We start from the raw sequence: 70,410 nt of genomic DNA, 5'->3' as shown, positions 1-70,410 counted from the left end.
GGAATTTATCTATTAATCATCTGAAAAATAATTAACTAAATATCACTCTCCAAATAAAAATGGCAGCAATTCTCGTGAGCGCTAAAGTTTCTGTTTTTTACAGCATGATCGCAAAGACTTCACCCAAGTCTTCCCAAAGGTTCTACTTGGAACAAGCACTAATTAAAACATAAAACCACATCTAAACAGAGGCTAGACGAATTATTTATTACTAAACAGGAGCAAAAAGCAAGGAACAAAAATAAAGTTGGGTTGCCTCCCAACAAGCGCTATCGTTTAACGCCCCTAGCTAGGCATGATGATTTCAATGATGCTCACATAAAGGATTGAAACATAAAGAGAGCATAATGACGAATATGACTAGCACATTTAAGCCTAACCCACTTCCTATGCATAGGGATTTTGTGAGCAAACAACTTATGGGAACGAGAATCAACTTGCATAGGAAGGTAAAACAAGCATAACTTCAAAACTTTAAGCACATAGAGAGAAAACTTGATATTATTGCAATTCCTACAAGCATATGTTCCTCCCTCATAATAATTTTCAGTAGAATCATGAATTAATTCAACAATATAACCAGCACCTAAATCATTCTTTTCATGATCTACAAGCATAGAAAATTTACTACTCTCCACATAAGCAAAATTCTTCTCAATCGGAATAGTGGGAGTATCATAAGAGACTCGAATACTATAAATTGTTTCCACATTAAAAGAGTAACGTTCATAAAAAGGGTAATCATAATCATGACAAGTTTTATAAATATAATCATCACTACTTTTTATAGCATATGTATCATCATAATAATTATCATAAGTAGCAACTTTGTTCTCATCATAATCGATTGAAACCTCTTCCAAGATAGTGGAATCATCACTAAATAAAGCCATGACCTCTCCAAATCCACTTTCATAATTATCATAATAAGATTCAACATCCTCCAAAATAGTGGGATCATTACTTGCTAAAGTTGACACTCTTCCAAACCCACTTTCATCAATATAATCATCATAAGTAGGAGGCATGCTATCATCATTATAAATTTGCATATCAAAACTTGGGGGACAAAAAATATCATCTTCATCAAACATAGCTTCCCCAAGCTTGTATCTTTGCATATCATTAGCATCATGGATATTCAAGGAATTCATACTAACAACATTGCAAGCATACTAATTATTCAAATATTTAGTGTCAAACATTTTAATGCATTCTTCTTCTAGCACTTGAGCAAAATTATCGGAATCCTTATTTTCATGATAGATATTAAAAAGATGAAGCATATGAGGTATCCTCAATTCCATTTTTTATAATTTTCTTTTATAAACTAAACTAGTGATAAAACAAGAAACTAAAAGACTCGATTGCAAGATCTAAAGATATACCTTCAAGCGCTAACCTCCCCGGCAACGGCGCCAGAAATGAGCTTGATGTCTACTACGCAACCTTCTTCTTGTAGACGTTGTTGGGCCTCCAAGTCCAGAGGTTTGTAGGACAGTAGCAAATTTCCCTCAAGTGGATGACCTAAGGTTTATCAATCCGTAGCAGCGTAGGATGAAGATGGTCTCTCTCAAGCAACCCTGCAACCAAATAACAAAGAGTCTCTTGTGTCCCCAACACACCCAATACAATGGTAAGTTGTATAGGTGCACTAGTTCAGCGAAGAGATGGTGATACAAGTGCAATATGGATGGTAGATAATAGTTTTTGTAATCTGAAAATATAAAAACAGCAAGGTAAGTAATGATAAAAGTGAGCGTAAATGGTATTGCAATGCGTTGAAACAAGGCCTAGGGTTCATACTTTCACTAGTGCAAGTTCCCTCAACAATAATAACATAATTGGATCACATAACTATCCCTCAGCATGCAACAAAGAGTCACTCCAAAGTCACTAATAGCAGAGAACAAACGAAGAGATTATGGTAGGGTATGAAACCACCTCAAAGTTATTCTTTCCAATCAATCCGTTGGGCTATTCCTATAAGTGTCACAAACAACCATAGAGTTCGTACTAGAATAACACCTTAAGACACAAATCAACCAAAACCCTAATGTCACCTAGATACTCCAATGTCACCTCAAGTATCCGTGGGTATGATTATACGATATGCATCACACAATCTCAGATTCATCTATTCAACCAACACATAGAACCTCAAAGAGTGCCCCAAAGTTTCTAGCGGAGAGTCAGACGAAAACGTGTGCCAACCCCTATGCATAGGTTCATGGGCAGAACCCGCAAGTTGATCACCAAAACATACATCAAGTGAATCACGTGATATCCCATTGTCACCGCAGATACGCACGGCAAGACATACATCAAGTGTTCTCAAATCTTTTAAAGACTCAATCCGATAAGATAACTTCAAAGGGGAAACTCAATCCATCACAAGAGAGTAGAGGGGGGAGAAAACATCATAAGATCCAACTATAATAGCAAAGCTCGCGATACATCAAGATCGTATCACCTCAAGAACACGAGAGAGAGAGAGAGAGATCAAACACATAGCCTACTCATGGTTTAAGCAACTTGATCATGAACATGTTGCACAAGCTTGGGAGAGAATGAAATTAATGATACGTAATTGCCCTACTCATGGTTTAAATTTATGGATGATTATACAAAACTTTTATGCCGGATTGAATTTTGCTTCTAGAAATATTTTAGATTCGTCCGCGGGAGGCACTTTTATGGAAATCACTTTAGGAGAAGCTAATAAACTCCTAGATAATATTATGGTTAATTATTCTCAATGGCATACTGAAAGATCTACTAATAAAAAGGTGCATGCAATAGAAGAAATTAATGTTTTGAGTGGAAAGATGGATGAACTTGTGAAATTATTTGCTAATAAGAGTGTTTCTTCTAATCCTAATGATATGCCCTTGTATACTTTGCTTGAGAATAATAATGAATCTATGGATGTGAATTTTGTTGGTAGGAACAATTTTGGTAACAACGCATATAGAGGAAATTTCAATCCTAGGCCTTACCCTAGTAATCCCTATAATAATTATGGTAATTCCTACAACAATTCTTAATGAAATTATAATAAGATGCCCTCTGATTTTGAATCTAATATTAAAGAATTTATTACTTCGCAAAAAAAAATTTAACGCTATGATTGAAGAAAAATTGCTTAAGATTGATGATTTGGCTCGGAACGTTGATAGAATTGCTCTTGATGTTGATTCTTTGAAACTTAGATCTATTCCACCTAAGCATGATATCAATGAGTCTCTCAAATCCATGAGAATTTCCATTGATGAGTGCAAAGAAAGAACCGCTAGGATGCGTGCTAAGAAAGATGCCTTTATAGAGTGTGTTCTTCTAGTTGCTATGAAAATAAAGATGAAGATCTAAAAGTTATTGATGTGTCCCCTATTAAATCTTTGTTTTGCAATATGAATATTGATAATTATGGGACTGAATATGATCCACCTTTACCTAGAAGGCGTTCCAAGAATTCGAAATTTGTTGATCTTGATGCTAAATTTGATAAAAGTGGGATTGAAGAAATTAAAACCCTAGATGTTGCTAACCCACTATTATGGATTTCAAGGAATTTAACTATGAAAATTGCTCTTTGATTGATTGTATTTCCTTGTTGCAATCCATGCTAAATTCTCCTCATGCTTATAGTCAAAATAAAGTGTTTACTAAACATATCGTTGATGTCTTGATGCAATCTTATGAAGAAAAACTTGAATTGGAAGTTTCTATCCCTAGAAAACTTTATGATGAGTGGGAACCAACTATTAAAATTAAAATTAAAAATCATGAATTCTATGCTTTATGTGATTTGGGTGCTAGTGTTTCCACGATTCCAAAGACTTTGTGTGATTTGTTAGGTTTCCGTGATTTTGATGATTGCTCTCTAAACTTGCACCTTGCGGATTCCACTATTAAGAAACCTATGGGAAGAATTAATGATGTTCTTATTATTGCAAATAGGAATTATGTTCCCATAGATTTTATTGTTCTTGACATAGATTGCAATCCTTCATGTCCTATTATTCTTGGTAGACCTTTCCTTAGAACGATCGGTGCAATTATTGATATGAAGGAAGGAAATATTAGATTCCAATTTCCATTAAGTAAATGCATGGAACACTTTCCTAGAAATAAGATTAAATTAACTTATGAATATATTATGAGAGCCACTTATGGATTGCCTACCAAAGATGGCAATACCTAGATCTATTCGTGATTGTTATGCCTAGCTAGGGGCGTTAAACGATAGCGCTTGTTGGGAGGCAACCCAATTTTATTTTTATTCCTTGCTTTTTGATCCTGTTTAGTAATAAATAATTTATCTAGCCTATGTTTCGGTTGTGTTTTTTGTGTTTAATTAGTGTTTGTGCCAAGTAGAACCGTTGGGAAGACTTGGGGAAAGTCTTGTTGAACTTGCTGTAAAAAACAGAAACTTTAGCGCTCACGAGAACTGCTGTCATTTTTATTTGGAGAGTGATATTTAGTTAATTATTTTTGCAGATGATTAATAGATAAATTAATCACGTCCATATATTTATTTTAGAATTTTTGGGGTTACAGATCTTGCGCTAGCTACAGATTACTACAGACTGTTCTATTTTTGATAGATTCTGTTTTTCGTGTGTTGTTTACTTATTTTGATGAATCAATGGCTAGTAAAATAGTTTATAAACCATATAGAAGTTGGAATACAGTAGGTATAACACCAATATAAATAAAGAATGAGTTCATTACAGTACCTTGAAGTGATCTTTTATTTTTCTTTCGCCAACGGAGCTCACGAGATTTTCTACTTTAAGTTTTGTCTTGTGAAGTTTTCAAGTTTGGGGTAAAGATTTGATGGATTATGGAACAAGGAGTGGCAAGAGCCTAAGCTTGGGGATGCCCATGGAACCCCCAAGATAATCTAAGGACACCTAAAAGCCAAAGCTTGGGGATGCCCCGGAAGGCCTCTTTCGTCTACTTCTATCAGTAACTTTACTTGGAGCTATATTTTTATTTACCACATGATATGTGTTTTGCTTGGAGCATCTTGTATGATTTGAGTATTTGCTTGTTAGTTTACCACAATCATCCTTTCTGTACACACCTTTTGAGAGAGCCATACATGATTTGGAATTTGTTAGAATACTCTATGTGCTTCGCTTATATCTTTTGAGTTATATAATTTTGCTCTAGTACTTCACTTATATCTTTTAGAGCACGATGGTGGATTTGTTTTATAGAAACTATTGATCTCTCATGCTTCACTTAGATTATTTTGAGAGTCTTAAATAGCATGGTAATTTGCTTAAAATCTTAATATGCTTGGTATACAAGATTAATAATAAAACTTTCTTATGAGTGTGTTGAATACTATGATAAGTTTGATACTTGATAATTGTTTTGAGATATAGAGATGGTGATATTAAAGTCATGGTAGTTGAGTAGTTGTGAATTTGATAAATACTTGTGTTGAAGCTTGTGATTCCCGTAGTATGCACGTATGGTGAATCGTTATGTGATGAAGTAGGAGCATGATTTATTATTGATTGTCTTCCTTATGAGTGGCGGGCGGGGACGAGCGATGGTCTTTTCCTACCAATCTGTCCCCCTAGGAGCATGCGCGTAATACTTTGCTTTGATAACTTATAGATTTTTGCAATAAGTATATGAGTTCTTTATGACTAATGTTGAGTCCATGGATTATACGCACCCTCACCCTTCCACCTTTGCTAGCCTCTCTAATACCGCACACCTTTCGCCGGTATCATACACCCACATATACCTTCCTCAAAACAGCCACCATACCTACCTATTATGGCATTTCCATAGCCATTCCGAGATATATTGCCATGCAACTTTCCACCATTCCGTTTATTATGACACACTCCATCATTGTCATATTGCTTAGCATGATCATGTAGTTGACATCGTATTTGTGGCAAAGCCACCATTCATAATTCTTTCATACATGTCACTCACGAGTCATTGCATATCCCGGTACACCGCCGGAGGCATTCACACAGAGTCATATTTTGTTCTAAGTATCGAGTTGTAATTGTTGAGTTGTAAGAAAAATAAAAGTGTGATGATCATCATTATTAGAGCATTGTCCCAGTGAGGAAAGGATGATGGAGACTATGATTCCCCCACAAGTCAGGATGAGACTCCGGACGAAAAACAAATAAAAGAGGCCAAAGAATCCAAAATAAAAAAAAAGGAGAAAGAAAAGAGGCCATAAAAAATACAAAAGGCCCAAATAAAAAAATGAGAGAAAAAGAGAGAAGGGACAATGTTACTATCCTTTTACCACACTTGTGCTTCAAAGTAGCACCATGATCTTCATAGTAGAGAGTCTCTCATGTTATCACTTTCATATACTAGTGGGAATCTTTCATTATAGAACTTGGCCTGTATATTCCAATGATGGGCTTCCTCAAATTGCCCTAGGTCTTCATGAGCAAGCAAGTTGGATGCACACCCACTTAGTTTGTTTTTGAGCTTTCATATACTTATAGCTCTAGTGCATCCGTTGCATGGCAATCCCTACTCACTCACATTGATATCTATTGATGGGCATCTCCATAGCCCGTTGATACGCCTAGTTGATGTGAGACTATCTTTCCCTTTTTGTCTTCTCCACAACCACCATTCTATTCCACCTATAGTGCTATATCCATGGCTCACGCTGATGTATTGTGTGAAAATTGAAAAAGTTTTGAGAATGTCAAAAGTATGAAACAATTGCTTGGCTTGTCATCGGGGTTGTGCATGATTCAAATATTTTGTGTGGTGAAGATAGAGCATAGCCAGACTATATGATTTTGTAGGGATAACTTTCTTTAGCCATGTTATTTTGAGAAGACATAATTGCTTTGTTAGTATGCTTGAAGTATTATTTTTTTATGTCAATATGAACTTTTGTCTTGAATCTTTCGGATCTGAATATTCATACCACAATTAAGAAGAATTACATTAAAATTATGCCAAGTAGCACTCCGCATCAAATATTCTATTTTTATCATCTACCTACTCGAGGACGAGCAGGAATTAAGCTTGGGGATGCTTGATACGTCTCCAACGTATCTATAATTTTTGATTGCTCCATGCTATATTATCTACTCTTTTGGACATTATTGGGCTTTATTATCCACTTTTATATTATTTTTGGGACTAACCTATTAACCGGAGGCCCAGCCCAGAATTGTTGTTTTTTGCCTGTTTTAGGGTTTCGAAGAAAAGGAATATCAAACGGAATCCAAACGGAATGAAACCTTCGGGAACGTGATTTTTAGGGAGATTATGATCCAGGAGACTTGGACCCTACGTCAAGAAAGAAAACATGAGGGCACGAGGTAGGGGGTCGCGCCCACCCCCACCAGGCGCGCCCTCCACCCTCGTGGGCCCCCTGTTGCTCCACCGACGTACTCCTTCCTCCTATATATACCTACGTACCCCCAAACGATCAGATACGGAGCCAAAACCCTAATTTCACTGCCGTAACTTTCTGTATCCACGAGATCCCTTCTTAGGGCCTGTTCCGGAGCTCCGCCGGAGGGGGCATCGATCATGGAGGGCTTCTACATCAACACCATAGCCTCTCCGATGAAGTGTGAGTAGTTTACCTCAGACCTACGGGTCCATAGTTAGTAGCTAGATGGCTTCTTCTCTCTTTTTGGATCTCAATACAATGTTCTCCCCCTCTCTTGTGGAGATCTATTCGATGTAATCTTCTTTTTGCGGTGTGTTTATTGAGATCGATGAATTGTGGGTTTATGATCAAGTCTATCTATGAATAATATTTGAATCTTCTCTGAATTCTTTTATGTATGATTGGTTATCTTTGCAAGTCTCCTTGAATTATCAGTTTGGTTTGGCCTACTAGGTTGATCTTTCTTGCAATGGGAGAAGTGCTTAGCTTTGGGTTCAATCTTACGGTGTCCTTTCCCGGTGACAGTAAGGGAAGCAAGGCATGTATTGTCGTGTTGCCATCGAGGATAACAAGATGGGGTTTTCTTCATATTGCATGATTCTATCCCTCTACATCATGTCATCTTGCTTAAGGCGTTACTCTGTTTTCATGAACTTAATACTCTAGATGCATGCCGAATAGCGGTCGATGAGTGGAGTAATAGTAGTAGATGCAGGCAGGAGTCGGTCTACTTGTCTCGGACGTGATGCCTATATACATGATCATACCTAGATATTCTCATAACTATTCTCAATTCTGTCAATTGCTCAACAGTAATTTGTTCACCCACCGTGGAATACTTATGCTCTCGAGAGAAGCCACTAGTGAAACCTATGGCCCCCGGGTCTATCTTTATCATATTAATCTCCTACTACTTAGTTATTTCCTTTGCTTTTTACTTTGCCTTTATTTTACTTTGCATCTTTATCATAAGAATACCAAAAATATTATCTTATCATATCTATCAGATCTCACTCTCATAAGTGGCCCTATAGGGATTGACAACCCCTATTTGTGTTGGTTGCGAGGATTTATTTGTTTTGTGCAGGTGCGAGGCACTCGCGCGTAGCGTCCTACTGGATTGATACCTTGGTTCTCAAAAACTAAGGGAAATACTTACGCTACTTTGCTGCATCATCCCTTCCTCTTCGGGGAAAACCAACGCAGTGCTCAAGAGGTAGCAACCGACACATATTGTATTGTTGCCATCAAGGATAACAAGCTGGGGTTTTCATCATATTGCTTGAGTTTGTCCCGCTACATCATGTCATCTTGCTTAAAGCGTTACTCTGTTCTTATGAACTTAATACTCTAGATGCAGGCAAGAGTCGGTTGATGTGTGGTAGGTGCAGGCAGGAGTCGGTCTACTTGATATGGACGCGATGCCTATATTGATGATCATTGCCTTAGATATCGTCATAACTTTGCGCTTTTCTATCAATTGCTCGGCAGTAATTTGTTCACCCGCCGTAATATTTTCTATCTTGAGAGAAGCCTCTAGTGAAACCTATGGCCCCCGGGTCTATTTTCCATCATATAAGTTTCCGATCTACAATTTTAGTTTCCTATTTACTTTCTTTGCAATCTTTTACTTTCCATTCCATAAACCAAAAATACCAAAAATATTACTTTACCGTTTATCCATCTATATCATATCTCACTTTGCAAATAACCGTGAAGGGATTGATAACCCCTTTATCGCATTGGGTGCAAGTTGGTGTTTGTTTGTGCAGGTATTCGGTGGCTTGTGCGTTGTCTCTTACTAGATTGATACCTTGGTTCTCAAAACTGAGGGAAATACTTAATCTACTGTGCTGCATCACCCTTTCCTCTTCAAGGTAAAAACCAACGCAAGCTTAAGAGGTAGCACACCACACCACCCTGCAGTGCACCGACACGAGCAATGTGATAGGGAAAGAAAGAAAAGGAAAACAAAGAAAGCAAAAGATCTATCCAATTCTAGATTTGGCAACATCACACCAACCATGGTTAAAAGTAATGGTCTACAAATTGGAATCAATCCAATCTTTTAAGATACTTAAGTTCTTCTGTTTCACTCTATGTTCAAGGAGAGGAAGATCTTTCTTCAACAGGTATTTCCAAGTGTCCAAGCAGTGATCTTATTTTCTATACACCTTTCCATTTCTTTGAATCCAAACATCATGTCTTCAAAAGTGGAAGTTCCTCTAAGTTTATTTGGAATGATGGATGTCTAGCAATATGGAGCATAGGTGCAGTCCCACAACAGGTGCAAGGATGTTTCTTCAGATCTTTCATTGCAGAAAACACAATCATAACACTCCAAATGCATGCCTTTTCAACATATTGTGTTCGCTCTGTCATGAAGTAAGAGCCAAAAAAATCTTAAGCCTTATTCTGTCGTCGCATTTCTAGAGCCCCTGAAGTAGTTTATGATGTTTAGTGTCCCCAATTAAAGCAAGGTACCTCTTCATAGAAGAATATTGTTTTTTCACATGGTGAGCACCGTCTGTCTTGAATATCATGGTTATAGTCTTGTTCCAAAGGAGCAAGAAGTTCTTCAACCCGCAGAACAGCTTGTGCTGAAAGAGGGGTGTGGAAGTGTTTGGAGATGTTAGCATTTCTCAATAGGGAGGCCAATGTCTGGTTGTTGTCCTTAGCAAAGAGTGAATCTCAGGAAGCTTTTGAATCAGTAGTGTGTCCAACCAAGTATCATGGAGAGCAACACAGACATTGGATCAGCTTGAGATTTACTATCATGGAGGCGGCGACATTTCCTAGGAAGCTGGCTAGTATAGTAACTCTCCCAAATTAATTTCAGCCAAGGGAAATTGTTTCTATTAAAGAACTTGTGCAAGTTTTTCAACAATAGAGATTTACTATCAACAACCAAATGAAGATTGCCCAAACACCATTTTTCTCTGGGTTGACAAACCTTCTTCCAAGCAATGAGAGCTGTACCAGACTCTTCTTGTTTATATTTCCGCCAAAAAAATGTCTAAGATATATTTTGATCCATTTCGATAACTTGGCCCACATGCCCCTCGCGAGCGTCGACCAGTTTCCCATCCTCATTAAGCACGAGAATGCAACGAGCATCACCTCGTCGAACAAGGATGCGGGGCGATAAATCAATAGCCCCGCCGCACAGAGGTCAAAGATGAATATTGTCGCTTAGCGTGCGTCGCACGAAACAGCGGCTTTAGATTCATGCTTCATTCCCTCACCCTAAGGGCAACTCGAACCGATCCCCTATCCATCGGTAGAGGAGGATAAATTCAGCTATCCTCCTCTAACGCGCACCTAGCCGATCCCCAATAGCCGTTAGCGGAGGATAAATTATCATCCAGTGCCTATCCCACCCCTATTTTTACCCCCACGGTTACCGCTCGGAGCAAAAGCTCGTGCCTCTCTATCGCCTCTTCCACACCGCTGCCTCTTCGTTGTTGATCGCCCCGGCCCCTGCCGCTATTGCATTGCCTCCCTTGGTCCTTCTGTCCGGCGCTTAGTCCATTCGTCCGTCGTCGCCAAAATTGAGGTGAAACGTCGCCGCCTCGCCATAGCAGATTCATCGGATTGATTCATTTTTTCTTCTCTTTTGTGGCCACCGCTTCCTGACCTTGCTTTCGCTCTGCTCCAGGTCATTTTCACGCTTCGCCACCCGCCGGTTTGACCGAAATGACGACGGCTGGTCGGTGCATCACAACTGCACCGGAAGTGTTCGACGAATTGCTCAGGTGAGTTTTTTGGTTCTTTTGTTTTTTGAATCGAGCCGTTTGGATTGAACCTAGCCATTTGAATTGTAGATGAAGAGGTTGAGGGAGATGGTCTTCGAAGACTCGTCATCATCCAAAGAGGAAGAAGACGGCGAAGACTTTGAAACCGTTTTAGGCATGATTTTCAATGATGATATTTGGCCCCCTAGGAGAGGATCGCAGTTCGGACGCATACACATCAACCGTGATAGAGCGCAGGGCCATGCCAAGATCACGAGAGACTACTTTGCTCCGAAGCAAACATATCCAGAGAAGTACTTTTGCCGGCGCTTTCGGATGCACACACGTCTTTTTCTGGCCATTGCAAAAGTCATTGAGAAGTATGATGATTGGTTCAAGCTCTACAGAAATGCAAGTGGATAGATAAGGGCAAGCCCTCCGATGAAGTGCATTCCGTACGTTCGAGTATTGTCATATGGGTGCTCGGCCGATGCTGTTGATGACTATGTCCGCATTGGTGAAGGCACAATCTTGGAGGCCATTCAAAGGTCCACAAAAATAGTGATTGATGTCTTTGGACCTGAGTACTTGAGATCCTCCACCGAGGAAGACACACAGGGGCTATTGACCGAGAGTGAAGCAAGAGGATGGCCAGGGATGCTTGGATCACTTGACTGTATGCACTGGGCATGGAAAAAATTGTCCTGTAGGGCGGAAGGGTCACTACAACGATTATTCTTGAGGCAGTTGCATCGAAGGATGTTTGGATATGACATTCATTCTTTGGTTCGTCTGGGTCTCACAATGACTTGAATGTGCTGTCGAGATCACCACTGTTTTCTAGGCTTATTACAGAAGATGCTCCTGCTTGCAACTACTTGGTTAATGTGCACAACTACTCAATGGGTTAATACCTTGCGGATACATCTATCCACCATGGGCCACATTGGTCAAAACAATTCCGTGTCCAAAAGGTAACAAAAATATTCACTTTGGTCACTGTCAAGAAGCTGCTAGGAAAGATGTGGAGAGAGCCTTCGGTGTGCTTCAGAAGCGATTTGCAATTCTTCATGTCCCTGCCAAGTACTATAGCTCCCAGGTTCTATGGCAGATCATGACTTGTTGCATCAATTTTTGTGTGGGAAAATATCCGATCTATTCATCTTCAATCATGACGGTACAATGAACAACAGAATTAATAAAAAATAAATACTAATATGTAGACCGCCTAGCAACGACTACAAGCATTGAAGCGAGCCGAAGGTGCGCCGCCGTCATCGCCCCTCCATCACCGGAGCCACATAACATGATCGTTGAAGATGAGAGGGAGATGCCTGAGAACTTTCGGTACATCACCAACAATACTCCGGTTGAGGTAGAGTATGATCCAAATACGATCGTGACATTCCTTGAGGAGCATCACTAGATCCAGAATTGACAAGTTTATGCTCAACTTCAAGATAATCTTATTAAGCATCACTCGCAACAGTCTTAGTGAGTCATACTTGTTGTAACACATGTTATTTGCTACATTTGGACTATTCGGTGTGTTTAAATTTAAATAATTCAGTTTATAAACTTTGAATTTGGTTTGTAAACTATATTCGTGATTTGCTTGGACATTCATATTTATGTTTGTTTCTATATGCACGATAATATATAGTTGCAATTTATACTATAGAAAAAGAAAAGGGTTTACTCGTCCGGATCCTTCTCTATTTACGGGGGATCGGTTAGAGTTGTCCTAAGAGCATCTCCAGCCGCGGCACCAATAGGCCCTCCCAGACGTTTTTGCCGCGCCTGCGCCCAAAATTCGGCCGAGTCATGCCCCTAGAAACCTGTTTTTCGCCGGCTTGGGCCAAAATCGGCGCCGGCGGGCCTAGGCCAAACCCGGCGCGCTGGGGGGCGCTCGGGGGCACTGGGGCGAGGGGTTTTGGCGCGAAAACTCGGCGGGCCCGCCGAGTCAGCGGCACACGCCTTGTCCTCCCCGGAACGCCTTGGTTTTCTGCGGGGAACCAATGGCAAGGCTGTCGCCGGTCAGCCTTGCCATTGATTCCTTCATCACGGCGGTGCGTCACGGGTGGGCAGGCGCGGCGACGCCTCCCCTTCTATCACACGTTTACATGGCCTCGGGCTATATAAACAGAGGCTTCCCTCGCCGCTGGCCATACCAGCCACCGTCCCTCCCTTTCGTCGCCGAGCCCAAACCAGCCGCCGTCCCTCCCTTCCGCCGCCGAGCTCTCCCCTTCCCTCCCCTTCCCCTTCTCTCTCCATGGCCGAACGCTTCCCCGGCGACGCCGCGGCGGCCAACGACTTCGGCCGCCGCATGCTCCAGGAGTGTGAGTCGTGGCTTCTCTTCGAGGCGAACATCCCGACGCCGACGTACATGCGCGCCAGGCCGACGGGGTGGAAGCTCAGCAACGACGGCGTCCCCATCCCCCATGTGCCCGACGTCAACGCACACCCCGGCCTCTTCGCCGCTGAGGTCGACCGCGTGCGGGCGTCCCTGTCGGAGGAGCAGCACGCCCTCCCCCAGTACGCCGCCGACAACCACGCCGCCTGGACTGACTATTTCCAGCGGCGACAGGCGCAGAGGCTAGCGTCCATGAACGGGGTGACGGTGGTCGGCGGCACAAAGAATAGCGACGGCCGCCGCGTCTGGTGGGGGGGTCCCCGGCCGCACCCTGCACGAGGTGATCGCACACCTCGAGGGCGGCAACAACCCGCCGCTGGCGTACCCCGCCGCGGTGGCCGCGTCGGCCCCTCGCCGGAGCGCCAGGCCATGGGTGCCCAGGAGGTTCGCCGCCGCCGCCTCCTCCCACTCTTCCTCCTCCTCCTGCTCCTCCTCCCACTCTTCCGGCTCGCCGGCGCTCTTCAGCGTCAAGGCAGAGCCCGCCGTGGAGACGCCGCTCGACCGGCGCACACGCAGCGCCAGCATCGTCATCAACGAGGGCGACCGGCGTGCCACCTCCTCGGCTCCACCGTGTTTCGTCAAGCCGAAGATGGAGCCTGGGCTCGCCGTCGTCAAACCGGACCCGGGGCTTCCCGTCGTGAAGACGGAGCCCGTCAAGCAAGAGGCGCTCGACGACGAAGCGGCCCTCAAATGGACGCGCGACGACTGAGTGCAGACGGAGAGGGAACGCCAGCGCGCCGCCTTCGCGCGGTTCGAAGCTCGTCACCGTGGCCGGGACGAGGGAGGCATCGTCGTCCTCGACGACAGCGACGACGACGACGACACGCCGCCACCGCCTGTCCGCCATGGAGACGCCAGGCAGGGGTCCAGCAGGGGCGGCCGCGCCATCAAGAAAGAGAAGGCCGCCGACGACGACGATGGTGGCGGCGACGTCGGCGACTTCACCGCGCTGATCGAGTTCTTCGCTCCGTAGATTATTATTTTTTAAATAATTTATGTAAAACGCCGAACATGAATATCAAGTTTGCCGAATTTTAGCCGAACTATGCCGAATTCAGTTTTTTTAAATAAAAAAAACGCGTCTGGGGCGGGGCGAGCGGCTGGGAACCCACTCGCCCCCGCGCCGATTTTAGCGCCAGCTCGCCCCCAGGAGTCGCGTAAAATCGTCGCCTGGGGGGCCAACGGCTGGAGATGCTCTAAGTCCTGGCGAGACGAAAATCCTGAATCGTTGATTCTTTAAAAAAAACCTTCGATGCATGAATCCAGTTCCTTTTAGGTCGGGAGATAATAGGAAAGAGTTTCGGCCGCCCCGAACATCCAATCTAGTCCCAACACCCAGACCATTGAACCGAAGCAGAGTAAAAAGCGCACATACCACGTAGCTGGTCACGTGTACATACACTTAAAAAGCACGGAGCAGGTGGATCAGCAAGGTGTGCCAACCTGCGTGGTTTGGGAACTAGCTAGCGGCCTGTATAAACCCCCGGCAGGTGGACCAAGCCAAAGCCCGGGACGAAGCGTATTCATCCACCCCAGTCTATCGAAGAGAAGAGCTCTCCATTGCAATGGGGGACGAGGAAAGAGGAGCGGCGGCGGCGCCGCTGCTGCTGCCAGCGTCGTCGGCGGCGAGGAGCTATCACCACGAGGCGGGGTGCCCCGGGTGCGCGCAGGACCGGAGGAAGGAGAGCTCCGGCGGCAGGATCCCCTACAAGGAGCTCTTCTTCGTCGGCCTCACCACCCTCGCCTCATGTACGTAACCAATGCTTCTAAAATTACTCTAGATTAAATTGGATTAGATTAGCGGGGCGTACATTCTGCATTGCAATGTTATCATAGGGCTGTCGTCGTGATGGGAAAATACGGTGTTTTCGGTGACCGGCCGTACGGCGACAGGACGCCACAAACAGAGACAAGTCATTGTCCGACACACAGGTTGCACAGAGGTAGGAGTAGGGCCGGGCCGTACGGTCCTATGTTCGCCCCCGTGACACGAGAATTGTTACACGGACCCGGCCCTGATATATTCCTACACATCCTGAGGTGATCACCTCACTTGCCTCTGCCTGCATGGCTGCATATAGCGCATTGGGGACCGAGTGTGGCGTTGCAAAGACCGGGCTCCATGGAGCTCGTTTTGCAAAAAAAAAATCAAAATATATTTAAAAGTTTCAAAAAATGCCCATTTTTTTGTACAAATACATATGCATATTCTTTAAGTCTGTATAAATTTTCAGTAACTAATTTGATCATTTGCATGCTATACAAAAAAGACAAATATCTGACACAAATACAACAAAGAAAAAGCCTATTTCAATCTGTGTATTTGTGTTTTTTGTATACATCACATATGAATACATATGTTTATGAAAATTTGTACACGCATACTTCAAGTATATGTTTACATGAAAACATTTTTTCAGATTTTTTTGAGTTATGGAAAAGGTATTTTGGCTGAGAAATGTATATAGAGCTCAATGGAGCTCGGCCTCTGCAGCCACTTTTCGATTGAGGACCAATAATTATAAGCAATTTTCGTGCACACCCTTAGGGCATCTCCAATGTAGATCACCAAACCTCCCATAAATCCATTGTGAAAATGCTAAAAATCTGACATCATATTTTTAAGCATAACAAACTGATATTTTTAATGGCAATTTATCTTGCTGCGAGAATGACAATTTCCTTTAGCAAGCATGGCAATTCCTCAAAAAAAAACTGGCAACAATATGTCACACTTGCTAAAGAAATTGTCATCCTCGCGACAACATAATTTGTCATCTCGGGCGTTCTATTTACCATGCTAAAAAAATCTAATGTTTGATTTGTAGCAAATCTATTTGTTGAACACCGAAGTTTTGCTATTGGATGGTTCGATGGATATATAAAACTTATTGAACTTTCGGCGCTTTTGCTATTAGTTGCATTTGTTCGCAACTATTTAAATATATCATCGAATTGATATTGATCGAGTAAATTTGACAAAGGGGGATGCCCGACAAATAGGAAAAAGAATTAAGGGATAGCATTGGGTGGCGCCCGCCTGACACATCCGAACATGTCTGCGAACATTTGGGGGCGTCCGTTTGATGAACGCCATTGAAGATGCCCCTCTAGGGGTGAAGCCAAGTACCGGGAAGTATTGGGCGACGGCGGATCAAGATTCACAACCTGTACTTAAAAAAATGAGCATGTTCTTTAGATTTGTTTAAAGTTTGCCTTAATTCTACAAAATATGCAAACTTCAAAAATAGCGTACCGTCTGATCGCTTAGAAAAAACTGCAGTATTATTTATACTTATGAGCTGGTAAATACATGCTCATTTTCCAAGGAAATATCTAAAGAGACAAATATTTAGAAACGAATGGAGAAAATAGCTCACTTCTAACTGATCAAAGGAAAACGGTAATATATAGCTCATCTGCAAACTCGTTTTCCATCCATTCCATTCTCAGAGTACTCTAACTTCACGTGTGTTTATCTACTAAAATGTTACTCCCTCCGTTCCTAAATATTTGTCATTTTAGAGATTTTAAATAGACTATCACATACGGATGTATATAGACATATTTTAGAGTGTAGATTCACTTATTTTGCTCCGCGTGTAGTCACTTGTTGAAATCTCTAGAAAGACAAGTACTCTCTCTGTTCCTAAATATAAGTCCTTTTAGAGATTTCACTATGGACTACATACGGAGCAAAATGGATGAATCTACACTCTAAAATATGTCTATATACATCCGTATGTAGTTCATGATGGAATCTCTAAAAGGTCTTATATTTGGGAACGGAGGGAGTATTTAGAAACGGAGGAGTAGAAACAAATTTGAAAGATTCAAAATTAATAACACATTCTGAATCCCGCAACTTATGCCTGTCGCACATCTATCATTGAGAAACAAGATTCCATAAGCAGTACGCACTGCTACTGTTTACTCATTTTCGGTGACACGAGCAAATCCAAAATGGCCACCAGATCCATGGCGCCAAGCAAGCTCAGTATCCAATGCATAGATGCTAGAGTATATTTGCTATTACAAGCCATCAGTATTTCAGAAGACATGCATTCTAACGTCCATGCACGTGTTCAGAGAAGAGAAAAACTGCTTTACAGAGCAGAGCAAACACCTCACTCAGATCCAGCATCACGCCAAGCCTGAGATAGAAAGCTACCCAGAGTAGTACATGAACTACCACATGTTGGTTGTTCCACGATCATGCATCTAACTGCTTTCCTCTCTTGTTTTGTTTCTAGCTGTCAATTGTTCCTCTTGCAAAGATCATGCAGTTTCACCTAACGCATCCGGCGGTGCAATATGTGTCCCTCATTCTGACAATAAATATACGCTCTTGCTTTGTCTTTTTCAGCTTTGCCCATCACATGCCTCTTTCCCTTTATGTATTTCATGGTATGTATTTTATCACCGACCTAGCGCATCCACTAATCTCTAGATCAAGTTGTTGATTAGATTATATTAGATTACTTTTGGTTACCTACTTGGTCCAGGAGATCTTAAAGTTGAAGTTTAGATGTAGATTTAGATTTAGATTTTGAAATAGGTTAATTTTTTTTTGAGAAAACGCAAATGGCCTTTGCGTTTCATTACATTGGAAAGAGAGGGTATTTACATCCTCCTAGGAGGCGGTTTGTACACACAGACAACAGAGGCTCAGTGCACGTCCCAGGATGATGGCAAAACGACCCTGAGCCCTTGAGCTCCAGCCTTTGCCCAACATCTGGTCTCGTCTTTGATCCTTTCTACAAGCTCGTTCAGCGATGGGTACACATGGTCGAAAACACACGCATTTCTATGCTTCCAGATCATCCACGGTACCAAAAGGGCCACGGATTTGAGCGCCTTGCGGGACGCTGGTGGTGTGTGTTCCTTTGCGCGCAGCCACCAATCCATGAGCGAGCCGTCGTGCTCGGGCGCCGGCGCCGGCAAGCGCAGCCAAGATAGTACCTCCTGCCATGTCTGCTTAGTGAATGGGCATGTGAGCATCAGATGCCCGATCGTCTCCGGTTCTTGATCGCACAGAAGGCATCGCGGGTGGTGTTGCAGGCCACGGCGTGCGAGTCTCTCCGCGGTCCAACAGCGATCTTGACATGCCAGCCAGTGGAAGAATTTCACCTTGGGCGGTGCCCAGCTCCTCCAAATGAGCTTCCAGGAGTGGCAGCCCGTCGCGCCCTGGAAAGTTGCCCGGTAGCAAGACTGGGCGGTGTAGGCGCCGCTGGCTGTCCAGCTCCAGAGCAGCCTGTCCGGCTCATTGGACAGCTCGACAGGTTGCACCAAGTGCCAGAGCTGAAGGTACTGTCCAATCTCTGGGAGGCCTAGCAGGCCATGGATGTCACGTGCCCAACTATTGCCGGCCAGGGCCTCCGCCACCGTTCTAGATTTTTGACGTTGCTTGGGGATGCACTTGAGGAGCCTCGGCGCAAGCTCGCGGACGGATTGGCCACCAAGCCAGCGATCCTCCCAGAACAAGGCTGTCCTACCATCTCCAATGGCCATGGTCGTGGAGGCGTAAAAGAGCGCACGCTCCGCCGTCGTAAATTGCATGTCCAGCCCCTGCCAGGCTCGAGTAGTGTCCGTGCGCGTGAGCCATAGCCAGCGCAGCCGAAGTGATAGCCCCGTGCGCTCGAGGTCCCGGATGCCAAGGCCGCCATATTCAAGCGGGCGGCAAACCTTACGCCAGTTGACGTGGCAATGTCCACCGTGGGCATCCGCGCGGCCGGCCCAAAGAAACCCGCGCTGAATCTTCTCTAATTGTTTGAGGGTTTTCTTTGGGGGCGCAAGCGCTAGTAGTTGATGGATCGGTATTGCATTAAGCACCGATTTGACGAGCGCTAGCCGTCCCGCTTTGTTCATCAGCCAAGCTTTCCAGGAAGGCAGCCGACCCGCCACCGCGTCGACGAGGGGTTGCAGCTGTGCTGCGGATGGGCGGCGAGTGGAGAGCGGGATGCCCAGGTAGGTAACCGGCAAGGCCACGATGGGGCACCCGAGGGACTCCAGCAGCCCCGCTTCGTAGTCGCCGGCGTGAAGGATCGTGGCCGAGCTCTTGGCGTAGTTCACACGGAGCCCAGAAGCCGTACCGAACACGTCCAGGATGCCTTTGACAGCGGCGATCTCCTCAGTAGTGGCATGACAGAACATCATCACATCATCGGCGTAAAGAGAGATCGCCGGAATGGCTCGTCGGGGATGCAGCTGCTGAAGGATGCCGGTCTGTAGGGCGTGTCGCATCAGCCTCCCAAGGGTGTCCACCGCCAGCACGAAGAGCTGTGGGGAGGTGGAGTCACCTTGTCGTAGGCTGCGCCGGTGCCAGATTGGCGGGCCGGGGACTCCATTGATCATGACCCGTGTGCTTGCCGAGGAGAGCAGGATGGCCATCCACTCCCGGAATCGGTCCCCAAATCCATACTTGCGCAGCACCTCAAAGAGGAAGGGCCACGAGATGGAGTCGAAGGCACGTGTGAGGTCGAGCTTGAGCATGATCCTGGGTGCGCCAAGTTGGTGCAGCATCTTGAGGGACTGCCGGACTAGGACGAAGTTGTCATGGAGGCTGCGCCCGGCAATGAATGCATTTTGGTTGCTGCTTACAAGGGTATCCAGCTTGGGGGCAAGGCGCAACGATAGGACCTTCGAGACGATCTTGGCCACAATGTGGATCAGGCATATCGGCCGGTAGTCACCAAGCGAGTGGGCGTCCGCGCGCTTAGGCAGCAGGGTCAGCAGCGCTTGGTTAAGCTTACTGAACCCGCGGCCGCGCAGCGTGTAAAGCCGCTCGAAAACGTCCCATATGTCATGGCGAATGATGCTCCAGCAGGCACGCAGAAACTCCGCGGTGAATCCATCTGGTCCAGGCGCTTTACGCGCCGGCATGCGTTTGACCGCCTCCCAAATCTCCTCCTGGCTGAAGGGCACGTCGAGGCATGCAAGGTCGCTGGGCTCAATGAGCTGGGAAAGATCCAGCGTGTGCGCCCGGTCCAGAGCGGTGCCCAGCAGGCCATCAAAATGCGAGAACGCTGCGTTGGCCATTTCCTCATGAGCCGTGAGCACATGCCCGTCGGCGGCAAGGCTGTATATGCGGTTCTTCTGTCGCCGATAGGAGCATTGCCGGTGGAAGAAGCTCGTGTTGGCGTCGCCGTCCTTGAGGGACGCGATACGGGCGCGTTGCCTGGCGATTGTGCGCTCCAAGGATGCCATGCCGAGGTAGGTGACCTTGAGCTGCTTGCGGAGCCATTCCTCCGGGGGGGAGAGCGCCCGGTCCTCCCGTGCTTTGTCGAAGCGCAAGATCAGCTCGCGGGATATGGCCAGCTTTTCCCGTATGTTGCCCGTGGACTTGGCGCTCCAACTCGATAAGCGTTTAGCCGTGGCCTGGAGGCGCTTGACCAGCCGCCGAAAAGGGTCGTCGTCATGCGCGGAGCTCCAAGCCGCGGCAACGGTGTCGTGGAAGCCGTCAAGCCTAAGCCAATAATCCTCAAAGTGGAAGCGTTTGTGCGCCATCGGCATGGGGGAGCAGTCCAGCAGCAGCGGACAGTGGTCTGACACGACCGAGGCAAGGCACCGGAGATGGCATTCGCCGTGCGCATCCTCCCAGTCCGATGTGCACAGGACGCGGTCAAGGTGCACTAGCGTGGGCGGCGATTGCTCATTCGACCACGTGAAGCGACGCCCGTTGAGATAGATCTCCTTCAAGGCGAGGTCGTTGATGGCGCGGCGAAACCTTCTCATCATGCGCTGGTGCAGGCCACCCATGTTTTTGTCCTCCGTGCGGTATATGAGGTTGAAGTCACCACATAGCATCCATGGGCCGGGGCATGCCGCCCGAACGTCGCGCAGCTCCTGGAGGAACAGAATTTTATCCGCGTCATCTTGGGGTCCGTAGACCGTCGTCAGCCACCACGGCGTCCCAGAGGCCACGGATACCTTGGCCGTGAGCGCATTCTGGGTGAGCAACGGGTCGGAGATCGTGACAGCCCTGCTCTTCCAGGCTAGAGGAATACCGCCCCGCGTGCCATCAGCCGGCAGGTACGTGTAGGCGTCAAATTCGGAGCCGAGAATGTCAAGCACAATGGGCGAGTAGATCAAAGCCATTTTAGTTTCCTGAATGCATACAATGGATGCTCCGGTAGTGCCCAACAGAGAGCGGATGGCACAACGTCGTGCACGCGAGTTGAGGCCGCGTACATTCCAAACCGCGATTTTTAGTTCGTGATCCATGAACAAGAGGTCGACGATGAATGGCCTGCGTGCCTAGCTGTCCCCGGCCGTGGCCGCGGCCGTGCGCGTGGGGGAGGCAAAGCACGCTGGGATCTCCCGATCGACCAGGGCAGCGATTGCCTTCAGCACGGACAGGGGGATTGGTGCCGCGAACATGTCGTCGTAGGCCTTCATCTCGATGGCTGTGATCTTTTGGTTGGTGCCTACAATCCCCAGGTTGCGGAGGATCTGCACGCGCGCCCTCCGTTCAGCCGTCGGCGGCGCCGCCGGTGGTGTGGCTGCAGTCACGGAGCGTCCTCGCCGTGGGGCAAAGCAGAGGGGACGACGTGGCCGCTTCCCGGGAGTCGGCAGCGCCGCACTGATGTGCTTCGTGGCCGCGGCCAGAAACTCGCCAAGCGTCCAAACCTGCTGCGTGGTTGTGCGGCTGCGAGATCGCCGCATCGTGATCGGCGGCGATGCGAACCGTCCAGATGCCGGAGAGCGTGGTTCAGGTGCAAACGATCGCTGATCAGTGTTGGGCGTCGGCGTGGGGGATCCCCGGGGTCGCTGCAGGATCGAAACAGTCCTCTGGGCCTCAGCCTCCTGTGCCCCAACGGCCCCTGGCCCGGCAGCACCCTCCATGGAAGACATGGCTTGGGGGTCAGGTACAGCATGTAGCGGCCCGGCCCCGTTTGGCCCAGCTGGCCCGGTATGAGCCATGTCAGGAGGAGATCCCGCGGTCGCGGGCGCAGAAGCGGTTTGGGCGCCAGTCGGTGCGTCTCTTCCCGCCAGCGCCGCAGGAGTGGGGTCTGGGGACAGTGCTGACCGGTCAGTGGGGATACCTGGGCCCGCCAGAGCGACAGGAGCAAGCGTAGCGCTGCTTTGCCCCGACAGGACAGCAGGCGATCCTGGCCGCCCCGAGGCCACAGGCTCCCCAGACTGCGAGTCTGGGACCTGGCTCAAAATAGGTTAATACAGCCCCTAGTTATTCTTTGGATTTACCCTACTACTTTGCTCCAAAATTCACAGACTTGTCAAAATAGTAGGGTAAATCCAGAATTTTCGGACATCACCGAAATATCTGAAATCTCGAAAATTCTTTCGAAACTGAATCTATCAAAAATTCACTAAAATTTGGATTTTATTTGAATCTAGTCTGAAACTCCGAGGATACCAATATTTTGGTACTCACCGAAATTAAGGAAATTTTGGACATTTCATTGAAATTTTAAACTTTCTTTCATGCAAATAATATCTCATTTTGTAACAAAAAATGCAAGTAACATCTCATCTCGTTGTATCCCTTTCTACAGGTTAGAGACTTCCACGTTGCTAAAACAGAGGAAGATATAGGATCTTATGCTGGTTTCCTTGGTATAGTTTCTGGCTCCACCATTCAAAAACAAATATCATCATTTAGCCCGCATCATACATTGTCCTTGAGAAATCAAATATATTTAAATATATAGGCATGAAATTTGTATGTTGGTGTTTTCAAATGTAGCTTCTTCGTACATGATTGGCAGAGCCTTTTCTGCGATTTTTTGGGGCATTGTTGCGGACCGTATTGGACGGAAGCCTGTCATTGTATTTTCAATCCTGTCTGTGTAAGTATAACATGAATTCTAAATCAGTTTATAACAGGAGTTCTGATTCAACTTGGCAACAATTTTTATCTTGCTATTCGGTAACTCATTAGTCACATAATTAGCTTTCTTTATATTCCAGGGTCATATTTAACACACTGTTTGGACTAAGTACAGAGTACTGGATGGCAATAGCTACAAGACTTGTTCTAGGTTCCCTAAATGGTTTACTTGCTCCAATAAAGGTACTAAAAATTACCAGCTTCAACATGAAGGCATCTCAGTTCTGATTACAAATATTTATCGACCATGCAGGCTTATGCTATTGAAGTTTGTCAAGCTGAACATCATGCTCTTGGGCTCTCAGTTGTAATCTCTCAGAACAACTTATTTGCTCATGTTCTTACTGTTTTCATATTATATAGTCCTTTCAAAACAAAGATTATCCTGATATGATTTGCTTTGATTAAAGGTGAACACAGCGTGGGGTTTTGGTCTTGTAATCGGTCCAGCTCTTGGAGGCTACCTTGCCCAGGTATACTAGTCTACATGTATAAATGGACTTGCATTACACTTGCAAGATTGCTAGTGTGACAAAAACGAAGAGATGAACTGCTTTCATTTTCTTACTCCACTCTCATTTTGTCAGCCTGCTGAAAAGTACCCACAAACATTCTCCAAGGAGTCAGTTTTTGGGAGGTAGATCCAGCAAGATCAAGATATAGTTATTTACAAAACTGCTTGCAATATAGTTATACTTGACTTCATGGCTGACTCATTGGATTAATTTTGCAGGTTTCCATATTTCTTACCTTGTGTAGCTGTGTCATTGCTTGCTGCCATTGTTCTAATAAGTTGTATATGGATGCCGGTACGTATAGTTTCACTACATATTATCATCAGTCTTCATTTAACTTTTCAATAGCTAATACTGACAAGGAATATCAGTATTACTTGGCATAATCTGTAGTCTGACCAATTTTATATTCCATTTGCAACAGACAAACAAAATATGCTACAGAAGTTAAAATTTATTTTGTCCACATTATATCTAGTTTTTCTTCCCACATTTTCTAATACTGAAAATGCTGTGGATATATTCTTTTAATAAATTCAAATTAGGGGCACATTACATCTAGCTTTTGTTCCCACGTTTGCTAATCTTATTTGTCAAATGGAACTGACAGGAGACCATACACAAACATAAGAGTCCGGAGAAGGATATCGAAAAGGTCAAAGCCTTGCCATCAGAACAGGCTTATTTAGATTCGCCTCGCAAGAAGAGTTTGCTCCAGAATTGGCCATGGATGTCAACTATGGTGTCCTATTGTTTCTTTGGTCTTCATGACACTGCATATAGTGAGGTAAATATTGTTTTAGAATTCTTGTCCTTTCTGCATTCTGCTGCTACATGACAAGTCTCCAAATACATCTATCTACTACTCGCATTCATCTTTAATAGTTATCATTGAATAACACTCTAGCTGTCATGCGGTTCTTTCAATACTAGATACTTTCCTTGTGGGCTGTTAGTGACAGAAAGTATGGTGGTCTTAGCTTCTCATCTGAAGATATCGGTGGAGTTCTTGCCGTGGCAGGTCTCGCATCCCTCTGCCTTTACCTAATGTTTTTACTTTTGGAACTTTAATGTAGCTTTGAAGGTGCATGTTAGTATCACGGGGTGACCTAAACCTAATACTTTCTCCTTTTGGTCCAGGTGCTAGTCTTCTTGTATATCAGCTTATCATTTATCACTGGGTTCATAAGTTTCTGGGGCCAGTCATTTCGTCACGTGTTGCTTCTGTGAGTAGTCTCCTGCTGTGCCTTTTCCACATAAACAAATAGATTAAGTTTGATGATCATGGCTGATGTTTTTGAATTTGACACTGTAGGCTCTGTCCATACTTATCGTCAGTACTTACCCCTTTATGACATACTTATCTGGCGCCAAACTTTCTTTTGCTCTCTACTCTGCAGCCATGATGAGAAGTGTTGTTGCAGTAAGCATTTTTCTGCACCTGCTTTCTCTGAAAGTCTGCTACCCTGAAATTATGTATCCAAGGGTATTTAATCTTTGTATACTGCAAATTTGTACAGATTACTGCCAGCACAGGAATTTCCCTTCTGCAGAACCATGCTGTGGTATGTATGCATATATATAACCAGGGGAGCTTTTTTGCAACACCATGTTTGCGTCAGTCGAACTGAATAAAACAACGTTTCTGAATTTGATACCAGCGTCAAGACCAAAGAGGCACTGCGAATGGTATATCGACAACTGCCATGTCGTTTTTCAAGGCAATTGCTCCAATAGGGGCTGGTTATCTGTGAGTAGCTCCTGTCATCTCATATTTTCCATAACAGGGTGCAATGAGCGAAACAATTACGATTACTGATTTATGTTTCGAACCAAGAAAACTGAAATTTTCGTGCTGAATCACTCTGCCGTGGGCTCCTAATTCTCATCGCCTAATGGTACTGAATGAATGCAGGTTCTCATGGGCGCAGAAACATCAGGACAGCACCTTCTTCCCAGGTAACAATCAATATGTTCTGTACTAGTAGTACAGAAGGACTTTCTGATTATACATACTTGATATAGTTATTTTAGGAAGTAACTTGATCTAGTTTGTTCCACTGAATCTGCAGGTGATCAAATGGTGTTCTTGGTGCTGAACTTGGTGCAGCTCCTTGGGCTCATGTTTACCTTTGAGCCTTTCCTGGTCTTACCCACTGTAGGAGAAGAGTGCAGTTAGGAACATACACAGCAGTACAGATTGTCACCTGTCAAAATATGTAATAACAGGAACGTTCTTCCAATTATTTTATATATTGTAATAATAACAGCAACATTCTAAAACTTGCATGAGCCTAGGCGGCCCATGTTCTTTTTCTTTTTAAATTCCGATACACACTTGACCTGGTGAGCATTTTCTGAAAAGGATGAGGATGACTCTGTATCAGTTGACGAATACTTTGGTTAAAGCCAAGGAAATCAACAAAAGGAGAAAAGGTTTCGGAAACGGAAAAACGGTGGCGGAAAGACGATGATGGCCTGCACTTGATTTCAGAAACTGCTTTAATACTGTATGTTTTTTGATGAAGAAAAATGGAAGAAGGAACTAGCCTGATAGATCAAGACACGGATCTCATCAGTGGAGGACAAAAGCGCTAGCCAGCCAGTGAAAACGACTGATCCAGAAACGAATCATTTCGCCGGCGACTGGGAAGGGAAGTCATCGACAAACCTTTTCTTTTCTCCTTCTGTAAAACAGTAAAAGCCATGCACGTTCGGGTTCAGGATCGCAACGCACTAAAACTCACTGATCTACGTACGTACGTAGTCACTAGTCACTCATCACCCATCAGCGAAGCTGCTCGCCGCCGTTGGCGGCTCCAGGTGGGGCTGCGAGAGCACTCGCGAACTCGTCGTCGATCCATGGCCAAGCAATCTGCCGCTACGTGCTGCAATAATCTACCGTGCCCTTGCTGGTGGAAAGCGCTGCCTCGTCACTAACCACTGTCAGCAAGCTAAGGGACAGGATTCCTAGGATCTCTTCCTGTGAGTTGACAAAATATATTGACAGCATTTTTCTTATTAGTATAGGCTTTTGAGTAAATTGGCTAGATGTGTGATATTCGATACTATTTAGACGAGATGGGTGACGGACGGCGCACAGCGTTCCGGCGGAACCCGTGGTATGGGCGGGACACGTCACCGGGGGAAACGAGGCCGGAGGCCACTCACGGCGCACTAGGGTACACCAGGATACTAGGGTCGATTTACAGATTGTAGGAGAGCATCGCCATCTCAATAGTAGCACATCATCGGCAATATTGCGCACAACAGCAGAAGGCCAAGTCGTTGATCGCGGAAGAATGGTGACACAGTTCGTGGAGCAAAGGCAAAGGTTGAGCGTGAGCGCATCCCAGGAGCCGGTGTTCAAGGGTTTCTTCCTCACCGCAGAATACATAGGGCATGATGGGGATGATGCGGCGGTGATGCAGGTCGGCAGTGCAGGGACATCAACGATGATAGAGCCGAAAAAAACTTACATTTCCCCATGGCATAGTTGCCCCAGATGGTAGGGCGAAAGTGCCCACCAAGTGCAAAGCCATGGTACGTGTCCCGCCCACACCATAGGCCTGCCAGAACGTCTTGCGCCGCCCGTCACCCACCATGCAGACGGCGCAGTCACGAAAGCGCCACAACATCGTCAGAAGCGCAGATACTCTTATAGCGAGAATGGCATTTTGGCTCTCGGCCTCCATGCAGAGGCTAAATTTCGTTTTTTGATCTTTTGGAGAAGTTGTTTGAGATCTGACCTTATTTAAAAAAAAATCAGGATCTAACCCTTTTCCTACCGCCAGGGGTATGGCGGTAGGGGCGAATCAACCTGTGGTTGAGTTGGTTAGGTGAACAGTGGTATTCCCAACCCACCAGGGTTCAAATTCTGGTGCTCGCATTATTCCTGGATTTATTTCAGGATTTCCGGCGATGCGCTTTTAGTGGGAGGAGACGTTCCCGTCGACGACGAGGCGCCTACGGTGACTTCGTAAATCTCAAGATGATATGCCGGCTCAGTCTCTCGGAGGTGCTCATAGGGGTAGGGTGTGCGTGTGTGTGTTCATAGGGGTGAGTGTATGCGCGTGTATATGAGCGTTTGTGTCTGTACTGATGCTCAAAAGGGGTATGGCGGTAGGGTATAGCAGCCTACCGCCAAGGCCTCTGGCGGTAAGAAACTTGACCACGTCAGCGCAACGTATCCCTACCATCACAGGGGATGGCGGTAGCATGTGTAACTCTACCACCAAGGTGACCAGCGGTAGGTGCCCACACGCACTATGTCTGAAACTTAGAATTTTTTTTTGATAGGGCTGCAACCCTATTGGTAGGCTATTATACCCTACCGCCATGCCCCTTGACGGTAGGAAAATGGCCAGATTCCGAAATTTTTGCAAGCTAGGGTCATATTTCGAACAACTTCTCCCAAAGGGTCAAAACACGAAATTTTGCCCCATGGAGGCCTATGTTTTGAAATAATCAAAATTTGAAGATTTCGGTTTCAAAAAAGTTTGGATTTTTTATACAAGTAAACAAGGATGTGAGACGTACGTGTGTAAATTTCAGGATAAAATACGTTGAAATGCGACATGTACAAAAAAGACAAATTCATGATTTGGGAGGACGAATAGGATCATGTGTTAGAAAGCCCCATATTTGTGTTTTTTGCACGGCCCTTATTTTTCACGTATTTCGTCCTGAAAATTTACTCAACCCTTATTTTGACGTATCTCGTCTTAAAAAATTACACAGTTATGCACTATGCCTTCATCTATCTCCGTATTTTTTTCAGATTTTTTTGAAATATAAAAATATGAATTTTCATGAATTTTGAATTTTGCATTTGAAGGCCTGCATGGAGCTCGGCCTCCAAAAGCAATTTCCGCTCTTATAGCTAACTAATATACTTAAGATTTAACCAACCTGTAAGAAGTACTACCGTCGTCCTGACTTATTGGTCCCCTTTATATTTTATGTTAAATTTGAACCATAGATTTAACTGACAAAATATTAAAACATATCACCAAAAATTGTATTGTTGGATTCATATTTGAATATAGTTTTAAATGATATTAACTTTTGCGTTATGCATTAATATTCTGTTAATTAAATTTAAGGTCAAAATTTGACCCAAAATACGATGAAGACAATAAAGCAGGAGGGAGGCAGTAGTCGTCCCTAGGGGCGTGTTTGGTTGTCTGCATAGGCCTCGACCAGGCCGGCGCGGGAAGTGATCAGCATGTTTGATAGCCCGCATACACTATTGGGTCTGCATCGCACGCTTCTTAAAGCACCTTTAGGTCTGGCTCACTGGAAACGCACGAATCGGCAGTTTCTCCAGGGTCAGGCCCGAGTGGTGCACGTGGGCGGCGTCGGCTGCACGCGCGCGACCACGCTCGAGAAGTCGTGTTGCTTCCCGAAGCGCCGGTAGTTATTAGCCTCACCGCCCCTCACCACTCCCTCTCCCCACTCTTCCCCACTCTCCTGACTCTCACCGGCGGCGGCGAATCGGAGCAGAGGAAGAAGACCACCGGACTCCATCACCGGCGGCGGCGGATCGGAGCAGAGGAAGAAAACCACCGGACTCCATCAATGTCGGTAAGCACATCTCTCTCTTCAACATGCACGCACGCTAGATTTGATCCACGGCGATAGATTCGATCCACGGCGGAGGGGAATGGGGAATAGAGATAGATAAGCATAGGGGTAGTTCATACTAGTTCATAGCAGTTCATACGAGTTCATACATGCAAGATCGGAATGCAGAAGGGGGATTGAGGGATTGGGGGATTGGGGGTACACAACGAAAACCGGTCGACCGCGACGGCCGTCACCGGCATGCGGAGCGGCTGGTCGAGCCGCTGACCTTCATTTTCTTCTTCATCGCCGTGCGGGCCGGCAGGTCGTCGTCATCGTCCTCGGCGGAGTCGAGGTCGATCTGCCAGGTACGACGGCCTGGCTCCGACGCCCTCACTGGCATGTGCACCGCTTCTTCTTCCACCTCCTTAGGCTCCCCAGCGATGACCGTCGTCGGCGCGATAGCCGTCTCCCAGTACACTGCGACACGGCGGTCATTAGGAGCCCAATAGGTCTGTACTTGCACCACTTCTTCCTCCATTTAGCGTCGTCGGAGACGACCTGATTCATGGCCCAGCGAATGATGTCAACTGTCATCGCACCCTTCGTTGGGTCAGGAATCAGCGTCTTCAGCTCTTCTTTAGTGGCCTTCATAAGCACTGCATTTGATTCGTTCTGCATGTCCGGCATGGAGTCGAAGTTTGAGCACACCTCCATGGTGTTCTCGAACTTGGTGCGGTCACCAGCCGGCCACCCGAGAAAAAAAGCCCTCCAGCCAATACCTCAAGGGAAGGGGTTGGCGTTGGAGCTAGAGCTAGAGCTCATGGCGATGGGGAGGAGGAAGGTTGACAGTGAGAGAATAGAGGGGGTGGGTAAGTAGTGGTGGGCAAGGTGAGTAAATATAGGGGGGTGGAGGGTAGGAGGAGAAGAGTGACAGTCATGCTATTTTAACTACATGCTCTTCAATTAACCATGAACTGCTCTTCAATTAGCCATGAACTCTGTGTTGTGCTTGACTCCATGAATTGTGTGCAGATCGAGAAGAGTAATGAGATGGGCACGGAGGTGCTCCCGGCCCTTGACAACAAGGGCAAGCATGCCCTTCATCCAATACCCTACGAGGTTGTGCTACCGCCCACCGCCGAAGAAGACCAGAAGACGCCTGAGGGTGGCGACGACGAGGGCGTGGAGGAGCCCCCCATCAACAAGCACCGCAACTATGGCCACTATCATCAGGAGGATGGCTCAACTCACTTCTGCAAGGTCATCGTTGCACTGAAGCTTGAGTGCATCCCCATGCCCCTGGACTTCACCAAACACTTTGTCGTGGTGCCGACGGAGTTCAAGCTCAGGAACAACACCGGCTACTCCTGGAAGGTGACAGTCAAGCTGATGAACGGCAGGGTGACCCTGGATCAGGGTTGGGCCACCTACGCAGTCGTTCATCAGATCAAGATCGGCTACATGGTGACGTTCAAGCTCCTCACTCCCGACACCCTCAAGGTCATCATCTTCGACGATGATGGCATTGAGGTAGTCAACAAGTGCGGGAAGCACGACGAAGCCTTCGCCACCAAGGAGTAGGGCCGGGCCACCTCTTTCCAGCATACTATCTGAATTATGCTAGTTTATGGTTTATGAGTTGAACTGTTATGAAGTGTGGTACCGCTTATATCTGAATTATGCTAGTTCATACTCTGTTGTGCTTATGATGTGTGCTGCCGAAGTGTGGTGGTAACCTCACCAACTAGCTAAAGAGGTTACCACACACCAGGCGTTGCATACAACCAAACACCATGTTTTGGGTTTGTCCACTAACATGCAGGCAACCAAACATCAGACAGTGTGGTTCTGCCCATGCAGAAAAGAGGTCATGTAGGCAACCAAACAACATGCAGATGGTGCATTTGAGGCTGCATTTGCATAGCCAGATTGAGTGGAGAAGTGTATGTAATACGGGTACTGTAGCGTACGGCAACCAAACACGCCATAGATGTTCGTTGTATTGTTATAATTAAAAAGAAATAAATTGAAAGTTTTCTCTAAAAAAACAGAAGGGAGGCAGTAGCTGCCAAGACGCCACAAGTTCCACTTCTCTACGTTGGGCGCTACTGCACTGGATTGCGTACAGCTCGATCGTCGGTTGCGGTGGCTCCGTCACGCCGAGAACGTATCCCATGCAACGAACTAATCGGTGCACCAGATGCTCCAGCGACTTCTGGTCCGTTAGATTGAGAATGAAGGGACAAGATCTAGGCACATGTTGGGTTGCTGGCACTCTTGCAGAATGGACCTTATGTTCTCTCTAATTGAACGAACTGAGCATGTCTCTCTTCCTCGCTTCTCTTGTACTTTGGGAGATGGATTACCAAATTTCAGCGCCGCCGTCTCTCCTCTTTTGTACCACCTGAGCTCCCCTCGCTCTCTATTGTAACAATGTAGTGATCTCCATGTTTCAAATTCAACATCACCGACCTCTGAGACGAACACAAGCGTCGAGCGGGCTCGTTGCAGGTGTGCCGACAACGTGGTTTTTCTTCCGGGACGTCGGCGCTGCTACCGCTGTATAGGAGCCGGACATCTGTTGCAACTCAAGGATCCAAAGCATGCTCTCTTCTTTCCTTTGTGCATAGATCATATTCAGATGTTTATTATCTCAATTTGTTAATCAATTTCCTCTGATTCGTTTCAAATATATATGACAAATGCTTCCTAAATAAAATGATATGTAAGTGTTGCTCGGATGTTTTGTAAGATCACCAACAAGACTTGAAAAGTTTAGATAATAGAACACCCGGAGGTGGTTGTTTATTGGGTACAACTGTCAGAAACTAACTTGTATAAGATGCAGACGTAATTGTAAACTTTTATTCCCCAGTTACAACAGTTGACTGCCAAAGCAACATTGGGAAGTGCTCCCCTGTTATGAGCCTACATTTGTACATAATTTACATGCACCTTGCAAACTCTAAAATAAGGTTTATACATGATGCTTAGTCTTGGAACCAATATATGGAAGAAAAAAAGTATCTGCAAGTTATGTTGAAGGTCAGGGGCACATAGTTTTTCTTGTGATTCACTCTGTATATCTTCAATAGAAAGTGTGCTTACTATGTTGGATAGAACCAGTTTACAAGTCGTTCTTGTTCTTATTCTATTACAACGTTCTAGTATGTGATGAGAGGTCATGCTGAAGATGAGAGTAATTGATTACTTAAAGACCTTTAATTTCTGATTTCTATCCTTTTCTGCATTGATGTTTCCGTAAAGTATGCCAATATTGTATATATTTAACACTGAATTTCTGATGCCAATTGTTTGTGTTACGTTATATATATATATCCAATTAGTTTGTGATGCAATTTCCACATCATAAACTGGATTATTGACCATTGCTACTAAGTCAGTTGATGCTACTGCATGTTCTTGTCGTTGATAAAAATATAACCAAACATTCATAATGATGCATCTAAGATGTTGGAACATTTTCTTGCACGTACATAGTTCAGATGCATTTCAAAGTGAACATGGTGCCGTTGGATTGGATATAGCTATGTCAAATCTGAAATGAGCTCGTCACCTTTAGCAGCAGCCAAAATACAGAAGGGACACGAGATGTACTGAAGAAAGCCTGTAGGCCTGTAGGGCAATGGATGATGTCCCACTTTGCTGCATTCTGCAAACACGAGGACCGATACACAAAAGTTTCAGGTGACTTTTGCACATGCGCCAGCAGCCCACCTCGGGGCTGAATCTTGGCCATGTATTCTTCATCGAACGGCCCATATGCTGCTGGTGCATCAGGTGCACTAATTCTCTTGTTGCACGGGATACTTCCTCCCGTCACGCTGCCGCCGCACACAGTGGCCACAACTGCTCGCGCTCACGCCTCATCGATCTTCTCCACAGCTGCCATTAATGCATCATCAGTGTGGAAGCGAGCGCGAGACGCAACGCGGCGGCACACGTACCAACACAGCGACGGCGCCGCTGCCAGCTTCTTCTCGGCCTCTCCTTTCCAGGTCCGTCTACGGCGTCTCATCATCTACTCATCTCCCTCCATTCTTTTCAAAGGAAACAAAAGCTTTGTATAGCTACTGTTTAAAGAAGAGAAATGAGTATAAAGAAGAGACCTTGGTCATGGAACTTTCTACGTCTCGGCATCCTCCGCGTTCGCGCAATGCTTACTACTTTGGTTACCCTTTCTTATCTTACGGAAACAACACTGCTGCTCACCCGATATCTGGGCCAGATCTTCTAAGAACCACCAAAAATATGGTCTGGCGTATCATGACGGAACCAAAGGGGGAAGCTTCCACAATAATAGAAAAAGAAAAGAAGAGGAAGATGATTTCACTGCTTTATTATTAGATCAAGACACGGATCAGTGGGTGACAAAAGCTAGCCAGGCAACATGCCGGTTGAAAACGATCGAATCGATCATGATGAAGAAATAATTCGGCATGTGAAGCCCTGGACCTAGCCTTTTGTTTTGTAAAAGCATCTTTATTTTTGGAGATGGTGTCAAAGCATCTTTACCGTCGCGTCGCAACGCACTCACACACACAGTCACCTACCTACGTAGCCGCTCAACCTATCTGTTGTGCTCCTCTTCTCCAATGGCAGTATTGCTTTCTTCTTCTTCTTCTTACTTCAGGCCTTGGTGTACTCTCATGTACTTGTTCTTTTTTTTTTTGAAACAAGGCAAAAGACTTGCCATTTTCATTGAATAAGAAGAAGGTTTTAGAGTCGAGGCCAGCGGCCTAGTTACAATCCTCACTCTCGCGGCATTACATTACACAAATATTTTGCCCCGGCACGGCACCATCATAAGGCTTCCTCTTTGATTCGAGCAACAAGCACACCCACTGGAATTGCGTTGTTACAGAACACACGTGCATTTCGCTCTTTCCAAATTTCCCAAGAAGTCAGTAGCATGATGGAAGTCAGCGCCCTTCGTGGTCGTGAGGTCCCAGAAGCATTGGCGCGCCACCACGCTTTGACCGAAGTCAAACCACCCCAGTTCGCTGGGTGTACATCTTGTAAACCGAGCCAAGATTTAATCATTCCCCACACACGGATGGTGTAGCGGCATTGGAAAAGAAGGTGTGCCGCCGATTCCGGAGTTTGCTTGCAAAGAGGACAAAGATTACAGTTTGGCCAACCCCTTCGCTGAAGCCTGTCAGCCGTCCAAACTCTGTTGTTGATGACCAACCAAGCAAAAAATTTGCATTTGGGAGGAGCCCAGTTCTGCCACACTAACAGAGGCATGTCCGTGTCCACTAGCCCAAGGAATTGTGTATTATAAGCCGACGCCGCTGAATATTGGCCATCATTGGTGAGCTTCCACGTAATTGAATCGGTCTCCTCCGGGTTGAGATTGACCAGCGAGAGCTTTCCCCAAAGGTTGACGAACTCAGATATGTGGCTAACAGTGAGGTTCCCACCAATATCCACCTTAGAAACCCAGAAGTTATTGTGCAAGGCCTTCTTCACAGAGCAGTTTTTTCTTGTAGAAAGTTCAAAGATCTTGGGCGCGATATCCTTGGGTCTCATACCATCCAGCCAGGAAGAATCCCAAAATGATGCTCGACGACCGTCTCCAACAACAACCTTTGTGGCGGAGGCGAAAATATCTTTGTCCTTTTGTACACAAGGGTTTCCCAAGTTGACCCAAGGTTTGGCCGGATCCGTCCAAGCAGCCCACAACCAACGAATTCGGAGGGCCGCTGCAAATTTTTTCAGATTTAGAATGCCCAACCCACCATGCACTTTTGATTTGCACACCTGGTCCCAATTGATCTTGCATTTGCCACCTGTGACCTTGTCACAACCTGCCCAAAGATAGGCACGCCTAAGGGAGTCGATCTTCTTCATAACCTGAGCAGGTAGGTCTAGCGTCGTCAAGTAGTAAATGGCAATTGATGTGATGACCGACTTGACCAACACAGCCCGTCCCGGCTGCGCCACATGCTTGCCCATCCAAGGGGTAAGTTGAGCAGCAATCTTATCTTCGAGAGGTTGAAAATGGATTGTTTTGAGCCTCTTGGTTGACAACGGCAGCTCAAGATATTTCATTGGGAAGGAGGCGCGATTGGCGGGGAAGGAGCTGAGTATATCATCAAGATCCAAGGAGTCACATCGAATGGGGGCAACAAGACTTTTAGAGCAGTTCATTGTTAGTCCCATCACTTCCCCAAACTGTGCAAGTGTATCCGCAAAAAACTTGACCTCGGTTTTGATGGGCGCAAGGAAAACCGCCGCGTCATCCGCGTAGAGGGAGGCTCGGATAGGCATGGCATTGCCACCAAGAGGGTACAACTTTCCTTGAGCAGTGGCTTTCTTGAGAATGTGATGTAGTGGGTCGATGGCCAGCACAAAAAGGAGTGGGGATAAAGGATCTCCTTGTCTCAGACCCTTCCCAAGCTTGATAGGAGTGCCAGGAACCCCATTGAGCAGAACTCGCGACGAAGCCGAGGAGAGGAGAGTTGAGATCCATTCTCGAAAGCGTGGAGGAAAACCAAGGTGCTGAAGAAGGTCAAGAAGATAGTCCCAACGAATAGAGTCGAAGGCTTTCTTGATATCTAGCTTGAAGAGCAGTGCCGGGGTTTTCTTGCGGTGGAAACGTCTCGCAAGATTGCGCACATACATGAAATTATCGTGGATACATCTCCGTTTGATGAACGCACTCTGGGCCTGGGAGACCAAGTCGTTCATGTGGGGGGCTAACCGGTTGGACATCACTTTTGCAATAATCTTCGCAATAGCATGAATAAGACTGATGGGGCGAAAGTCAGCAATATCTTCGGCACCATCTTTCTTGGGGATGAGGGCAACATCCGCAGAATTTAGCCAGTGGAAATGGGCGGCATGTAGGTCAGAGAAACGATGAATAGCCGACATGAGATCTCCCTTTATTGTGCTCCAGCATGCTTTAAAAAAAGCACCAGTGAAGCCATCCGGTCCTGGAGCTTTGTCATTTGGCATAGCAAAAACTGCAGCCTTCACCTCCTCTTCCGTGATAGTCTCATCCAAATCCTGAAGGTCACAATTGGGGGCCGGAATGATTCCCCAATTGATGTCAATGCTGCGCGAAGGACCCTTCTTAGCAATGCTTTCAAAATGATGGTGTATGACCTGCTCCTTCAAATTGTGTTCTGTAATCCAACCATTGTTATGCTTGAGACGATGGATAAAGTTCTTCCTCCTTCGGTGGTTAACACGAAGGTGAAAGTAGCGGGTGTTAGCATCGCCGTCCTTCAAATTGGTGATTCTTGAGTTTTGCCTCTTTCTGGACTTCTCAAGCACAGCCCATGCGATAATCTTCCTCTTGAGCCGTTTCCGAAGATCAATTTCCTGTTGGGATAACTCTCTTTGTTCCTGGGCCATATCAAGACGGTGAATAACTTCAAGGGCCATATGCAGCTGGACCTTAGATTTAGCAAAGTGTGTTTTGCTCCAGGAACGTAATCGTCGACTAGTAGATTTTAGCTTGTGAAAAATTCTCTGGTAGGGATCTTGGTGACTCGAATTTTCGTTCCAAGCGTCGCTGACCGTCTTTTGGAATCCTGGCATCTTGGTCCAATGGTTCTCAAACCTAAAGGACCTGGGTTTCTTGGGGTCGTCTGCGCAAGCGAGCAACAACGGACAATGATCTGAGAGCGAGGAGGACATGGCATGAAGTATGTGGTTGGCGAATTCGATGTCCCAATCCTCATTGCAAAAAAAGCTGTCAAGTTTACTAAGCATCGGACTGTTTCTCTCGTTACTCCAAGTAAACTTCCGGTTCTGGAGGGGGATCTCCTTGAGCTCACAGGAAGTAAGAGTGTTGCGGAAGCGAACTAATCTGCTATGATCAACATTGGAGTGGTTTTTATCTCTGGCCCGGTAAATCTGGTTGAAGTCCCCATTAACCAGCCATTTTGTCCCTGGCGACGATTTCTGGGAGGATAGCTCGAGAAAAAATGCGTCTTTGTGAATGCTTCTAGTTGGCCCATATACAGTGGTAAGCTTGAAGTTATTCCTCTCCGTAGAATTCTTGACAGCAACATCTCCGGAAAAAAATATGATCCAATCTGGACATTGGAAATGTTCACCACATTATCATCCCAAAGGAGTAATATGCCTCCTTTAGTTCCATCAGCAGGTTTGTAAGCGAAATTCTTCAATCGGTAACCACCAAGGTATGTAGCGATGAAACTGTCAATGACCTGAAGCTTTGTTTCCTGTAGGCAAACAAGATGGCAGGAGGATGTAGCAATTGTTTCATGGACCGTGGCTCTACGGTCTGGGCAGTTCAAGCCACGCACATTCCAACACAGTATTGAGATGTTTTGCTCTAACATTGATTCACCAAGGGTACATCAACAGAATTACAAAGGGGCAACATGGATTGAAACAAGCATAGCAGAAGAGGTCTCGCCGGGACCAGGGGCAGTAGCAATCTATAGCAGCTACAAACAGGCGTACAACTGACATTGGTTTGGTGTACAATCATAAGGATCTAGAGTACATCAGATAACTGGCAACAGGTTCAAGTGGTTGCAGATGCAGCCTCATCCAGGTCCGGTCCACCTTCTCCACCATGCTGCACCAGAGCCTCTTCAACCGCCGACGAGAGATCACAATCAAGTTGAAATAGTGCACAAAGGGCAGCCACAGCAAGATCTGGAAGCTGGCCATGAAACATCTGAGTGAACTTTGCAATCGCAGCTTCTGTTACTTGCTCACCTTCAGCAACGATGTTCATACGTCGACAGAGCAGCTGCTCTGCAAGCTTGGCAATGGGCACACTCCTCTTTTTTGCCCGGAGACGCGGACTCTGCCTAGGAAGCTGGAAGCCAGTTACTCCAGCAAGTGTCTTCCGTCGAGCTGTAGGCCGCCTGGGCGGCGTTGAGTGTGGTGAGGGGAGCAGAGCCGGCCTGCTTGGGATGAAGATAGGAGTGGGCATCTCAGGTGAAGTGGTGGGAGCTACAACAGGGGACAAATGGCCAGAACTGCCATCATCAGATACATCAGGTTTGGACGGCGGCGTGGGCGTAGCAGGGACAAACTCCGGCGTGGGAGTGGCGTTGAGGTCGTGTGGATCTTCAAGCAGGGCTTCTTGTCGTGGAACAAGCACAACATCAGGGGAGCGGGTGGACATGGCCGACAGCTGTGCCGGCATCATCTCAGTCATGGCCTGATGTGCATCCAGGGTTAAGGAAGGCTGCACTCTAGTCACCATGCAAGTCGCGCCGCAGAGCCAGCCCAGGGCCGAACCAGAGGGGGTGAGCTCGATGATGTCGCATGAGGTGGTGCGAGGGGAGGGCGGAAGAGAGCGGCCTCGAATCATCTTTGCTGAACCAGAACGGTGCCGACCGTCCCTTCCGCGGTCATCCCTGCCACGGTCCCCGCCACGCTCCTCGCGGCACGAACCATGGTGATCTTCATCAGCTCGGCGTTCCGGAGCGCGGGAACGGCTCCTGAAGAAACAGTCACGCCAGGAGGATCGCGGCCGGTCATTGTCCCGACCCCGCCGGTCATCTGTGTCATGCTCGTCGTCGCGGCGGTGCCTGTCTTCATCGTCACGGCTGCGAGGCGGAGGTTCCTGCCTATCCTGCACCCGGCGCTCGCCATCCACCACGCCATAGCGCCAGGTGAAAGGCTCAGAATGCGGGCAACGAGAGATGTTACCGAAAGCATCGGGCGTGTAGTCCTCCAGCTGGTTGAGATGAACAATGGTGCGACGTCGGATACCGCGATGCCCAACAGCCGTTGACGGAGCCCCACCAACGCTAATGGCCACCCGCGGCGCGATGGTGACCTGCTGCACCTTGGGGATGGCCGAGGGGTTCGCCGACCAGGCCCAGAGCTTGAAACTGGCAGCATCTTCACGTTGTAGAGTGTCGACGTCGAAGTAGTGGACGAAGGTGTTCGGCCCAAGCACCTGCACCGCCACGGAGTCGCACCAGGCGTTGAGAGGGATTCCTTCGATGCATAGATGGACGTGGTAGTCCGCCCGGATCGCATCAGAGTGCGCGTCAAGGCGCCAGTTGGCGGAGTGGATGTCGAGCCCGTTGTGCTGAAAACGGCCCGGCGCCGTGACCCTGTCGCGTTGGTGCTGGTAGTCGAAGAGGGCGAAGAAGTCCTCCGGATAGTGTGGCACCACCTTGACAGCCCGCACGCCGAACTGCATGTCGATGGCCTCCTTGATCTCAGCAGCGCTCACGGCTGGCCTGCTGCCTCCAAGCCAGAGGAAGGCTCCCAAGGAGGCGAGGCTGGCAGCGTTGGCGTCCATCTCGGGCGTGGAGATGATGACGACGCTCCCCTCATCAGGACGCAGCGACGGGTCGCCGACGCGGGGCTCTTGACGTGGCATGGAGCTCCACGGAGGCGATGGGAGGGTCGGAGGAGTCGATGCAGGGGACACAACTTCTCTGGACGCAGCATGGGACCTCACTGTGGTGGAAGGAGGGGCAGCAGAAGGGGACCGGGAGGAGGGGGACGGAGAGTTGGTGCAGCCCCTCGCCCTATGCCCAATCTGGCGACATCTCCGGCATGTGAATGGATTTCTACAGCTTGCCTTGCAGTGCCCCTTCAGTAGGCAGCGATGGCACTCTCTGTCTTGCAGCTTGACGAACTCGCCCTGTCTACGAGGAGGGGAATAAGAAGCCGCAGGTCGCCGTCTTGAATGTGGGTTGCTAGGGCGGCCTTCTCTCCACCAATATGCAGGACGCACCAAATTCCATTGATGATCTTGAGCGGCCACGGCAGGAGCAGCTTGACTTGAATCCCCTGTAGCCGGCGCAGGGCTTGAGGGAGGGCTCGTCGCATCCCATCGGGCACGCGACTTGAATGCGGCAGCAGGCGCCGATTTGAGGCAAGGGCGATGGGCGCCTTGAATGGGAGGGGGTGGAGTATCCTGAAGGAGATCCTCATTGATGTCAAAGCAGACCCGGCGCTGGGGCTCGCTTACCACAGCATCAGCCACCGCGGCCGTAGATGGAGGAGGGGAAGCTGGAGGATGCAGATCTGGGGTGGTCAGCGTCAGTTGGGGGAACAGCGAGGCCACCAGCTCCTTCCGCCCGAACTGCGGCGTAGGGAACCCCGGAGGGAACCGCGGAGAGGATGAGGAGGCGCCAGGAGGGGAGGAGGAGGAGTCAACGGCGGCGGCTATGGTGGCTGCGGGCGCCGGAGTGGCACGCCGCAGGAGCGTGGGTGCGGGGGGCTGCATCTCCAGAAGCTGAGAGTGTTTACATGTACTTGTTCTTAAAGTGCTGAAATGGAATTAGGCACCTGTTGATGCCATGTTTTGTTCAAAAAAAAAAACCCTAAGTAGCCGCTCGTGAATGATCCAAACAAATAGGATTTGGCCCAAAGACATGTCCTTACTCCTGCCACTGGCCATTCCACCACTGTCCCCGCAAAGTGGGAGCAACTAGTTAACGAGCGCTTCTTCGGGAGCCTCGCAACGATCAGCGCCATTTGGCGCGTTCTCAATCATTCGCCACGTGTCGCGTTCTGGACGCTTTCTTCGGATTTTATTTTTTTATTTTTTCGCACGCGTTTTCGGCTTTTTAAACGGGTTTTTTCGACGTTTTGGTTTTCCTTCGGTCTTTCTTAGCTTTTCGATAAAAAAACGGTTTTTTTGCGCGAAAAAACGCATTTTCTTTCGTGAAAGTCACGTTTTTTTCCGCGAGAGGCACGCTTGTGCTTTAGCGAGAGTCAAGGCCGTGCCTTTCGGAAATGAAACAAAAATGCGTTTTCTGTTTTTTTTCTTTCGCGAGAGTCACGGTTTTGCTTTCGCGAGAGGCACGATTGTGCTTTCACGAGAGTCACGGCCGTGCCTTTTGAAAAGGGAAAACAAAACGCATTTTCTGTTTTTTTTCTTTCGCGAGGGTCACGGTTTTGCTTCCGCGAGAGTCACGGTCGTGCCTCTCGGAAAGGAAAAAACAGAACGCGTTTTCTGTTTTTTTTCTTTCGCGAGAGTCATGTTTTTGCTTCCGCGAGAGGCACGGTTGTGCTTTCGCGAGAGTCACGGCCGTGCCTCTCAGAAAGGAAAAAGTACGCGTTTTCTGTTTTTTTTTCTTTCATGAGAGTCACTGTTTTGTTTCCGCGAGAGGCATGGTTGTGCTTTCACGAGAGTCACGGCCTTACCTTTAGGAAACGAAAAAAACGCGTTTTTTATGTTTTTTCCTTCCACGAGAGTTACGGTTTTGCTTCCACGAGAGGCACGGGTGTGATTTCGCGAGAGGCACGGGTGTGCCTCTTTCGGAAAGGAAAAAACCGTGCTCCCAGTTTGGTTTTTTCGTCCGGTTTTTTTCATGAAAAAAAGTTCGTTAAAACCTATCAACAGGGAATCTAGTTTTGAAGATCTCGACGCGAGGAATCCAATGATGAAAACGGTTCGAGATTTGGACGCACGGTTTAAAAGAAAAAGCGTTTTGAATAAACGAATCTACGAAAAAGGGAAAACTCCCATGTTGCAACAAGTGGCGCGCTGCATCTGCGCCACTTGTCGCGACCTGGAAAAATGAAGTGTTCTTTGCAACGAATATTCCTTAATTAGTAATTTCGCCGCAAAGTATAGAAGTTTTAAAAAAAGGAAAAAGTTTTGAAAGAAAGAAAAACAGAAGTAATTAATACTTCCTCTATCCAACAATATTTATCGCAGAAATAGATGTAAATAGATATATCTAAAACTAAAATATGTCTAGATATATTTATTCCTTCAAAGGTATTGCCGAACGTATTCATTTCATCATAAAATAAGTAAACGACTACAGGAGTAATTGGGTGCGGATCTTCGTCAAAATTGCCGTTGTGATGAGTTCCGGCATGTGAATGAAGAACTGTTGTCACCGACTACGTACTACTCTAGCAAGTGGCATGATTCATAGGATTGGTTGTGTTCATTCAATGGCATCATGCTTACTTATCATGCATGGCCGAACTGATCGGCTGTCGCGAAGTCCGCAGATTAATACTCCCTCCGTTCGGAATTACTTGTCTGAAAAATGGATATATCTAAAGCTAAAATACGTCTAGATACATCCATTTCGGCGACAAGTAATTCCGAATGAAAAAAATACGTGTCAGTAACCACTTATGTTGGGCGACAAAAGGATATCCAAGATGACCACTTCCGACCAGGGAAAAGGGAAAGACTGTGCATGTGATGGACGAGTAGACGTTTCATTTTTCTTTTCTTTGTGCAGGGGAAAGAAGATGTGATGGACGAGTAGGCGTTTTATTTTTGTTTTTGTGGGGAAAAGAAAATGCGGCGGACGAGATTGGTGAATGGTGGTGGCATCTTCATCTTTGGTCAGGCCGTTGGAATATTTCCAAAACTGTTTTATTTGCTTTTACTCGTTATAATAAGTTAAGCCGTGGAATGCATCAGTTCGATTTCAAGTATAATACTCTTATATACTCCATCCACCTTAAATCCCTTTTAAGTAAAGTAAATTTATAAAATAACTACTTAAAGGAGAGACGACCAAGCTCGTATCTTATTTTTCAAAACCCAGAAATCTCAGCTCTGCTTTTTTTTATGAAAAAAAAAATCAGCCTCGGCCTTTGCATCAGAACAATGCATGCGACTGTAATCTCAGCTTTGCACCTGGCACTTTCTCTCTATATATACCAGTACCATCGCTCGAACTACGTACCTTCTTCACCTTTGCCATATAGCTTCAGTTACCGTAACGACGTAGTACTGCTGTAAGCTGGATTTGTCTGGACTGAAGCGATGGTGATCTGGTGCGCTGGTGGCTCCCGCGGTCCGTCACGCCGCTCCTGAGCCGTGACGTGTCCCTCTCGCGGCGCCCCGGCCGTCTGCTGCCAAGCGGGGCACACGTACCAAGACACGATCCACACGACAAGCTTCTTCAACTCGCCCCCACTCGACTCCATCGGCGCCGCTCGTCCTTCCTCTTCCGCCCCGGCCAGCCGCCTCTTCCTCCTTCCTTCCCCGGCTCAGCCCGCCGCATCTGCCGTCGTCCCGTTCCGCCAGCCAGCCATCATCTCAGAGTAGTCGTCGTCGTCGTGGTCGTCTGGCTGAGAAGGATGGGAGAGTCGCCGCCACCAACGCCGCCGCCGCCGGCGGCGCCGGCCAAGGTGTACTACGAGGGGTGCCCCGGGTGCGCCATGGAGCGGAGGAAGGAGAGCAGCACGGGGACCCCGTACAAGGAGCTCTTCTTCGTCGGGATCACCACCTTTGCATCATGTCAGTATATACTACTCCCTGTCTACAACCAAGATGATTAAATTACTGGTACTGGCATGGTCGATATCTTGCTCTTGTCTTGTCTTGCTCCTGCGAGCTGGAGTAGTATTTCTTAATTCATCCCTTCTCTCGGTCTTATCTTATACCCACTGCACGTACTCGTTTCTTAATAATAATAATGCTTCTGCGTTCTGCCTCAGTTCTTGCTCGTAGTGGTATCATTCTTGGAGCACATATATGATTGACATATTATAATGTTGTTACTCTGTTGGGTTCCCAACATGACTGATCCTCTCTGCCTGTCCGTCCCTCTGTCTCCATCCATCTTTTTCAGCTTTGCCGATCACGTCGCTGTTCCCGTTTCTCTACTTCATGGTGAGTTCGCCTTCACATACCCATGCCATTTTCCCTTTCTTCATGTAGCTAGCTGGATTTCACTCTTCATTTGGCATGTGTGTTTGTTTTAGGACGCCGATAACTGTCACACGTGTGGCATGTAGTAACATCACCCACACGTTTTGTTTTTACATTAAAGTTGTCATCTAAAAAAAATCTCAAAAAAACTGAAACTTGCCATGCTTCACAACTAAATTTGCTAACAAAAAACATGTGGACAGAATTGCTTTCGTACCACACGTGTGGGCGTTATCATTTGGGTTGTTTTAAGACTACATAATAGTCCACCTCACCCTAATAAAGTAAATAAATAGAATATGCATGATATTCTCGAACTGCCCAGACATCTGTTCGGTTGGTCGATAGCTAAGACACATCATGTATCTATGCAAAATTTACCTTTTTGCCAGTAAGCTATTTTCACCCGTTTTTAACAAAAAGCAGATGCCATGCAAAATTCAGTGGCATATATAAAGGAGAGCAATTGTCCGTATCCTAGTTATCACCAGCCAACTATTCTTTTTATTTTACTGAACGTTTTTATAACCCCTATGATCTGCTATCTTCCTAAGATATATATTTTGCAAAATAAAAAATATAAGTACTCAGGTTTTTCCCTTCTCTAAATCAGATACAAGACTTGCACGTTGCTCAAAGAGAAGAAGATATTGGATTCTATGCTGGATTTCTTGGTAAGAGTTTTTGTACTACATAACTGCCATTCTGTACCAACAAAGTTGATGCACATGCCTTTGTTTCACAAATGTACCAACATTAATTCTAATTTTGTACATACATAGTAAAAGTTTCAGTGAGCAACGAAACTCATGCATACTTTGTTTCAGAATAATGTCAATATTCGGTACATAACTGTTACATTTCTACTGTAGGTGCATCATATATGGTTGGTAGAGGTTTCGCATCGATCTTTTGGGGCATGGTTGCAGATCGCATCGGACGGAAGCCTGTAATTGTATTTTCACTTTTCACGGTGTAAGTATTTGTGATACTATCTTTCCCTCCAAACGGATGAAAATTTAGCACAACATTCAATTTTCATTTCCTTGTCTTTTAGAGAGAGAAAAGCGTACACTGATTTCCTCATGCACATTTCAGCATTGTGTTCAACACTTTATTCGGATTAAGTGTGAAATATTGGATGGCTATCACTACAAGGTTGCTTCTTGGTGCACTAAACGGATTTCTAGCACCAATCAAGGTACCTTAAAAAACAAAACTCGAGGGACAGTTGCAGGAATGATCAACAGCTGTTTTTGTTAATCATGTCAAATGTCTATTTCGATAATGTTATGGTTACACGGGGCTGCAGGCTTACTCCATTGAAGTTTGCCGGGATGACGAACAAGCTTTGGGCATATCAATTGTAATTTCAGTTCGACATAAAACACTTAACTACCTATGCATAGTCCATAATAACACCGAAGCATATCATGAACTCAGTTTGATCTTTCATAAACATTCAGGTCAATACAGCATGGGGATTAGGCCTTATAATTGGCCCAGCAATTGGGGGCTACCTTGCTCAGGTAATATCACAGGCGTTAATCATATTCACTGAGATTTTCATTTGACCATTTTTTTTTCTACTTATTACCAGCCAGCCAAACAATATCCACACATTTTCCATGACAAGTCAACGTTTGGGAGGTACTCATTTCTCCTATCATTGATTTCTTCATACTAAATGGCATAAATATTTGCCCATTTTCATGTCCGCGATCCCAATCATGCAGGTTCCCATATCTTCTTCCATGTCTTTGCATATCAATTTTCGCAACATTCGCCCTCATAAGCTGCATATGGCTTCCGGTATGTACAACCTGAACTATGCATACTGTATATGTATATCTATTGAGTTTTGTTTGAATGCTATGTATTCACATCGATGCACTAAACAGGAAACACTACACAAGCACGCCAAGTTTGAAATGAGAGCTGAAACGGCTGAAGCTGGCACAACTCAGGAAAGTACAGAGTCACCTAAGAAGAGCTTATGGAAAAATTGGCCGTTGATGTCGTCCATTATCACATATTGTGTCTTCTCCCTTCATGACACTGCATATAGTGAGGTAATATACAGTATGATTAAATCATGATATATAGAAGTTCTCCAAATGGATACTGCAGATCTAGGTGCAGTAAATATATTAGTTCTTTTTTAAAACCGAAAATATATTAATTTTTGACCCATTGTATCTAAAATTTATACATATTTTTCATGCAAAGCTCATCTGCTGCATGCAAGATTAAATTTTCTAACCGTTATTTGTTACAATTCAACATCAGATATTTTCCCTGTGGACTGTAAGTGGTAGAAAATATGGTGGACTTAGCTTTTCATCTAAGGATGTCGGTCAAGTTCTTACAGTGGCAGGTAAGCATAGTTTAATCTATTTATTCCCTAATTTTTTGAACATTTTTACATACCTCTTAGTGATTTAATTTTAAGCTGTAAACATGCAATCTGTTACACTGTAGGTGTCAGTCTTCTTGTATACCAAATCTTTGTTTATCGTTGGCTCAATAATACACTAGGACCTGTAAACTCAACCCGCATTGCATCTGTGAGTTTCTTACTAATGTCACTCTTTTTCTTTATGCCAATTTCAGTTTACTTAATAATTCACTGTCTCCTATTTTTGTAAATTGACCATTAGCATTGCAGGCCCTGTCTATACCAATTATTGCTGCTTATCCCTTTATGACACGCTTGTCAGGAATAAGACTTGGTCTGGCTCTCTATATTGCAGCAATGATTAAAAGCGTTCTCGCTGTAAGTACTTACGAGAATGTTGTTCCTAGGTTTAAGCCATTTTACTTCTAGCAAATGGTTACATACATGTGCCAATAAATCATCATAGATAAGAATTAGTGCATGTCCAATTCAAATATTTTCCTTTCACGAATGCTCATCGCTGCGATGTTGATCAGATAACTAGAGTTTCCGGCACTTCTCTTCTACAAAACAATGCCGTGGTACGTGGCCAACTTATCTCAGTTCACTGGAACACTGCCTGAGATCTTTCTCACGGAAAACAATATTTTCCAATTCACTAATGTATAAACAAATTCCTCACTTGTGTTGGATCTTATTTTGACAGCCACAAGGGCAAAGAGGTGCTGCGAATGGAATAGCCACAACATTAATGTCCTTGTTCAAGTCTGTTGCTCCAGCAGGGGCAGGTATTCTGTAAGTAGTCTTGCTTTCTTAATCTCCTATTTGTTGGAAAGATAAAGAAGAAGAGTAAAGTATTTGATGATCTGAACTTCCCAGTTTGAACAATGGTTTCTGCCCAAGAATGGGACTGTTGTGGAAATACTGGTTCAGTAAACACAGAGATGCTGCTATTATCCATCAATCATTAATATCAGTGCTAGTCTTATTATTACTTTGCTAGTGTAGTGAACCCATGTGGCTGTGTTACCTGAAGATAAATCTAAAATCCTGAAGCAATTCTAATAAGCCATAAATATGTTTTGAAAAAAAGAAGATAAACTTATTGTTGAAAACGTTTTGTGATTGCAGATTCTCGTGGGCACAGAAGCGCCAGCATGCAGCGTTCTTTCCAGGTAAAAAAAGTGCAGTTCCAGGAAATATATCAATTGCAGCATCACTAGTCTTCTCAGTTCTCAATGGTTAAAGTATAAGTTGTTGTGTTATAATCACTAAATTACGGTAATCAAAAATAGGTAGTACTCCCTCCGTAAAGAAATATAAGAGCGTTTAGATCACTAAAGTACAATGTAAACCAGTTTTGTTTTCCATAGAACTGAACCAGGTGGAATTTAGCATTTCTATCATATGGTTTGAGTGTATCACTGTCGCTTTGTATAGTATATCTCATAATTCGTCATGTGTTTTCAGGTGATCAGATGGTGTTCCTTCTACTGAACGTGACAGAGGTCCTTGGGCTCTTGCTGACCTTCAAGCCTTTCCTGGCAGTCCCCCAACACTACAAGTAAAACCTGACAGAGTACCTGTGTAGGTATTGCTATAGAGCAGTGCGTGTGTTTGTGTGGCACTGGCATGCTATAAGAGCGAAGACTGAAGAGTCTTCTTTTCTTGTACTTGTAGATGTAGCAGTGTTGTTGGCACTTGTGACCTAAATCAATCAGTCGGCCAATTGCAGTCTTGGCATGCTCTGTTGCTCTCCTAGTTGTTGTTAGCCTATGGTACGTACTGTAGTAAGGAGGAATAGAGGTAACCTGAATGAATCTTTCAATTTCTTGATGCAATTGGGGGGGCGCCGTTTGCCCTGCTTCGGGTCGGAGGAGAAAAAACAGAGAAGTCTGCTCTGGAAAACAGTTCAGGCGACGGGTGCTGAGATTGACTGACAGCAGCAGTAGCGGGTCGCCGTTGCGGTGCGAGCTGCTGAACGATTATTACGATGGGTGTGGTCATGGTGGTGAAACGCGGATTGGTTCTTCGGGTTGTGGTCAGTGTGGGAATAATTATGCATCTCTGGGATGCCATTAGCAGGAACAGATTGCACCTAGATCACCTCACAACATGAACAGAGAAGGGTTTAGGGTTTCTTTACATGTCACGGGAGTGGACATCATCGCCTGCTCGGTGCAGGTGTGATGCAGGGGTGATGTAGTCGAAGTAGATGTTCTCCTCGACGTCCTGATTCCTTCAGGACGCCACCGGCACTGCCCAGGGACAGCGGCGGCGGCTGGCTTAGGTCTTCCCGTCGCTGCAGCACTCCCCCTGATCGGATGGGGTGAGAGAATATCGGGAGGAGAGTAAACCTTACGTGAATTGTGATCTCGCAGGTGCCCAGCTCTCTCCCGTATCCTTTTTAATATGGCGCTGGCGACAGGGGACCCAAAACCTGAGTTGGTTTTTGGGCGCCCCCGATCAGGGCGCGTTAGTTCTGATCGAGGCTCACGTACGTTGGTACGTGGACCCCTTCACTTATCGTTATCCCTTTATCTTTTTTTTCTTCTGTTAGACTAATAGATCTAACTGGCCTGTTTAAGCCGTCAGATCAAAACCAACATTCTCCCCCTTGATCGTTAGGCTTAACTTCATTCGCCCATTCTACATAGGAATGATGTACCAAAGTGAGGTGTTACAACAGCTCAAAACGCCATAGAACCTCAACACTTATAGTACACCCGCCTATTTCGAAATGGAAAACATTTTACTAATTGGGGAGTGGTTTATTTTAATGGTCCTCTTATTCCAGAATCATCAGGCCTCCAGTAGTCCCATGCCGGCAACATGCTCACGAAAGATACTGGGTGGTAAGCCTTTTGTTAGCGGATCCGCAAGCATATGCTTCGTTCTTATATGTTTAACATCAACTGTTTGATCCTGGATTCTATCTTTCACAACATGATACTTTATGTCAATGTGTCTGGCAGCATTACTTGACCTGTTGTTACTCGTATAGAAAACTGCTGGTTCATTATCGCAGTATAATAAAATTGGTTTAGATATGCTGTCAACCACTTTAAGTCCGGATATAAAATTCTTTAGCCATACAGCCTGCCCGGTGGCCTCATAACATGCTACAAATTCTGCTTGCATCGTAGATCCAGCAGTTAACATTTGTTTGGAGCTTTTCCACGATATAGCTCCTCCCGCGAGTGTGAATATATAACCTGACGTGGATCTCATACTATCCACACACCCGGCAAAATCAGAGTCTGAATAACCAACAATTTCTAGGTTATCAGTTCTTTTATATGTAAGCATGAAGTCCTTAGTTCCTTGCATATAACGCAAGACTTTCTTTGCGGCCTTCCAGTGGTCCGGTCCTGGATTTGATTGGTATCTGCCAAGCACCCCGGTTACAAAACATAAGTCTGGGCGTGTACACACTTGAGCATACATGATGCTTCCAATAGCTGAAGCATAAGGAACCGACTTCATCTGATCAGTTTCACATTGGTTCCTCGGACATTGAAATGTCCCAAACTTATCGCCCTTAACTATAGGAGCAGGTGAGGGTGAGCACTTATGCATATTGAATTTTTTCAGTACTCTCTCAAAGTATGCCTTTTGAGATAGTCCTAACGTTCCTCTGGACCTATCTCGATGAATCTCGATGCCGAGGACATACGAGGCTTCACCAAGATCTTTCATATCAAAACTGGATGACAGAAAATTCTTGGTCTCATGCAGCATATCCTTATCGCTACATGCCAACAATATGTCATCAACGTATAGGACTAAAAATGTGAACCTACTGCCTTTAAACTTAACGTATATGCAGTTGTCCACAACATTTTCGGTGAAACCAAAAGTTTTGATAATTTTATCAAACTTGAGGTACCACTCTCTTGAAGCTTGCTTCAAGCCATAAATTGATTTCTTTAGACGACATGCTAAATGTTCCTTTCCTTCCACAACAAAGCCTTCTGGCTGAGCCATGTAGACATCTTCTTTTAAGTCACCATTTAGAAATGTCGTTTTAACATCCATTTGGTGTAGTTCCAGGTCGTAATGAGCTACTAATGCCATTATGATTCTGAAAGAATCCTTGGTTGACACAGGAGAGAAAGTTTGCTTATAATCAATGCCTTCTCTCTGTGTATACCCTTTTGCCACTAGCCTTGCCTTGAACCGTTCGACATTCCCTTTGGAATCATACTTGGTTTTGTAGACCCACTTGCAGCCTACTTTCTTAGCTCCATCGGGAACTTCTACTAAGTCCCATACATCGTTTGAGCCCATAGATTTCAACTCGTCTTCCATGGCAACCAACCATTTGGACGGATTTTCGCTTTTAATGGCTTCCTTATATGAGGTTGGATCCTCCACCTTTCCCATATCATTCATGTCCTTCATCAAAAAAGTGATATAATCATCTGATATGGCTTTCTTCCTCTCACGCCGTGGTCTACCCATGGGCGGAGGTGGTGGTGGAACATCATCATTTTCATTATTTTCTCGAAGATCCTCATTTGTGTTTGGATTCTCATTATTAGTTTCTGGATCACCATTCGACTGAGAGACTGAACCGTGAGATTCAGGATCATCAGATGTCACATTTCTTCATATTGGAAAAACAATCTCTTGGATAGTCGGGGATGGTACACAAACCCGCTTCTCCTCAAGATTGATCTCCCTTAAATTTGTGACCTCATTATCCTCAAAAAATACCGCTTGTCTAGTCTCCACAAACTTGGTGGTGTGTCTTGGACAATAAAAACGATATCCCTTTCCCCTATGAGGGTATCCAATGAAGAAACAACTAACTGTTTTTGGATCCAGTTTCTTAAGTTGTGGATTGAAAACTTTAGCTTCAGCAAGGCAACCCCACACCCGTAAGTAATTCAAGCTCGGTTTCTTTCCCGCCCACATCTCGTAAGGTGTGTTCGGTGCTGACTTAGTTGGAGCAAGATTTAGTATGTGTGCAGCTGTCTTTAATGCCTCTATCCAAAGGCTTACTGATAAACTAGAGTGACTAAGCATGCTTCGCACCATATCCATAAGGGTGCGGTTGCGGCGCTCGGCCACACCATTTTGTTGTGGTTCACCAGGCATTGAGTACTGAGCAATGATTCCATTTTCAGATAAGAACTTGGCAAAAGGTCCAGGAATCTGCCCATAAGGAGCATGCCTACCATAATAATCTCCCCCGCGATCAGACCGTACAACTTTGATTTTTGCATTCAGTTGATTTTCAACCTCCGCTTTATAGACTTTGAATTTCTCCAAAGCTTCCGATCGGTCACGTATGGGATAAATATACCCATAGCGGGGAAAGTCATCTGTGAATGTAATGAACGAATCAAAACCATCTACAGACTTAACATTAAGGGGTCCACATATGTCGGTGTGAATTAATTCTAAAACCCTTGTGGCTCTAACTGCACCTTTCTTAATTGTTTTTGCAAATTTTCCTTTAATGCAGTCGACACATTTGTCTGCATCTGAGAAGTCTAATGGGAGGAGTATTTCATTTTTAACTAAGCGTTCCATTCTCCCCCTCGAAATGTGGCCCAAACGACAATGCCACAATTTCGAAGAATCACTTACTCCTTTCCATTTCTTCTCAACATTAATTTCATCACTCACATGCATAACTGAATCATTATGAAGAGATAACATGTATAGTTGGCCTCGTCTAACACCGATGCCTACATTCTTATTACATTTGATCAAAGCAAATTGTTTCTTGCCAAAATGGCACTCATACATATCATCATCTAAACGAGAAACTGAAATCAAATTCCTACTTAAGGTAGGCACATAAATAACATTATTCAATCTAAGAGTGTGGCCAGTGTGTAGCTCCAACGTGAGAGATCCCACAGCTTCAACATCGGCCTCAACTCCGTTCGCAACCTTAAGTTTTCTTGTTCCTCCTCTTATGGTTTGGATCGTATCGAATCCCTGCATAGAGTTAGCAACGTGAGTGGTTGCCCCTGAATCAATCCACCATGACTTTATTGAAAAATCAACATAAAGTGATTCATCTACAAAAGTAATTTCATCAATACCTCTTTTGTTCATCCATTTTAGAAAGCCTGGGCAGTCCCTTTGATAGTGTCCCTCTTCTTTGCAGAAGTTACAAGCATTTTCTCCAGCAGTGGAGCTGCTAGGAGCAGAAGAAGAACCACCGGCTTCTTTACCCTTGAATGCCTTAGGGTTGAATGGCTTAGTGCCTTCTTTCTTGACTTGCCTTTTCTGAGGCTTAGGGAAACCTTGTCCGTCATGCTTTCTCTTGTTAGAGCCAACATGAAAGACATGGTCTTTCTTCCGCCTCATGATCCTTTCTTCCTCCTGGACGATCCTTGCGGTCATCTCAGAGAGTGGCCATTTTTCCTTTAGAGAGTTATAGTTGACCTTAAATTGTTCAAACTCTTCAGGAAGAGACTCAAGAATAATTATGACAAGAAGGGCTTCACTTAAAGAACACTCCAAAGCCTTAAGCTTGGTGAAAGCATTTACCACCCTCAATATGTGCTGCCTAACATTTCCGTCAATAGTGTATTTCTGAAGAAGTTTAGCAAAAAGCTCATGAGCATACACTTTGTCGGAGCCTTTAAATTGCTCCTCCATTTCAGTGAGGAAATCTTTAGCAGTATCTTTCTTAGGGAGTGCTTCAGAAATGTTCGGCGATATTGTCGCTTTCATGATGAGAAGCGCAATATGGTTGGACTTATTCCACTTTTCCATCTTAACATCATACTCCTTCTTGAGTTCTGCATACCCTGTGACACCTGCCACAGGTGCCACAGGTTTTTCTTCCCTCAAGGCATAGTCAAATTCATTACAACCCAAACATAATTCTACTTGGGACTTCCAACGAGGGAAGTTACTCCCCGTAAGTGGTTCGATCGTGTCGGACCGGAATGGAGCGGAAGCTGAAATCATCATAAAAGTTCATAAGTAAACTTGCATGATTATAAATTTACGTTGGTAAATAAACAAACATGCCAAGTATTTAATTTCAACTCCATGTCAAAACACCGTTGGGCAGAAAAAACATGAATTTAAAATATCATAGGGGATGACTCATAATAATAAAACAACGTTGGTCCGAATTAAAATTAGAGTCATTTCATTCTTAATTTAAACATCAACATAAAAGAAAATATCATTATTTTTGATGTCTAAAAATTCATCATGCAAAACACATAATAAATCATGAATAAAAAATCTCGTTGGTTCAATTTTACCCAGAATAATAATGTGTTCATTTTATTTTTAGGCATTTTCTGTTTTAAACAGTGCAAAACATGAAAGATATTAACTTACATGCACTGGAAATCATAGAAAAACGCGATGGCCCAAAATACCCACGGTTATACAGCGGCCCAAAACCCAGCAGCGAAAAACCGTAAAAAAAACGCGCTGGGCTAAGGCAACTTGGGCTGAAGCCCGTGGCCAAAAATGGCCCATTAACGCCCGCCGGCCCGGGTCATAGCTCCGCGACACTGTGAGCCGTCTGATCGAATCTGACGGCTCGCGCGGCTTGCGGCCGGAGCAAAATTAGCTGACCTGGGCTAACCCTAGGTCGTTTCCCCCTCTCCCCCGCATCTGATTCCCGATCCCGCTGGCTCCATTTCGAGGTCGACGGCGGCGACGAGAACGCCGGCCACCCCAGTCCATACCGACGCGGCGGCGGTGCTCGCCGGAGGAGCGGGCGCAGGACTAAGTCCGCGCGCTCTCCCGTCGAGCATGGCAGCCCGGGTCGTGTCCAAGCGGGGTGGGGAGGAGCACCCCGGCGGGCCAGCGGCCTGCTGAACGGCGACGTCGAGGCACGGCGGCCCACGGCGTCCTACCGCACGGTCTCTCCGTTGGGAGGGAGCGGCGTGGCGTTCCGCGCGCCGACCCGAGGGACGGCGGCGTCGCGGCATCGGCGTCCTCGCATGGTGTCGGCCATGCGGGCCCCGAAGGGGATAGACGTCGACGCGGCGCATTAGGTGAGGATTCTCCTCATTGCTTCTCCAATTCGTGTTCATTAGTTGCTTGATGTGGGGAAAAAGCAATCCTAATTTCAGAATTAGGGTTCTATCGAAATTGGGGGGAAAATAAAAAATAAAAAATTTAGGGTTCTTGAACAAGGGGTTTGCTACTGTTGATGTACGTGTATCCCTCTGCTTATTAACTTGATGTCCAAAACGGAAACAACACTTAAAAACAATCAATCCTAATTAGCAGAAACTTAATCATGAGCATTAATTCTCAGAAGCATAAGTAAACTGATTAGGCATAATAGGCAGTAGAGATCCGTGACAAATTAGTATATAACATGATGATTTACAGAGGGGCATCAAGACAGTAGCATGCATATTTGGGCTAACCAGGGGCTGAAACTTTCAATCTTGATCATGAATCCTAAACATGTCATTGATCTAAACATGATAGTGATCTACTGATCAACAATAAAGGAATCTATTGCAATCAAGATTGGCGACTGATACCATTGTGGGAATAATTATGCATCTCTGGGATGCCATTAGCAGGAACAGATTGCATCTAGATCACCTCACAACATGAACAGAGAAGGGTTTAGGGTTTCTTTACATGTCACGGGAGTGGACATGATCGCCTGCTCGGTGCAGGCGTGATGCAGGGGTGATGTAGTCGAAGTAGATGTTCTCCTCGACGTCATGATTCCTTCAGGACGCCACCGGCACTGCCCAGGGACAGCGGCGGCGGCTGGCTTAGGTCTTCCCGTCGCTGCAGCACTCCCCCTGATCGGATGGGGTGAGAGAATATCGGGAGGAGAGTAAACCTTACGTGAATTGTGATCTCGCAGGTGCCCAGCTCTCTCCCGTATCCCTTTTAATATGGCGCTGGCGACAGGGGACCCAAAACCTGAGTTGGTTTTTGGGCGCCCCCGATCAAGGCGCGTTTGTTCTGATCGAGGCTCACGTACGTTGGTACGTGGACCCCTTCACTTATCGTTATGCCTTTATCTTTTTTTTCTTCTGTTAGACTAATAGATCTAACTGGCCTGTTTAAGCCGTCAGATCAAAACCAACAGTCAGGACTTAGGAGAAGGGGCAGAGCGCTTCGTGCCCCGCGACTTGGAGCCTGCTCGGCGTGCTCGACGCCGACGGCACTCCTCCAGCTTTCGCCGACGGGCGGCGCGAGCGCCCGGCGATGACGCTGTCGGAGGCCTGTGGCGCCGCTCCTCTGTCGCTCGTCGAGTCGTCTCGTAGCGCCGTCCGACCACGCCTTTCCACCCGTACAGAGAAGCACGGTTCGTGCCCGGGTCACGGATCGGATCATAAACGATGGGCTTTTGTGGCCCAAAGCCCCATCTGAAGGCCAGTGGGCTCTAAGAAACATATGGACGCCAGCTTTCACTAAAATCTTGTTCCCCTCAAAAAAAAATCTTGTTTGTCTCAAAAGAAAAAAACTAAAATCTTGTTCACTTGTCTCAGAAAAATGAACTAAAATTTTGTTCACTTTCCTAAAAACCGAATAGTGAAGTCTTGTTCACGGAAAAAAGAAAAACAAAATTTGAGGGTCATATTCCTGGGTGTGCACCGTGTTCAGAAAAAAAACAGAGAGCTCCCCTGGAAGTTTTTTTTGATTACACGCCATTGCCACCGGAAATTCATGTCCATATTCGTGGTCCTAATAATTATCACGATCAATCTTGACGATCTAAGAAAACCCTCACTGTTTATTATCGATCCCCCACTAGAAAGGAACGAGGGACGATATCTCAATTCTCAACCTGCGATGTGACATTGATCTTGTTCGTGCTCTGTGTACCGATTAATGATTCGCAAAACCGCCCACACCGAAGATATGGAAAAACCGTCCTTGATGAGGCGTCTAGTCTAAGTATATTTCCATAGTAGTAGTGTAGGATGTACTACCAGACGAGGTTAAAATTGATCGAACTGGAAATATATCAGAAACGATATGCAGAAATGGATTGCTTAACCCCGTGCACACGTTTCTTGCATTGCATCCACAGTCAAGCAACAGAGAAGAAGCCTCCATATAACGAGTTCACGATCGTCGGGGACATTCGCACATCTGCACACGGTAGCCTGCTGGTCTCTTCATCCATTGCTGAGGTGACGAAGCTAGCTACGTACATTGGATCGGAACACACGCAAGAAGATGGAGGGGGAGGCGAGCAAGAGGCTGGCCACGCTGGTGGGCTGCAACTACGTGGGCACGCGCTACGAGCTCCGCGGCTGCATCAACGACGTCGACGCCGTGCGGGCCGCCCTCGTCGCCCGCTTCGGCTTCGCGCCGGCCGACGTCGCCGTGCTCACCGACGGGGACGGGCGCGGCGCCGAGGTGCTCCCGACGGGGGCCAACATCCGCCGCGCGCTCGCGGACATGGTCGCCCGCGCCGCCCCCGGGGACGTGCTCTTCTTCCACTACAGCGGCCACGGCACGCTCGTCCCGCCGCGCCACGGCGACGGCGGCGCGGAGGAGGAGGCCATCGTGCCCACCGACTTCAACCTCATCACGGACGTGGACTTCCGGCAGCTGGTGGACCGGGTGCCGCCGGGCGCGAGCTTCACCATTGTGTCCGACTCGTGCCACAGCGGCGGCCTCATCGACCAGGAGAAGGAGCAGATCGGGCCCTCCGTCGGCTCCGGCCCCGGCGCGCCGTCCGCGCGCACCGCCCGGTTCCTTCCCTACGGCGCGCTCCTGGACCACCTCTCCGCCGTCTCGGGCATGCCTTCCTCCCACCACGTCGCCGACCACCTCGTGGCGCTCTTCGGCGCCGACGCCAGCGCCAAGTTCCACGTTCACGGCGGCGGCGGCAACGGCAGCGCCCTGTCCACCACGCCCGCACCGGCGCCAACGCCGCCGCGCCCGGACGAGGGCATCCTGCTGAGCGGGTGCCAGACGAACGAGACCTCTGCGGACGTGCCGGCGTACGAGGCCAGCGGAGGCAAGGCATGCGGGGCGTTCAGCAGCGCGGTGCAGAGCGTGCTGGCGGCGCACCAGGCGCCGCTGAGCAACCGGGAGCTCGTGGCGAAGGCCAGGGCGGTGCTGGAAGAGCAGGGGTTCGAGCAGCACCCGTGCCTCTACTGCACCGACGCCAACGCCGAGGCGCCGTTCCTTTCGCAGGACAAGAAGGAGGAGACAGCGGTGGGCGCGGCAAGCCCGGCCATGTCGCCGGCGCTGCTGTAGAGCACGTTCAGCTCACGAGCTATGGAGCGGGCATGCGTTCCTCATGTGTCATGTTTTACTGTTCCCGCGCACGTCGGATTGGATGAGGGGCCAAACTCACGTGCTATATTGTTTGTGTGTGGGTCAAGTGTATAAGTGTGTGTATTATATATACACGGATTTGTTATGACTCACTTGCACATACTGATGTGTCATTATTGTAGCTTCAAAGTCATGAAATCTTCACTTACAACTCTGCCTTTGCTTCTTGTATGTTTTTTTCTTGTTTTGCTTATATGTGATGACTTTATCAATTTCAAAATGTGGTGTGGGCTTAGTATATCGAAAGTGCTCATGAGTTTACAGTGTGCATGTGTACATTCGAAATAATGAATGTATATGCATATATGTAAGCATCTATCGATTACACTATGTTAAAAAGATTAATAAACATGCGGATGCAAAAGAAAAAACTATGTCTTTGTTTCTTGCCGTTTTCTTCATCCTTGTTAATACGTCAGTGCATGTCTACAAACTCTTTTAATCATTTTCCGTTTTAGTGTACAGTGATTTTTACACGTCATGATTTTTTTAAATTGCATGAATAGCAATTTTACATTTTTATGAACACATTCCAGGTGGAATGAACATTTTGAAAAATGGTATAAATATCTTGTATATGCTATGAAAATGTTAAAAAAGCCTGTAAACAAAATTTTACATTTCTAGAACATCTAAAAAATCATGAACATATTTTTAAATAGGTGACCATTTTTTTAAATGCACAAACAATTTCTCTAACATGTGAACATTTCCATAAATGCTGTGCCTCTGTTTTTAAATACATACTAACAGTTTTTATATGTCATAGACATTTCAAAAAATTGGTCAAACAATTTTTCACTTCTCATGTACATTTTCTAGAAAATGCCATGAATAATTTTTTCAGCACGTAAACATTTTCGTGGATGGTAATAATATTTTTCTAAATGTCATGATCATTTTTATAAATGTGTGAAAGTATTGAAATGCCATATTTTTTAATTAAAAAGGCAAATAGTTGTTTTTAAAGTTTGTGCTCATTTTTTGCGAGTATATTTTTTCTTTTATGATGATTTATTTAAATATTTGATGCATATTATTTTTATACTTTTTGGAATATTTTGAAATATCTACTATTAAAAGGGAGTTGGTTGAATCACCAAACAAAAGGGAGTTGGTGGGTTTGCCTTGGCTTCTCCGCAATTTTTCTTCCCACGTATCCCTCCCCCTTTTATTTCTTGTTGATTCTTTTTGTAAATCTTAATCGGTGCAGTAGAAAAAAAACCAACAGGAATTTCGAGTAATCTAAACAAAATTTATGATTTCTAAAAACCATGTATTACATTAATTCAATCAAATTAAATAAATTTTATTAAATCTCAACTAAATCAAAACTTTCATTGCATTCCCTACGTACCCAAATCAAATTAAATCTTATCAAAGGCTTAACTAAAGCAAAACTTTCCTTGCCTTTTCCTGCTCATACACAAATCAAATTAAATCTTACCAAAATAAAGAATATGGTGAGCATAAGATATTTGTAAGACAAGATGGATGTTGAACCAGTAGAATATGTATGCCCAAATTGTAACACATGGATAATTAACTAATATGTGTATAAAGGAGGTAAAATTAAAACAAAAAGAAGCAAAGGGTGCGAAGGCTACACCTATGGCCAGCTAACGCAATGGATACCAGTCAAACGCACACCATATTCAATAAGCAAAGGGTGCGTTCTTTTTGAGTATTTTTTAGTTTTCGGTATTTCGTTTTTTATTAATTCTTTATTTCTTTTTATTACTTCATTTTGTGTTCCCTTTATCCTTATATTTATTTGTTCAAATTTTGAGTTTGTGAACATTTTTTGAGACTCACAAATGTTTCATTGATCCATTAACAATTTTAAAGTTTCTGAAAGTTTTTCAAATTTTGTGAAAAAAATTCAGTCCATAAAATATTTAGAAATTCACGGACATTTGTTGAATTTCACAATATTTTTTCGAAATTCATGAACATTTCCCAAATTAGTGAAACTTATGAAATCTGGTAATACTTTCTATAATTCAAGAAACTTTTTTTTTTAATTTGTGTGTCTTTAAAATTCAATAACATTTTGATTTCATGAACATCTTTTGAATTTGCAAACATTAGTTCAAAATCACTTTTATTTTCTGAATTCATAAATTTTTTGGAAACTTGTGATTTTTTATTACGATTCCTGAACATTTTTTGAATTCATGAAAAAATTGTTGAACTCGCAAACATTTCTCACATTGGGATCTTCGAAGCTATATCACATTTTGATAGGTTTCGACCTTTTTTTAGGGAAAATCTATGCTTCCAGCTAGTAGCAACTCGTGCTTTAGTGTGAATTAATTTGTGCTGCCAACACAAACTAAGTTTTGTTAGGAACGTAGTATTTATTCAAACCAAGCATGATTAAGAACTAAAAAATATAGCACTTGTATATGTTTTTCATGTATTAAGTGCAGCCAAATTTAATTTATTCCTCACATGGTATACAATAAGAGAATACAGCCACAACAATTGAACATCGCATTGCAGAATTGAACCAAACAGTTAACTGAACACCACAATAAATGAACCAAACGTTAACTAAGCACCACATTGCACAATATAACATACTCCTAATAGAAGATCAGACATTTAACCAAATCAAGCATGCTTAACAACTTGGAAATATAGAAATTATATTTGTTTCTCATGTATTTAGTACAGCCAAATTCGATTTATTCCTCACATGGCATACAATAAAAGAATGCAGCCACAACAATTGAACATCACATTGCAGAATTGAACCAAGCAGTTAACTAAACACCACAACAAATAAACCAAACGTTAACTGAGCACCACATTACACAATATAACATACTCCTAATAGAAGATCAGACAATTAACCAGACCAAGCATGCTTAACAACTTGAAAATATAGCAATTGTATTTGTTTCTCATGTATTTAGTACAACCAAATTCGATTTATTCCTCACATGGTACTCCCTCCGTCCGGGAAAAGTTGTCTCCGTAACGTTTTTGCAAAATACTCCTCCCCAGACTTCCGACATAACCCGCACTCCTCGTCTTCTCCAGTCGACACTCCGCCGCTCCGACACAGGCGCATGGACGCCGGAGCTCTCCTGCTCTCCCGTGTGTCCTCCACCACCGCCGCAGCTGCCTCTTCCGCCGCTCCCTTCTGCCTCGCGTAGAATCCCTGCCTCCCTTGCCTGCCTCCCGAATCTCTCCTCTTTTTCCCCAAAAATCATTTCTTCTTCCTCCCGCCGCATCTCCTGCTCGCGCCCACCCCGTCCCTCCTAGCGTTGATGGAAGAAGCGTGGCGGGCCCTTGGCTCGGCGGTCGGCTACGCTGCCTTCCGCCCCCGCCTCCCCCCGCCGCCGCCGCCCCGGCACCCGTGGCGTGGGGTGCGGCCGTGATGGCGCGCCGAGAGACGGTGGCCAAGGAGTCGTCCGCGCAGGCGGTGAGCCGGATCGTGTCCAGTTGCGCCAACTCGACCGGCCTGGCCCCTGTCCACCCGTCGTCGACGCCAACGCCGTCATCTCGCTCGCCTCCACCGCGGGCCGGCTGGTCAAGATGCCAGAGGTGCTCGAGGAGGTGCGCGACGCCACAACGCTCTGGAGGCTCGCGCTCCTGCCCACCCCCGTCGAGACCATCGAGCAAGAGAGGTCGAATGTTTACTTTAGCCGGCCCAGACCCTTGTATTGCTGCTTTCATTTGCTGAATAGAGCTTAAACTCTGCACTTTCATGGACTGAAGTTCATTTTTCTTGATGCTCTCTACATTGCTGTATTCAGTAGGGCCAGCTCGAACCGTGTGCACCAGGAAGAAGGCTAGCTCGAACATTGTTTGGTGAAGCAAGCAGCTGAGCTGGTTTTGTTCTTGTCGCCTTGGATTGTGCAGCGATTGGAGGAGGACTTGGTGCAGAGGAATGGAGTACGAGTACGGATGCTGCTTCCGTTGATCTCAGGTGAGCTTGCTAGACGAGTACAGATGCGTCCTTGGTGATTTTAAAACTACTGTTAGCCATGTAATTTGAGAGAGCAACCACACATTGAAACAGCATTGGGCATACATTATGCTTTGATCTCCAATGTTCAACTACTATTAGCTTGAGATGAACATACAATATGCTTGACTGTATAACTGTAAATTTTCCTGAACATATGCTTAAGATGAACATACATATGCTTGACTGAAATAGCTGTTCATACACCTGGAAATGTTACTATGGGTGAAATTACCATTAAAAATGTATAACAATATTTGGAGTATTTATGATGATCAAAGTGTTTCTTCCTCAAGTGTAATTGTTGCCTCGTCCACCATTTAGTATTCCCTGCTTGACTCAAGCTCAGAATTTAGGAGTAGAATAGAGTAGGCTTCAATTTGTCAGAACTGAATTTTAGTCACTGAAAATATGACAGTGGAGTACTGTTCAAACTGTACTCACTGTCTAAATTTCATTGATGTCAAATTTTATTTATGTGTCAAGTTTGACAGCAACTTGACAGATCAAAACCAGACAGAAATTGACAGGTTTTGGAAGAAAATGACAGGTTCTGAACATCAACTTGACTGAATAATATAGTGTTAATTCTGATTGTTAACAGTAGAATAATACAGTTAATAGCAGTGTAATGGAGTGAGAAATCTTACTGTAAATTCAGTTACTGTAGTTACTGAAACTTCACTGTAAACTTCCAGTACACAAAATTCAGTTATCTTTTTAGTAGGAAAATTTCTGTAACAAATTTCAGAAGCTTGTATTTTCACACATATTGTGCTCTAGCTGATACATCTGCGTGTTCTAGCATTCTCCTTCCAATGCATACCGATATGAAACTTTCTTTTTGTTTAATTTGTTGAGCTATTGCTGCTGTAGTCGGACCCTTCCCCGGACCCTGCGCAAGCGGGAGCTACATGCACCGGGCTGCCCCCTTTTTTTTATTGCTGCTACTTAATCAAACAATGCATACCGATCTGCTGCTGCTTATGTTTGGGACTTTGGGGTGCTGCATCAATGTGCATCAAACATGATTAAGTTTTTTTGCTGTGATAATCCAAAATGCTTCAGACTGCTAGATTCAGTTTCTAGTGATAATCCAAAATGCTTCAGACTGCATAAAATGCTTCGTTTGCTGTGATAATCCGAAATGCTTCTTTTGAGTACAGTAGCTGTCAAATTTAGCCTATCTTGAGCTTGGGCTTGAGAGCTTCTTTAGCAAGATCACTGAATGCAGTGTACTCCGCTGGAGCTTCTTTAGCCTATCTTGAGCTTGAACTTGGGAGCTATCTTGAGCTTGTGAGTATATTTGTACGTTTTCTCACAATGGTGTACTGAAAATTGCAAGTTATATAGTGTAGTGTTTTGTAAATTCAGACTAGATTTGAGCAAGATAAACTTTACTGTTATGATTGATAAAGAAAACTTTAGTGTTATTTAGATTCAGTGCAAGTAAAGGAAAATTTAATAAAAAAATTCACTGTCAAAACTGAAACATGCAGGATGTGGTATTAATGTAGTGTTATGCATTTCTTTATCAATCATCCTGATGCCGTCATGTGGACATGTGGTAGCGCTGAATAATGAATTTGTGTTAACAATGAATTTGAGGACATGTGGATACTGAATTTGTGTGGACATGTGCTAGCATTTTCTTTATCAATCATTGGTTCATGTAAGTACTATAGACCTTCTACATATAATCTGAATATATAGAAGCATGTCTTTATCAATCATTTTCTTCTCTAGAGGAGTAACATTGCCTCATCAATGGTGAGATAAACAGTGGTATTGGATATTTTCAGTAGAATCACTAATGGAGATAATGGATAGTGCAAAGGCCAATATGATCTTCTTATTTAACTAATCACCAAGACATACCCTAGTTAGTCTTGAGGAATCTGGTGGAATCATATTGCTTGTTTCCAAAATAAATTGATTGATTGTGCACTGAAAATTGATTGATTTTTTTAGCAAATTTAGATATGTTTATTTGTTGTTAGAAGAATCTTTGACTAGTTACAAGACAAATTCCTGATCTGTTATTTTTTAACTTTGCAAATAATCTATTTCATTTAAACTACAGTTGTACAACAATGAAGCAAATAATCTACTGCAGTTTGATCTACTGCAAATTACCGAATCAATTGACAGCTACTCCTGGTTATCAATTTGATCTTCATTTGCATAAACATGGTTGGTGCTTGCACTATTTACTGAAAATAAACCATTATTTACTGAAGATAAACCTGGTTGACCTTCATTTGCATAAACCTGGTTTGTGCTTGCACTATTTACTGAAAATAAACCATTATTTACTGAAGTTAAACCTGGTTGATCTTCATTTGCATAACTTGGTTGAGTATTACAGAGCAATTGATAGCAAATTGATCTGGTTGGAATTCAGATAGCAATAGTAACAGTTAACTGAACTTCTTTTTTTTGTAACATTTCTTCAGAGGACATGATCAATTGTGTTTAAAATTACAGAGCAAGAAAGGTCCGGCACTGGAGATGAAAAAGCAAGGAGCCTTGTACTTCTTCTCACCGACAGCAGCACGAGCAGGGGACCTCCGGCGACAGCACACCAGCAGGTGACCTCCGGGCGGCTACACGAGAAAGGGACCAGTAGCAACTTGCAGAGTAGCAGGGGAAAGAGCTCGAGCTTGAGGTCCAGGACGAGCTTGAGGGAGCTCGAGGTCCAGGCGCGGCCGGAACTTGCGGTTGAGGCGCTCGAGACCCAGGCGCGCACAGGTCCTGGCCGGCGGCGGCACAGATCCTGGGTGGCGGAGGGGATATCGGCCGCGCAGGCCTGGCGGCGGAGGCCCAGGTCCTGGGTGGCGGAGGAGCACGTCCCGCGTAGCGGCGGAGCAAGCAATTGGGTGGTGCAGGTCCTGGGTGGCGGAGGACCACGTACTTGGCGGCGGCGGAGCAAGCAATTGGGCGGCACATGACCTAGGCGTCGGAGGAGCACGTCCTGGGCGGCGACGGAGCAAGAAATTGGGCGGCGCAGGTCCTGGGCGGTGGAGGAGCAAGCCCTGGGCAGCGCCGGCGTAGGCCCCCGGCGGCGACTTGCCCTGGCGACGCGCGCGGGCGACGGACAGAGGAAGAATGAAGGAAAAGGCGACCTGTTTGTAACAGATTTTAAGCTACGATGGCGTTTTTGCAAAATTCGCAGTACACTAAGTTGTGGACAACTTTTTCCGGACGGAGGGAGTATACAATAAGAGAATGCAACCACAACAGTTGAACATCGCATTGCAGAATTGAACCAAGCAGTTAACTAAACACCACAACAAGTGAACCAAGCCACAACAAATGAACCAAACAGTTAACTAAACACCAATTGAACAATATAACATACTCCTAATAGAAGATCAGACAGTTAACCAAACCAAGCATACTTAACAACTTGGAAATATTGCACCCTGAAGAATTGAACATCACATTTGCATAATTGAACCAACAAGTTAATTGAACACCACATTGCAAGACATATAGAACACATACACTATAACAGAAGATTGCATGGTGAAAGTAGATAGCACAATTCACTAGAATTTGTTAAGAAAAGGCAGTAGCTAGCAAACTAAGCATGGGTCCTTATAGTGAGCTAATAAGACAAGCTACTCCTCATTGTCGGAGATATCAATGACGATTGGCTCCTTGGACATGGAAGAGGGCGAGGCCTCCGCATCGTGGGTGCCCTCGTTGTAATGGTGAGTTGCCTGAGCCGCTCCGGGCACCAACCTGCTGGCTCTCGAGATGAGGTAAGCACGTGCACGCTGAGAAAACACCTTGTAGTCTTCATCGAAGGCACCGACGGTGGCCTCGAGAAAACGCCACAAACTATCGTTTAAAGCAGCCAACCGCGTCGCGGCGTCGGCGCGCGAGGCGTCAACGGTGCCCTCGACGGCGAGGTGCTCCTCCAAGATCTGGGGGTCGGCACGAATGACATCCATCACGACCTCATCCGCGCGTGTGGCCGCGATTTGCTTCTCCGCTGCCAAATGCTCCTTGAGGTCTTGGCTATACTACGTGCACCATGGCTTAGGCTGGCGCTTATTTGGTGGAGGGGTCGGTGATTTGGGTGGAAGGTGTCGCGCTCGCGCCGACGGTCGGGGCATGTGGGTTGTGGAAGAAGGAGGAGGATGGGGGTCGGGTGTGGATTACCTGCCTGGATAGGCGAGGCCGAGCAGCGTGAAGGAGGGTCGCCGGCGAGGAGGCGGCGGCGCTGCAAGCAAGGAGTGAAGGTTTCAATTTGGAAAGGAAGGCAGAAAAGGGGAAATGTGGCTTTTGGTAAGGGGGAGAGGGCGGGGAGGTAGATATTTCCGTGGAAACTGAAAATTTGGAATCGCTTTAGCCAAAAAACTGGCGCGCAAAGTGTCATCAGACATGGTCCCTTATTCACACACGGTCCAAAGATATTTTGTGCTGCATTTCACACGGTTGGTTATAATAAACTGTGTGGGATCTACTTGATTTTTCGTCTTGATTTGAATTACATAATGGGGTCATAGCGGCCATGGACGGTGTTTGAATTGCTAGAACTTTTATTTGCAGTGATCATAAAAGAATTGGAATTATTCAGGGTTCGCTTGGACATTTTTATGCATTAAGTGAGTTTTCAATGCATTTATGTGCATAATTCGAATTTGAACTACATGGACATGCTCCAGTGCATATAAATTGGTTGAAAAAACAAATCTTTGTCCTTGGGTGCATGCTTAGGTCCCATGCAAGAAATGGTAATGAATGTCAAACACCCTGCCACCGTCACTGGCCGCAAACATTGAGATACCTGGTTTTTAAATTTTAGTAAATCCAAAACTCGTCTGAAATTCATGAAACTTGGCATGCTATCATGGAGCGTCATCAACATGCCGTGGTAAAGTTTTTGTCCCATTTGGGGCAGGTTTGGGTATATGCTTCTCATAAACCAGAGCTTCTCACAACAAGCATGATGGTTTCGGTAGGGAACGCCCCAACTTTGGGGACGAAACGATATCCATTGCCTCTAATTGCTTTCAATTTTTTTCTTGTGTCAACATAGAACAATACGAGTTTTGTGTTATTTTTTGTGATTTTTCGGGGTTCGTTTGGACATTTGTATGCATTAAGTGAGTTTTCAATGCATTTATGTGCATAATTCAAATTTGAACTACATGCACATGCTCCGGTGCATATAAATTGGTTGAAAAATCAAATCTTTGTCCTTGGGTGCATGCTTAGGTCCAATGCAAGAAATGGGAATGAATGTCAAGCACCGTGCCACCGTCACTCGGCCGCAAACATTGAGATACTTGGTTTTTAAATTCTAGTAAATTCAAAACTCGTCTGAAATTCATGAAACTTGGCATGCTATCATGGAGTGGCATCAACATGCCGTGGTAAAGTATTTGTCCCATTTGGGGCAGGTTTGTGTATATGCTTCTCACAAACTAGAGTTTCTCACAACAATCATGATGGTTTTGGTAGGGAATGCCCCAACTTTGGGTCGAAGCGATATCCATTGCCTCTAATTGCTTTCAAAAAATTTCTCGTGTCAACATAGAACAACAGGAGTGTTGTGTTGTTATTTTTTGTGATTTTTCGGGGTTCGTTTGAACATTTTTATGCATTAAGTGAGTTTTCAATGCATTTATGTGCATAATTCAAATTTGAACTACATGCACATGCTTCGATGCATATAAATTGGTTGAAAAATCAAATCTTTGGTCCTTGGGTGCATGCTTAGGTCCCATGCAAGAAATGGGAATGAATGTCATGCACCATGCCACCGTCACTCGGCCGCAAACATTGAGATACCTGGTTTTTAAATTTTAGTAAATCCAAAACTCGTCTAAAATTCATGAAACTTGGCATGCTATCATGGAGCGGCATCAACATGGCGTGGTAAAGTTTTTGTCCCATTTGGGGCAGGTTTGGGTATATGCTTCTCATAAATCAGAGCTTCTCACAACAAGAATGATAGTTTTGGTAGGGAACGCCCCAACTTTGGGGGAGAAATGATATCCATTGCCTCTAATTGCTTTCAAATTTTTTCTCATGTCAACATAGAACAACAGGAGTGTTGTGTTATTTTTTGTGATTTTTCAGGGTTCGTTTGGACATTTTTATGCATTAAGTGAGTTTTCAATGCATTTATGTGCATAATTCAAATTTGAACTACATGCACATGCTCCGGTGCATATAAATTGGTTGAAAAATCAAATCTTTGGTCCTTGGGTGCATGCTTAGGTCCCATGCAAGAAATGGGAATGAATGTCAAGCATCGTGCCACCGTCACTCGGCCGCAAACATTGAGATACCTGGTTTTTAAATTTTAGTAAATCCAAAACCCGTCTGAAATTCATGAAACTTGGCATGCTATCATGGAGCGGCATCAACATGCAGTGGTAAAGTTTTTGTCCTATTTGGGGCAGGTTTGGGTATATGCTTCTCACAAATCAGAGCTTCTTAAAACAAGCATGATGGTTTCAGATAGAACACCCGTATGCAAAGTGAGAGCAGGATTTGTGCATCTCTTGAACACAAACGGTTCTTTCGGATGACCCGTGTGAATCACTAGTGGGGCGGTGCAGTACTATTCGATTTGACAATGGGCGGCGTGGTTCCCAATAAGCTTTAATGCAGACGAGGGAGAGGGTAGCGGTTCCCAAAATGTTGAACGGCCAATGATGGATCCTCCTTCAATTAGCATCGTGTGAATGCACGAGGGAAGTAATGGGAGGACCGGGTAAAGAGACAGCACGATGTGAATGCAACACAATTTGCACTCACATAAAGGCGCCCCTCCGTTCCAATGGATCTACCACATCGTACGCACCTAAACATTTGCCTAAGCACTTACACTAATAAGCGCAAAAGTGCCCACTCTAGACCCATGGCGGCGATGCGCGCGAGCAGCCAGCGGCTGTGCCAGATGGTCCACGACGCCGACCTGCGACATGGTACCGTGGATCGTCTCCAAGTGTTGGCGACCGACTGGTGGATGGCCGCTGTCGACGCCAGCTACGACTCTCAGTTGGACCAGATGATCGTTCGCAGCACCAACAGGTTCACCGTCGTCAAGAAGCTCGCGGACGACATCGCCGTACTCCTCCAACCCGCACGCCTGGGCTCCTCATTGCCTGCCACCCTAATCGGCCTCCATGGCCGGAACCTCTTTGAAGCACTGGTAGCCCTGCGACTGCCCGCCGACGCCATGAAGAATGTCCACCTAGAGGTCGCGCTCGCCGCAAGGCGCCTCACCCTGCAAGAAACCGTCGACCTACACATCCATGTGTACGAACGAATCGTGTACATAGGTATCTACAAGGCCAGTGAGGACGCTACGACGTTGGCCTTCTTCAGCCGGCTGGAAGCCTTGGATGCCTTAGTTGAGAAGCACCTTGACCTCGCCACACAAGTCGCCGCTCCTTAGCCGCCGGTCGGTGGCCCGGCCGGCGCATTGAGTTGAAGAGGAGGAGGTCGTACGTTGATGGATGCATCTTTCTTCTTACCTCCTGTAACCACCACTACGATCGCATCATCGTGGTCTTAATTCTTATTTTGCTATTGCATTCTCGTTCCAGTCAATACAGACATGTGCGATCCCTTTGCTCAATACAGACATGTCCGTTCCAGTCTTATTTTGATTGGCTTGAATGAAGGTCTATCCCGCTGTTAGGCGCCGCAGCACGCTGTGCTCGTCGTTATGCGCCGCGGCGTGCTCTGCTCGCGTCCATCGGCGCGCTCGGCTTGTGCACAGCTTTTCCTTGCGTGTTCAACTGCTATATGCATATATATGGTTGCTCGCCGTTGAGGCTACCGTGGAGCGCTCTTCTCGCGTCCCTCCGCGCGCGCTATGCCAATGGTTGGGCATGCGCATGATCACGTCGGGGGCCCCGTATGCATGTGTTTGCGCCGCGCACGTTGCCACACGATGCAGTTACGTGCGGCACGCTGGAGTTACGCGCTGCAAATTAGAACTGCCATCAGGGCCTGCCGATATTCCTGGCCGTCCGGCTTCCCCTTTAATTCCCGCGGCCATTATAACCTTGGTCTCTTCAACCTTTTGATCGTGCCCCACAACACAACAAGCAAACCTACGACGACGCTTAGAGAGGGGATGTCCGGCGGCGCTCCAATGGAGTTCGGCGAGCATAGACTGGAGACCCACGCGAGGGAGACGGATCTCTCAGTGGTGTACACCATCGACCCGGCCGTGGTGGACGACTACATCAACAGCGTTGAGCAGTTGCTTGGTGGAGACAAGCACAAGGTGGTCGGCATCGACCTCCAGTACACTGCCGGTCGTCCCGGCATAGATCAGAAGGTTGCCATTGCCTAGTTGTGCATGCACCATCATGTCCTCATCTACCACTACTGCATGGCCACAGAGCCTTGTGAACGTTTCAACAGGTTTGCCAACAGCACCGACTACAAGTTCACCACAGTGGATACCAAAGACGATGTAAAAGCACTCAGTGTTACGGGCTTGGCCTGCAAGAACCTTATCGAAATCCGTGACCACTACAGGGTCTGGGGCAGCACGAAGCAGGACTCCCTGGTCGAACTCGCCTCAGCCATCATCAACCCCTACTACGAAAATATGAAGCAGGATGCCCAGAAAACAAGCCATGTATCCTGGCATGGGGCCTGGATGCGGC

The 70,410-nt window shown here is 45.7% G+C and overlaps 5 protein-coding genes across 6 annotated transcripts; 4 read left to right on the top strand and 1 right to left on the bottom strand.

Annotated features, from left to right (window-relative positions):
- Window positions 1–14,936: 14,936 nt before the first annotated feature.
- LOC123103104 (protein ZINC INDUCED FACILITATOR-LIKE 1) lies at window positions 14,937–26,203 on the top strand. 2 transcript variants are annotated; one of them, XM_044524593.1, is made up of 17 exons: window positions 14,937–15,310; window positions 17,928–17,968; window positions 23,077–23,137; window positions 23,268–23,370; window positions 23,492–23,594; window positions 23,665–23,718; window positions 23,822–23,884; window positions 23,999–24,048; window positions 24,145–24,220; window positions 24,537–24,713; window positions 24,860–24,947; window positions 25,067–25,152; window positions 25,242–25,349; window positions 25,447–25,491; window positions 25,588–25,676; window positions 25,842–25,885; window positions 25,999–26,203. In XM_044524593.1, exons 1-17 carry the CDS (start codon window positions 15,127–15,129, stop codon window positions 26,103–26,105), a joined length of 1,479 nt encoding a protein of 492 aa, XP_044380528.1. In that variant the 5' UTR covers window positions 14,937–15,126; the 3' UTR covers window positions 26,106–26,203. The 2 variants fall into 2 exon arrangements, with proteins under 2 accessions (XP_044380528.1, XP_044380529.1); XM_044524594.1 differs by lacking the exon at window positions 17,928–17,968 and having other exon boundaries at window positions 15,049–15,310.
- A 16,936-nt stretch (window positions 26,204–43,139) lies between these two features.
- On the top strand, window positions 43,140–48,340 carry LOC123103100 (protein ZINC INDUCED FACILITATOR-LIKE 1). Its single transcript, XM_044524590.1, has 17 exons — window positions 43,140–43,700; window positions 44,035–44,075; window positions 44,728–44,788; window positions 44,987–45,089; window positions 45,213–45,315; window positions 45,427–45,480; window positions 45,581–45,643; window positions 45,715–45,764; window positions 45,851–45,926; window positions 46,016–46,186; window positions 46,404–46,491; window positions 46,596–46,681; window positions 46,783–46,890; window positions 47,049–47,093; window positions 47,219–47,307; window positions 47,644–47,687; window positions 47,983–48,340. Exons 1-17 carry the CDS (start codon window positions 43,541–43,543, stop codon window positions 48,078–48,080), a joined length of 1,440 nt encoding a protein of 479 aa, XP_044380525.1. The 5' UTR covers window positions 43,140–43,540; the 3' UTR covers window positions 48,081–48,340.
- Window positions 48,341–52,163: 3,823 nt separating this feature from the next.
- On the bottom strand, window positions 52,164–55,420 carry LOC123103102 (uncharacterized). The gene is made up of 3 exons (XM_044524592.1): window positions 55,108–55,420; window positions 52,575–53,441; window positions 52,164–52,467 (listed from the first exon to the last, which is right to left on the bottom strand). Exons 1-3 carry the CDS (start codon window positions 55,193–55,195, stop codon window positions 52,421–52,423), a joined length of 1,002 nt encoding a protein of 333 aa, XP_044380527.1. The 5' UTR covers window positions 55,196–55,420; the 3' UTR covers window positions 52,164–52,420.
- A 1,141-nt stretch (window positions 55,421–56,561) lies between these two features.
- On the top strand, window positions 56,562–57,931 carry LOC123103101 (metacaspase-9). The gene has a single exon (XM_044524591.1). The coding sequence runs from the start codon at window positions 56,668–56,670 to the stop codon at window positions 57,697–57,699; it is 1,032 nt and encodes a 343-aa protein (XP_044380526.1). The 5' UTR covers window positions 56,562–56,667; the 3' UTR covers window positions 57,700–57,931.
- A 3,187-nt stretch (window positions 57,932–61,118) lies between these two features.
- On the top strand, window positions 61,119–64,873 carry LOC123106850 (uncharacterized). The gene is made up of 3 exons (XM_044528889.1): window positions 61,119–61,418; window positions 61,548–61,720; window positions 64,247–64,873. Exons 2-3 carry the CDS (start codon window positions 61,699–61,701, stop codon window positions 64,708–64,710), a joined length of 486 nt encoding a protein of 161 aa, XP_044384824.1. The 5' UTR covers window positions 61,119–61,418; window positions 61,548–61,698; the 3' UTR covers window positions 64,711–64,873.
- The last annotated feature ends 5,537 nt before the right edge of the window (window positions 64,874–70,410 follow it).

This window comes from Triticum aestivum, chromosome 5A (assembly GCF_018294505.1).
Source record: "Triticum aestivum cultivar Chinese Spring chromosome 5A, IWGSC CS RefSeq v2.1, whole genome shotgun sequence".
Lineage (NCBI taxonomy): Eukaryota > Viridiplantae > Streptophyta > Magnoliopsida > Poales > Poaceae > Triticum > Triticum aestivum.
Note: the sequence above shows the minus strand (reverse complement) of the source record. Positions and strands in the feature narration are given on the sequence as shown.

Coding starts and splice junctions, on each gene's coding strand:
- LOC123103102 (XM_044524592.1), bottom strand. CDS start 55,195: ATGACGTCGAGGAGAACATCTACTTCGACTACATCACCCCTGCATCAC. Junction 53,442..55,107: donor CATGTCCACTCCCGTGACAT/GTAAAGAAACCC, acceptor TGATGATTTCAG/CTTCCGCTCCATTCCGGTCC. Junction 52,468..52,574: donor AAAATGGATGAACAAAAGAG/GTATTGATGAAA, acceptor AACTCTATGCAG/GGATTCGATACGATCCAAAC.
- LOC123103100 (XM_044524590.1), top strand. CDS start 43,541: ATGGGAGAGTCGCCGCCACCAACGCCGCCGCCGCCGGCGGCGCCGGCC. Junction 45,927..46,015: donor TAAGCTGCATATGGCTTCCG/GTATGTACAACC, acceptor TGCACTAAACAG/GAAACACTACACAAGCACGC. Junction 47,688..47,982: donor GCATGCAGCGTTCTTTCCAG/GTAAAAAAAGTG, acceptor ATGTGTTTTCAG/GTGATCAGATGGTGTTCCTT.
- LOC123106850 (XM_044528889.1), top strand. CDS start 61,699: ATGCTGCTTCCGTTGATCTCAG. Junction 61,721..64,246: donor GCTGCTTCCGTTGATCTCAG/GTGAGCTTGCTA, acceptor TTAAAATTACAG/AGCAAGAAAGGTCCGGCACT.
- LOC123103104 (XM_044524593.1), top strand. CDS start 15,127: ATGGGGGACGAGGAAAGAGGAGCGGCGGCGGCGCCGCTGCTGCTGCCA. Junction 23,885..23,998: donor TTGGAGGCTACCTTGCCCAG/GTATACTAGTCT, acceptor TCATTTTGTCAG/CCTGCTGAAAAGTACCCACA. Junction 24,948..25,066: donor TGGAGTTCTTGCCGTGGCAG/GTCTCGCATCCC, acceptor CTTTTGGTCCAG/GTGCTAGTCTTCTTGTATAT.
- LOC123103101 (XM_044524591.1), top strand. CDS start 56,668: ATGGAGGGGGAGGCGAGCAAGAGGCTGGCCACGCTGGTGGGCTGCAAC.